We start from the raw sequence: 71,667 nt of genomic DNA on the forward strand, positions 1-71,667 counted from the left end.
TATTTTACAGACCACTAAACTCCAAGAACATGAAGGCAGAGTGTGTGTCTACCTATCATTACCCTGAAGCTTCTATGATGAACATGTCTTTTAAATGAGACATACTTATAAAAATATTTTTTAATCCAAAAAATACCTATAATACTTACTGAATGTATTATATCATCACATTACAATGATAAAAAGGCTTCAGTGTTCTGATCAATAAACACATACAATGTCAATTCTTAATGCTATTTGAAAATCTTGAGCCATTTTCTAAGAAAGCAATCACAACCTGTAAATTCCTAACAAGTCTGTACGAATCTTGTACCAAAAGAGGAGGAGAGAAATTCGGTGCTGGAAGTGAGGAAGGAACTTACAGCATCGAGTCTACATGTCACTCTCTGTAGGCAAGTGGAGGCCCACAGGAGCCCAGTGACTTGCCCAGGGTCACACAGACAGACCGTGCGAGCCGAGCCCAGAAGTGAGGGGATGGGCACAGGGCATCCTGCACTTTCAGACAACAGCCCCTTCCACAAAATTCCCCCTCGTAAGAATCCTGAGAGAGTCCCCGGGGAAATACCCAGCACAGAAAACTGATCGTGCCCGAGTTCTAAAGATCCTAAGGGCCCCTCCAAGCTGTGTCATCACAATATCCACTTCACTTAACCCCACCAACATTAGACTAAAGCCCAGTTGCTAAGGTTCAATGGCCACGCCTGTGGAATATGATGGTAAACCTTACGTGTCAAATTGGCTAGACTATGGCACCCAATTGTTTGGTCAAATATCAATCTTTGGACTGATAAATAAAGCAGATTACCCTCTATAATGTAGCTGGGTCTCATCCAATCAGTGGAAGTCCTTAAGCACAAAGACTGAGGTTTCACACGGAAAAAAAAATCCCCCCAAGGATGCAACATAGACGCAGAAGACCTAAACAGACATTTCCCAAAGACATACAGATGGCCAACAGGCACATGAAGGGATGCTCAACATTGCTGCTTATTAGAAAAATGCAAATCAAAACTGCAATGAGGGGCTGCCTCACACCAGGCAGAATGGCCATGATCAAAATGTCTACAAATAACAAATGATGGAGGGGGTGTGGAGAGAAGGGAACCCTCCTACACTGTTGGTGGGAATGTAAATTGGTGCAGCCACTATGGAGAATAGTATGGGAGCTCCTCAAAAAACTAAAAACAGTTACCCTTATGATACAGCAACCCTACTCCTAGGTATATATCTAGAAAAGACAAAAGCTCTAACTTGAAAAGATGTATGTACCCTCATGCTCACAGCAGCACTAATTTAATAGCCAAGATGTGGAAGCAACCTAAGCGTCCATCAACAGAGGAATCGATAAAGAACATGTGGTACACATATACAATGAAATGTCACTCAGCCATAAAAATGAATGAAACAATGCCATTTGCAGCAGCATTGATGGGCCTAGAGATGATCATACGAAGTAAGTCAAAACAAGTATTATATGATATCACTGATATACGGAATCTAAAAAAAAAAAAGATAAAAATGAACTTATTTACAAAACAGCAACAGAGTCAGAAACATAGAGAACAAATATTTGGTTACCAAAGGGGAAAGGAGGAGGGCAGGATAAGGAGTTTGGGATTAACAGATACACACTACTATATATAAAATAGATAAACAACAGGACCTACGATATAGCACAGGGAACTGTATTCAATTTCTTGAAATAACTATAATGGAAAAGAATCCAAAAAGAATATATATATATATATATATATATATATATATATATAACTGAATCACCTTGCTGTACACCTGAAAATAACACAACATTGTAAATCGACTATACTTCAGTAGGAAAAAAAAAAGAATGCAACATAGAAATCTTGCCTAAGTTTTTAACCTGCTGCCCTGCAGAATTCAGACTCAAGACTGCAACACCAACTCATAACCTGAGTAACCAGCTTGCTGGCCTGCCATGTGGATCTCAGACTCACCACCCCCCACAATAATCCAGTGAGTTAATTCCTTAAAATAAATATCTATAGGTAAGTAGATGGATAGATGGATATCCACACACAGAAACATTTATGTGTGTATGTATATAAACACGTACATATGGTTTTGTTTCTCTGGAGAATCCTGACTAAAAGGTGGAGAATGAATGGATGATGTTCTTAGCTGCACACAGAAATTAGAGAGCAACTAAAATAGTAACTACCTCGTGAAGGCAGCATGCTAGCTAGCCCCACGGTCAGTGCTGCAAACTCCACTCCTCCCTTCACTAAGCTGAAATTAAGTGAGACTTCAAGGCCGTAAGGTGGTAATATTGCTTTTTCCTTTTCTTTTTTGGTGGAGCCATGGCATGCAGGATCTTAGTTCCCTGACCAGGGATTGAACCTGTGTTCCCTGCAGTGGAAGCACAGAGTCCTAACCACTGGACCACAAGGGAAATCTGCTCTTCTCCTTGAAGAGAGGACACTGCAGCCTGAGAGGTTAAGTAACCTGGTCAAGCCACAGAGCTGGTGTGCAGAGTCAGGGTTTTAACCCACGTTTGCATGACTCAAAAGTCCACAGTCTTTCCACTTCATTGCACCGCTGATTTATCTATGACATCATGAAAGTCAAAAGGAGAAGCTTCAGGAAAAATGGAGTGGGTCGTAGTGTCAAATGCTTCAAAGAGGTCAAGGGAGGCAGGCTGAACCGGAAACAGCTTCCTCCACCGCCCTGATCCTAGATACAACCACCAACCAACAGCTTCTCACCGTCAGTTCCAAAATAAAAGACTCTCTCAACTGTTTGTGAAGGAGAGGAGACACCTTTGGGAATTTCTCCTAGAAGGACCCAACTGGAAATTCCACCAATGAAGCTAGCGGAATTAAAAAGTCAGAAATGTCTATTGTAGACTCAAGTCAAAATGTAAGAGGAAGAGTAGAATTTTTTAAAAAGTCCTATAAAAGTACAAAGAATAATAAGTATATAAGAGAGATAAAATAGGATAAGAGTTATAGAAATGTCAAATATTGTGTAATCATGCAGTGTGTTCCACAGGGACCAATGAGTGATAGGAAATACACAGCAGGTGCTCCCAGTGTGATTTTCCATGGATAAGATGCCTGTGTTCTCAAAATATAGGGTGTTGTGAACTAAACAGGGCTTCCCTGGTTAGCTCAGTGGTGAAGAACCCACCTGCCAATGCAGGAGACCCTGGGTCAGAAAGATCCCCTGGAGGAAGAAATGGAAGCCCACTCCAGTATCCTGGCCTGGAAAATCCTGTGGACAGAGGACCCTGGTGGGCTACAGTCCATGAGGTCACAAAAGAGTTGGACACAACTGAGTGACTAAACAGCAACAACAATGAACTAAGCAGAGTGAGTTTACAAGGTTCATTCAACAAGAGTCATCACTCTCGCCCAGCCAGCCTAGTCCCTGGTCATTGCAGCTGATTGGAGCCAGAGATCTCCGCTCTTCCAGATCCAGCAAGAGGAGAGCATGAAGAATGCAGTCTCTTATTTACAAGCTGTGAGGCCTGCAAAAACTCTGCCGCGTCTCTCTCTCCATTTGGTGATAAGTGATCTCCAGGGGCTCAGAGAGGGAAACTGTTTGGGTTTGCAAGTGTAGGTGTTTGTCCTGATTTCCTGCTCTCACAATGCTTTCATTTATTCCAGCGAATGCAGCCTGATGATTCACTGGAGACCAACTGTCATCTGTGCTGCTCCTTGGAGGTAACTCAGAGCTGGTGTTTGGGGTGTATGCAGATTGGCCCAAGTCTCAATAGCTTGTTAATTCCTAAACTGATGAATGAAGCAATGCTCAGAGTGGGAAGAAGTTGCCAGACTCTGCCAAAGGCCAAGCTTTTGCTCACAGTGTTTGGTTCTCGAGTTTCATTCCACGATCTCTCAGCCTAGCCCAGAGCCAAGGCTGTTGAACAAGGAATCTGGAAATCCAAGTTCCATATCAATTTGCAGGATTTAACCTCTTGAGACTCAGTTTCCTCAGCAGGACCTCACCAAGGTCCCTTCCATCTCTAAAGTTAAATGAACCCATGATTTAAATGAACAAGTGCACTTATGTACTTCCTCGATCAGACAACACCAAGAACAGGGGTCTCCATCAACACCCAATACACCAGCCATGCAAGTAAAAACTGTATCTTCTCCCAGAAAATGCAAGAGAAGCAAATGAAAATTCAGAATGAATTTCAAAATTCAGAACAATTCTGGGAAACAAGCTTAATATACTTTTAGCATACCTAACAACCAATGAGAAGAGCTATACTAACATCAAAAAGTGTGAAACACCTAGAAATAAACTTCCCTTGAAACACACACAAAATCTACATGAAGAAAAGTTTAAAACGCTGATGAGGGACACAGAAAAATACTTAAACAAATGAAAACACACACTTCATCTTGGACCAGAAGACTTAACAAAATAAGATATTGATTCTCTCAAAATTAATTTCAAATTTTATATTATCCCAGTAAAACACCAATGGGATTTTTAACTGAACAAGATGGTTCTAAAGTTTCTATGAAAAATAAATAAGCGAAAATAGTGATCAAATTCTTATTGTTTAAGAGATTAATCAGAATGGGCTAGCCCTCTAACTATACTGAAAGGTATAATAGTCAAAGCATTTGATACCAAAGCATGAATAGATTAATGATACAGAATAGAAAAATCCAGAAATAAACCCAATATATATAAAAATTTTATGTTAAACATATATCCACATAAGAACTTATATACATATACATATACAAGAATACATATACATATGAGAATCTACATTTTTTTTTTCAATTCCCATTTTGAATCAGTGGGAGGTACATGGGATTATTCAGGAAATGATGCTGGGACAATTAAGTTGCCATTTGGAAAAACAGTTTAAATATATTTAACATGTATACTCTACACGTCACAAACAACCAAAAACAAAAATTCCAAATGAAAACCCCAAAATCAAAGCCACAAAAGTCCTAGAAGAAAACATGAGATTTTAAAAAACAATCTCAACAGTGGAAACAGTTTTCCCAAATATTATACAAAATTCCAAACTCAGAAAAAATTGATAAACTGAATTACCTTTTTTAAAAATCCTGATTATTTTTTAAAAAAACATAGTCAAATGAAAAACCAGGAATAAATATCTTTAAAGTATATTTTAGACAAAAAGCTAATTTCCTTCTTGCAAAGAATTTCTCAAATCAATGAGATAAATAACCTCTTAGAAAAAAGAAGTAAAAAGAAGAATATGAAGAATTGAGAAGAGTTCACACAAAAGGAAACACACTTAGCTCTTATAAGAAAAGATGTTCAACCTCAGTCACAGTAAGATAAATGCAAAACAAAGCTCAGGGATAGTAAAGGGACAAAAACCAGAATGTTTGATAACAGGCTCATTTGACTAAGGTGAAAAAGGGCACTCAAAATTGCCCATGAGATTGCAAATGGGAAAAACCCCTAAGAGTAATTTGGCAATATCTATAAAAATTTTATAGGTAGAGATATCCCTTGACTCAATAATGCCACTTCTAGAAGCTGATCTTGTAGGTATATTTGCATAGGAGTGAAATAACACAGATATGGGATAGTAATTGCAACATTGCTTGAAAAGCAAATGACTGGAAACAAATGTTCTTCAAGAAGGTACTGATTAAATAATGAACTACTCAGACATACTAAGTAAAAACAGCAAAGTGCAAAGCAATGTATATAGTACACTACCACGTGTAAAAAAAATGCTATTATAATGCGTGTGTATGCATGGATAGTTAATGGGTATAATCAATGCAAGAAATAAGTTGTATGTAGTACAGGAACTGAGTATCTGGAGAACAGATATAAGAAGGGCAATTGTTTTCTACTGTATTCCCACTTATAACGTTTCACTTTTGTACTATTCAAGAAATTTCAGTGAACACAAAGGCCCCCAAACTGGAGATTCTTCAGCCTTACACAGGACCTGAAGAACCAGATTCTCTGGGGCAGGAATCAGGGGCTGCAATTCTAATAAGCACTGGGTATGATTCTTGTGCAGAGAAGTTTGAGAAGCCCCAACGGATAACATCACTGGAAACGCAAGTTATCAAAATAATAATAGCAACAGTGATGTAAGCAGTAATGAACACTTCTTTGGAAAGATAAAGTCTATGACACCACTGCCAAAATCTTGCACAAGCTTTCCTGAAAAAAAAGAGAAAAAATTCTTTGGCACAACCAAGCATAGACAGAGTTTACTCCATGACGAAGTATTCCCTGTTCTCTCTGGTGTTCAGTTTTAACCACTGTTAATCCTTTCACCAGCTTTTAATACTTTAGCAAAATGCTTTACTCTCATCTTTTGAGCTAGGTAAGAGCATAACAAGCCTTACATGAAAAGGAGAGAAGTGAAATAGTCAAAGACAGCACACCTCCAAATTTACCACTTTTCAGCTAACAACTACGCATTTTCCGTGTTCTAAAGAAGCTGATGACTGGGAGAAAGGAAGAAGCGTACACGTTGAATAGATTTCTTCAGTCTGGGCATGTCTATGCTGCAAATCACAATTGTGTATTTCTGAGATGCTAGTGGGGAGGGTAAGGGCATAGCCTCAAGTTTCACACTGCTTTGGCTCCTCCTCTGTGTTCAATTTCTTCCCCCTTAAACCAAGATGAAAAAACAGTATGGTGGGGATGATTTGGAGCATGTGCTCTGGAGCCAGATGGCCTGGGTTCAAATCCCAGTTCTGCCACTGTGTAACTTGGGGCAAATTACTTAACTTCTCTGCCTCGGCAGACACAACTGTAAAATGGGGATAGCATCACCTCATTCACTTGGGATGGGAATTAGCTACATTGATATAGGTGCAGCACTTTGTATAGAAACTGGTAAGTGCTGGATAAATACCTGTAATTACTATTTCAGATAAGCCATAGACTGTCAAATGGTAAAGCCAGGGAAGGGGTGGAGAGACAGGGAGGAGAAGTTTGTAACAGCTAAAAAGACACAAAAAGCAAACAACAATGAAAAGCTGGTTATTTCCAAGAAATAAAAACCCAACTACAAGATACTGAAGCAACGGGCCAAGCAAAGCAAAGCTGTTTTTTCCTTGTTCGGCTGATGCTCGGCGGCCAGACCTTTCCATTTTCCGGTCTGGGTCTGTATCACTGGATAAGTTTTATATCAGGAGCCTCCAACCCAGCAGGTCTGGCATTAGGGGGTGGCAGGACCTCTTACCAAGCCCCTGTGCTCATGAACATGGCCAGGATTGCCACCCTCAGCGTCCCCAAAGGCAACAGGAGGACTTACCTCCACAGAAAAACCTGAGGTGACGAGGAGACTGGAAGAGCTCAAAAGGAATCCCAAATCCACCAGCTTCCCTGGTCATGGACTCTGGGAGCCCAGACCGGACCGCAGGCCCACCATGGCCTCATTGCAAATAATCTGCACATGGGATTGTGAGCAGAAAAAGCAGACGGAAGCGACCCCAGAAGACCACACAGCCTGCTTTCTCCATTTTATGGTTGCTGTGGAGATTGAGGTTCAGAGAGAGGAAATGACCCATCCCAAAGCTCAGCAATACCTAGATGATTATCTCACCACAGGGACCACTGATAACTGAAAATAGAAGCCCTTCTACTAATTAAGCATTATTTCATCTTTAATTGCCATATTTTAGCCATTCTTAAAAAAAGAATAAGTATTATTATTATGCATAGTAAGTATCTCATTAAAATAATGACACCAACCATCAAACTATCCCTTCCCTGTAACAACTGCTGAGCAGGGGCATGGTGATGTATCAGCTGTCTTGCTAGTTCTCCAGGGCAGACTGCAGAGATGCTGCACAGTGCCTAGAGGGGTCACCAGTCTGACCTGAATCTCCGAGCCACTTCTCCATCATCCTAGCTTCCCTTCCGAAGCTATTTGGAACTACCAAGTATAATTTACTTATCCAAAGTTCCTACAAACTTACTTAGGCTCTCAGCCTAATATCCTATGGTTGAACCAATTGAAAACACCACATGATTCCTTTCCTCTGCAGGTCCAGACAGTTATCACCTTGGCCCTGACCCACACCCCCTTCCCCAGAGACCACAGCAGAGGGGTCTTCTCAGAACCCAGCTCCAGCTAAAGGTTCAGCCACGCAGAATCCATCCTGGAGTTTCAACTGGCCAAAGCTGCAGATACCAAATTTCTACCCAAGGACTGTGTTTTGAAAGATCTGGCCTAGCAAGTTGGTTAATATTTGTTTCTCCTTTTAAATAATCCAAGTCACATCTGATGGTCCATCGGAGCATCCAAACAACAGAAGGTAACCAGTGTCACCAAACTGACTTGCTATTTCAACCCAGAAACAATGCATTTTAATTATTCTGAGCTGCCTTGTTCTGAAAAAAAGTTTGATCTCTGCTTTGCCCTCCCACCCTCTGTCCACACACCTTCTCAGAGTCACAGGGATCCAAAGACCCTGGTGGACAATGCAGGTAGACACTAGAGCCACCACGCTGCCACAAATGGAGAGCAGCCTGGAATGCGGCTAAGCCAAAGGCTGACTGTATTGCCCTCCCAACAGTCAAATTTATTTCTGATCTGAAACTACATCAGATTTCCAAGGACTGGAGAAAACATTTCCCATGAGCAAGAAGTTAATTTATTTGCAGGGGAAAATGAATGGCTCCCTCCATAGGCACCAGGAAACAACACGAAGTGACCCTGAAGACAGACCCCAGACAGAGCCCTCAGTTATGTAAGATGGCCTGAACTCGGCCAAGGGTGACAGAGGACATAAATTTTGCGACGCTCAGTAAGGGGGTCTGAGGATTCTTTAAACTGAAGTACACCTTGTATTTAAATGTACTCCCTAGTAAGAAATGACTTGGGTTTTGTAGGTTATACTGTAGGGGAGAGTGCTGAATTTGTGTACTTAGAACAAACTACCAAACGTCTGCTTTAGACAATTACATGTAAGCAAGTTATCACTGAAAAGGCAAGATTAGAGGAGTCCATTGTGTTAGGACAGGCTACAAAAAGCCCTTTCCCCCTCTTTCTGCCCCTTATATTTCATGAATTCCTTCCCCTTTGGTTTTTTTAAGAAGCGGCACTTTAGAACCTAACTGGTATCTTAGGATTAGAAGAAGCAATATTTGAGACCATCCCCAGGAAAAAAAAGATGCTCTGGAAGACTCTTTAAGAAAAATTCATTTTCCAATCAAAGCATATTAACTTGAACATCTCCCAACCCACCAGAAAGCACTCAAGGTAATGAGAACCGTAAGAGGAGGAAGTGGAAAAAGAATGAGCCAGAGGGGGTAATTTTCTTCTGCTGTCAGATCATACCAGTTTTACAAAACAATCAGCCGAACCCAGACTAATATTTCTGAAGCGAACATCTCTGCCACAAGCCACCTGGGTGGAGGGGAGACAGGGGGAATTCCTCATTCCACTCTGCCCCACTTTGTTCAAAAGTGCAGGTAAGCCAAGGGACACGACTCTCACTGACCACAAACTTCAGGTACCCCATATGGAGTGAAAGTGAAAAGTGAAAAGTCGCTCAGTCATGTCCGACTCTTTGTGACCCCATGGACTATACAGTCCATGGAATTCTCCAGGCCAGGATACAGGAATGGGTAGCCTTTCCCTTCTCCAGGGGATCTTCCCAACCTGGGGATCGAACCCAGGTCTTGTGCATTGCCGGTGGATTCTTTACCAGCTGAGCCACAAGAGAAGCCCAAGAATAGTGGAGTGGGCACTCCATTTGGAGTAGGACCATGTGGAGTGAGGCATCCAAAACACGCATGTGCTGCTAGGAGCTCATGCCCTTCCTTCAATGTCAAGTTCACACAGTGCCGGCTAAGCACCAGGCACTTCACGTGGGTTATCTCAGTCCTGAGTTACCTGTGTGTGTAGGTTAAGTCGCTTTAGTCACATCAGACTCTGTGACCCTATGGACTGTAGCCCACCAGGCTTCTCTGCCCGTGGGACTTCCCAGGCCAGATTACTGGAGCGGGTTGCCATTCCCTCCTCCAGGGGATCTTCCCCACCCAGGGATCAAACCCGCATCTCTTATGTCTCCTGCGTTGGCAGGCAGGTTCTTTAGTGCCACCACATGCCTTATGTTATGAGAAAAATGAAAGCTGGGTAGCTTGTCCAAGGTCGCCAAGCTCTCCTTGCAGAGCAGGGACTTGAAACCTCGTGGTCTCACTCCAGACCTCACTCTCTTAAACACTGTCCCAGCCCATCATAGGGTATCAGGGTACAAGCTTCACTTCATTGACTTCACTGACTTCTCCCCACGCACACACACATCCCAGGCCTGCATCTGGCTTCCAGCAACACCCCACCACAAAAGAAGACTCCCTTCTCCTGGTTCAGACTGGACCCCACAGACCGGCTGTAATCAGTACATGATTTACAAAGGTGTCATGTTTGAGGAGCCAAAATTTAAGGCTATCATTTTGTGTTGTGAAACAGCCGACCCATGCTGCAATGTAAAAAAAGAGAGGCTGCTCAAATCATTTTCTTTCTTCTGCTGAGTATAAAGACTTTAACTTCACGTGAGCTTGGAGATGTCACCACACTCTGTAAAAGGGAGGAACTAGGAAGGAATTCCTTCTGTCTCTGGGCCACAGAGTATATTTCATTCAGTGGAAAAGAAACTCTGGACTTTTTCAATGTTTTTAAGGCTTGATCCTAAACAGAATGCTTATTATCACAGATAGTGTCATATACTCCTGGGTCTTTTTCACTTATAAAATTGTCCTCAATGCAACGAAAGTGGAAACTTGACACCATGTGGCAACTTCAGGTATAAATCAAGGTATAAAACAGCTCCAAGAGGACAATTCATTGAAAGTCTGTAAGACCGTTTGCAAATATCACATGTGCTTGCTTTATATGAATGTCTATAGCCATACACAGTATCAAAACGAAACTATAAGGGAAGGAATTCACTGTACAGAAGACAAAACAATACCCTTTTTATTTTTAAAACTCTGGTGAAATAGGTTTCCATATGACATCCCATTTTTTAAAAATTAATGTAAACCAACCTGCCTGTGGGTTAGTCACACTATAGAGACTCCATCATGGTGTGTACAGATGCCTAAAGTATTTACAAATGTTATCTGTTAGGTAGTAAAGTTTTGTTGCCATTTTTCCAGCACATATTCCACAGTAAAATAAAGGGCGATACTGGTGTTCTTATACAAAAATTCTTAACAAGTGGATAAAGGCAATTTACCTGAGAGAAGATTTGTTCTTGAAATATTTTTTTCACAACTGGAAATATAGAAATGGGATGTAGTTGTAAAAGAAGCATAAGAATGTCTAAGTTTACATTTTCTTCTTTTAAATTATTTAAGTACCATTAAGTTAAAATGTTTACATTCATTATAAAAAATGTTGTTAAATCTTTTATGCAAATGATTTAACACTGATTGCTGCAACGCAAATTGCACTTTTTAAAAAAATTATTGTTTACATGGAAGAAAAATATCTTTTGTTTGCTACCCTGTTTACAAATTCGGACTGACTTCGGGTCAGTCGCACAATGTGAACTTTGAGAAACGTCAGTCACAGTGTATGTTACAGTTATGATGCAGTCCTGCAAACCGAGTGATATTTTTGAAGAGACCTCAAGAACCGACTCAGCCTCCGGAGGTGTGTACCAAACGAAGGATCTTCTCCATAAACGCGCGGGAAATCAGGGAAGGGGGCTGTGGAAAAGGGGCGGAGAAATTCTGGAATAACCAAAACTGATCAGAAGAAGCACATGATTTGGGGCAATACACATAAAACTTTGGTTTAAAAATCTCTTTCGATATTCCACGGCAGGCAAGGCCCCGGTCGCAGTTCCGGTTTCAGCACATGGCACGATGGACATCCAATCCCCTGGCCGACCCAGAGACCAGCTGCCTGGAAGTGGCCACCATGGCCAGGGAGGCTGTGGGCTGCCCCAGTCCTTCCCTGGAGAGACGGAGCCTCTTCTCCCTGGGTCTTCAAGGCAGAGCCCCAGGGGCAAGGCAGAGCAAGCCTCTTGGGAGATTCATCTCTTTCAAATAAAGGCACAGAAATCATGTATCAGAGGAAGATGTCTGGTCAGCATCTTCGGCCCAGTCCGGACTGCTTGCCAAGAGGATCTGTGAAGGCGGTCCCACGGGCCGGCAGCGTCCTCCTCTGGTCCCCACGGCCACTCAGGCCAGGGCCAGGGCGCACCAGGAATCCTGCCTCACCGACGATGTGACTTCGGCCGGCGAGGCCAGGCTGACGCCGATGTACAGCCCGTCTTGACCTGAGTACTTGAGCTCGCTGTTCTCGGGGTTGGCACTGTCCCCGGCACCGGACATCACTGAGCCGCCTGCCTGGTGGAAGAGGGGGACGGAGAGAAGGGGAGAGACAGTTACCGATAAATGTGTCAGGCAGGGCTTCCCTGGTGGGGGCTCAGTGGTAAAGAATCCACTGCCAATGCAGGAGACGCGGGTTCAATTCCTGATCCAGGAAGATCCCACTTGCAGCGGAGCAACTAAGACTGTGTGCCTCAACTCCTGAGCCTGTGCTCTAGACCCCAGGAGCCACAGCTACTGAAGCCCACGTGCCCCAGAGCCTGTGTTCCACAGCAAGAAAAGCCACTGCAATGAGACGCCCAAGCACCGAGAGTAGAGAGGAGCCATTGCTCGCCACAACTATAGAAAAGCCATGCAGCAATGAAAAAAATAATAAAAAATATATTAAATTATTATTTTTTAAAAATATGTCAGGGACAGACAATTGAAATGGTAGACTAGCCAGCAGAGCTGCTGACTGGGCGGTGAGATGCCCTTGACCCAACCCTGGTGATTTCAGCTCTTAGAATCAGCCTCCTGCTCATGTTATTAACTCATGGCAGGAACCACCCAGCAAGATTTGCGTGGACACAGGTAGAAAGGGGAACTGGAGGGAGGCTATTTGTAAAAAGTGCCAAATGCTCATATCTCTGACAGTGAAACAAACCACACCACACAGGTCCACAGGCCCTAAGGATGCCCGCACACTCTAATCTCTGCAAAAGAGAAAGTGCAGAGTACTGCACGTGCACACACACACACACACACACACACACACACACACACAGCAGAACCATGAGGCTCAGCAGTTCTATTAAAGTCTAAGAAGGAAAAGATACATAGTTCAGCAAGGCCTGATAAATGAAATTGTTGGGCACTGACTTCATGGAAAATTAACCCATGCATACACAGGCTTTAATTCTTCAAGAAGAACAGGTCATGTTTGAAGCAGGCCCCATGATAAAGAAAATGCTAGCATCTTATATGTGTCATTATCATGACAATCATTTCTTGAAGCAAAAGGTCATTTCTCTCAATTCATTCCTTCCATCCAAATTAAAAAAGTCAAATAGCAAACATGATATTATCTAGTAAAATCAAATCAAAATAACTAAAATCATGTTTAGACCATGGTTTGAGAAAACAGTTGCATTTGGCTTTTTTTTTTTTTTTTTTTTAATTAACCAAATTCACATACTTTTAAATCACTTTGTCTTCCTTCTAAAGCACTGGAGTTGTTTAGTCATTAAGTCATGTCCAGCTCTTTTGGGATCCCATGGACTGTAGCTCACAAGGCTCCTCTGTCCATGGAATTTTTAAGGCAAGAATACTGGAGTGGGTTGCATTTCCTTCTCCAGGGGATCTTCCCAACCCAGGGATCAAACCCATGTCTCCTTCATTGTCAGGTGAATTCTTTCCCACTGAACCACCAGGGAAGCCTGGTATTTCTTCTGAACTTTCAGGGTTTCCATAAACTTCTGTATATATATATTTTTTAACACAGGTAGAACATCTTGCACTTTTCAAAGCATTTCTTTTTTATATTCACAAGCCCATTAAATCCTAAAACATCCATCTGTCTGGCCAAGTTGGTGTTACATCCACTTCAGAGAAACACAGGGCACCAGACACGGAACAAATGAATGGAAGTTTCCCAGAGGGTCCCTGACTCCACTCAGGGGCCTGGAAGTGGATGCAGTCTTACCCTCTCCTCTCTGGAGAAGATCTGGTTTGGTCTCGAATCCTCAGAATGACTGTATGGGACCGAGAGGCAGGACTGCAGGAAGTCCGATCATGGAACTTCCCCCCAGCTGGACAGACCAAAACTGGCCCTTCCACAGCTAACCAACCCTTCCCCTCCCTGACAAAAAATGAAGGTTTGTGAAAATCCAGCAACAGCACAACCCACCAAAACTTCTTTTTAAATAACATGAGCTTAAAGATGTAAACAAAGGGCTCTGGGTGCCTAAAAAAAGGAAGTTTCACAAACTCATTGAGATGTCTAATATTTAAAGTAGGTTCTTGTGAAATAGATGAAATAACCCTGTTAAACAAACTAAAGCTATGGATTTACATACACATACAAATATGGTGGCCTTCCCAGGTGGCTCAGGGGTAAGCAATCCAACTACAATGCAGGAGATGCTGGTTTGATCCCTGGATCCGGAAGATCTCCGGGAGGAGGGCATGGCAACCCACTCCAGCATTCTGGCCTGGAGAATTCCATGGACAGAGGAGCCGGGTGGGCTACAGTCCATGAGGCTGCAAAGAGTCAGACTGAAGCGACTGAGCATGCACAAATATGGTGATTCCTTTTAGAAAACTTCAGCTATAAGCAAGCTAACCATGGATCCAGACTTAACCCCCAAAGAAACACATAAAAGGATGCTATTCAATTATAAAAGGAGTCTTCATTTTAGAAAAGAGCTATCATACAACCAGTAGAGTGAGGTCCCTTGTACATGATTGTCATATCCAGCTTTATATTACCTACCTTTTCTCTCCAAAAAGCATTTTCTTCGCATATATCTGACAAATCTGACTTCAGTGCTGTTTTCTGGAATGGAGGGGTGCCTAGACTGGCCCAGGAAGCAGCTCACCTCAAATGACCAGACGTGCCGTGCTGTCACCACAAGTCACAACCAGCAACATTAGCAGGGCACATCAGAGCCAGACAGTGGGCCATGAGCCCCAGAGACAGTTGTTCCCAGGTTGAGTGGGGAAACCAGGACAGATACACTCAAAAGTAAGACCGCTCAACAGCTGTCTGAGACAGGAAGGTGGAACGAGATGTCGGAAAACGAATTGCAAAGAAAGGATACCTTGAGGACAGCTGCAGACAGCCTGCATGGTGGGACCAGCTTTGGCTTTCCAATTCTTCCCTGGTTTCAGCCACCCACCTCCTGAGCCTCCTCCTCAGGAAACCAGCCCTACCTCAAGTATGTTCACGACAATTAAGTGAGCTAATGTTTGCAGACGCAGAATCCCTTGCCATGTTAAACATTCCTTCAAGGGAAGCTATTGTTGTGGGTGAGGAAAGGGTGTTCAAAATTGGAAGAATGCAGGATGTGGGGAGGCCTGCTCCAAGACAAGACGGCTGAAAGGGAAGAACATGAAGCAACGAGTCAGAAGAGGTTATGGGAGAGGGAAACTGTAAAGTCTGACCTAGAACTTTCTCAGTTTCCTCACCTGGAAAATAAAAATAAACAGGCAGCTACATCAGGAGATTGTTGCAAGGGTTAAATTAGAATATATAAAGAAAGCCCTTGTCTCTGACAATAGTCAAGACTGAGTGCGTGCATGCTACTATGAAAAGGTGTTAGTTGCTTAGCTGTGTCCGACTCTTTTCGACCCCATGGACCGTGGCCTCCCTGTAGAGGAACCTGGTGGGCTACAGTCCATGGACTTCTCCAGGCAAGAATACTGGAGTGGGCAGCCCATTCCTTCCTCCAGGGGAATCTTCCCAGCCCAGGGATCGAACCTCTGTCTCCCGCATTGCAGGCAGATTCTTTACCATCTGAGCCACCAGGGAAGCCGTATGCTACTCTGAGAATTTTGTTATTGTGGTGAAGGAGCATGGACCTAATGGAATCTCCCCAATGTCATTCTTCACCAGGCAATTTGCAGCCACGGATGGGTGGGAGCAACCCTAAGAACTCAGCTAGAGCTAAGTTCACTTCAACCAGGACATTATTCTAACCATCAATGACAGCTCTCCTCAGAAAGAAAGCCAGGCCCTCCTGCACCCTTTCAAAAGGCTCACTGGCCCTTTATCAAATAAGCTGCATTAAAGAAATATTAATACCCTGAATATTATTCTTACACGTGAACAACAGTCCTAAAAGCTACTATTGAAATGCTATTGTCTTCTTTGTTCAGACAAAAATGTTATATGGCAAGTTATATGGCAAGCAAATCCCAAATTACAGGGGTGATGCGCTCCTGAAAAAAAATATCAACTCGTTTGAAATCAAAAGCAATATCTGTTACCTGTGAGAAAAAAAAATAAAATAAGTACTTGTGCCCAAGGTTTGAGAAACTTAATTTTTAAATGAGGATATACTATTTAAGGGCTTCCCTGGTAGCTCAGATGGTAAATAATCTGCCTGCAATGCAGGAGACCTGGGTTTCATCCCTGGGTCAGGAAGAGTCCCCTTGAGAAGGGAAAGGCAACCCACTCCAGTATTCTTGCCTGGAGAATCCCATGGACAGAGGAGCCTGGATGGCTACAGTCCATGGAGTCTCAAAGAGTCAGACACGACTGACTGACTATCACTTTCACTTATCACATACTATTTAAGCAAGGAATGTGGCAATGCACAGCATTTTTTTCCATGTCAATCATACCTCAATTTAAAAAAAAACTGAAATTTTATGTTATGACACATAATGAGATTGTGATGAGATCAGATAGGATAGATAACGCCAGACCCCTCCATCCCTGATTGGCGGGGCTACACTCTGGCACTAGCCTTAGAAGGCAGTTAGCAGAACCCATCAAGAACTTTATACCTTTCTGAGTGCTGTAATTTCACTTCTGGAAATGGATTATAAGGAAAGAATTCAAAGGGAGGGAAAGACGCCCCACAGGAAGACATCCATTACAGGGTTATTATAATAGTGGAAACCATGGAAATAATAGAAATAATCTAATGTCTCATAATATGGAGACGGTTTGGGAAAGCAAGGGATATCCACTCAGTGAACAATTATGCAATTATTGAACCTAATAAGATCATGCAGCAAAATGGGAAAAATCCTGTAATGCAATGTTAATTGAAAAACCACAGGAAAGAAATTCTAAATAATTACAACTTATCCATGGGCATACATAGGTATTTCAAGAGAACCCAGGTGAGGAGGTGAGGGACCACCTGAGAGGGCCCAACCTATTATTAGCCATCTACAGCTTCCTTTTGAACATTTTAATGGAGTGGCACAGCGTAGTCTAACTCTGGGGAAGAGTGGAAGGTATCAGGTCTGGAAACACAAGGCACCAGAGCTTGAGAAATGAGCCAGGCTGGACAGAGTCATAAAGTAGCATGAAAAACAGGGAGGAATCGGAATGGAGGGAGGATCAGAGGGGCCCACACACACCCTGAAGTCACCTCCACAACACCTGGCACAGACTGGAACCTGGCCAGTCATGCACGTGTGAAACGCAGCTTCAGGTACCTGAAAACATCACACAGAGTACACAGTTGGGCCCATCAGTACAACCTGAGCTCTTGAAACTGGCATCTAACTGCAGAAGAAGTCTAGAACTGGCATAACTCTCCTTCCTAAGAGACCTGGCTTGTCACGTTGTCATGTTAAGTATCTTCCCCTCACTGGAGATATGCAAGCTGCCTCTCAAAAAGCAGTTTATTATGTTTGCCGGTCGGAGGGATGGGGGAAGGGATAGTTAGGGAGTTTGGGATGGACATGTACACACTGCTATGTTTAAAATGGATAACCGACAGGGACCTCCTTTATAGCACAGGAGCTCTGCTCAGTGTTACGTGGCAGCCTGGATGGAAGGGAAGTTTGGAGGAGCATGGGTACATGTATGGCCGAGTCCCTTCACTGTTCACCTGAGACTATCACAACATTGTTAATCAGCTATGAAAGGGAAAGTCATTCAATTGTGTCTGACTCTTTGTGACCCCATTGACTATACGGTCCACGGAATTCTCCAGGCCAGAATACGGGAGTGGGTAGGCTTTCCCTTCTCCAGGGGATCCTCCCAACTCAGGAATCGAACTGAGGTCTCCTGCACTGCAGGCAGATTCTTTACCAGCTGAGCTACCAGGGAAGGCTGTATAATCGGCTATATGCCAAAACAAAATAAAAAGTTTTAAAATAAAAGTTAAAAGGAAAAAGAGAGAGGGAATCAGTTCAATTTGGGGAGAAAATCAGAGATAACTTATTATGACCCTGGACCCAGCGTTCACGCACGCGCGCGCGCGCGCACACACACACACACACACATAAGTATAACTGTCAACCAGTTAAGGTCTTCTCACATCTACTTAAATCCCTGAAAAGATCAGTATGCAGACATCTCGACATCTCAAAGCAGGCACGTCACTAACCTAAACCAGCCTAATCCCCCAAAAGTTCCTGAACAAAAGCAGGAGAGAGCACTCTGGACGCCCACAGCCGAGCCATCCTTCTTCCTCTGGGAGGCAGCCTGGCCAGCCCAGGTCCTGGCTCTTTCTCTGATCAAAGTGCAACCCGAGGGTGGAGCAGAAATCTGTTCTGTGTTTCCACTCCCAGCTTATCGGCCTCCACCCTCCCACAGACTGAAAATGGAGGCACTTCCTGTTGAAAGAATGTGTTATCAGCCCCGACCCAGGCCGGGCTTAGCACTGAAAAGCAGGCCAGGTCAGATGGGGGATCCAGAGCAACCAGCCGGACACCCCACCTCCTACAGGAATAAATTAATTTAGGGACAAGTAGCAGCTGCCGACGCGAACACGGAAAATCTCCCCTGGCCTGTGAGGCGACACAGTGATTTCTGGCTTACCCAGACTGTTTTCCCGTGAGAATAAGCCTTTGCTCATTTTCAGACACAGATCTGCAAAGTCGAGGATTTCTGACTCGGTGAGCTCCTCCAGTGGATGCCCAGAGGCATCTGACTCACACTGGGGCTCACCAGGACTTCCCTAGTGGCTCAGTCGATAAAGAGACCACCAGGAATGCAAGAGACCAGGGTTCAACCCCTGGGTTGGGAAGATCCCCTGGAGAAGGAAATGGCAACTCACTGCAGTGTTCTTGCCTGGAGAATCCCCATGGGCAGAGGAGCCTGGCGGGCTCCTGCCTGAAGTCCGAGGGGTCGAAAGAGTCAGACACAACAACTGTGTCAGTTCTCTCTTTTCCTTTACTCGTCACACAATAGACAGGCCCAGAGAAAGCCTCCTACGGTACTCAAGGAGCAGTCCTGGAAAGGTGACACATCAGAGCAAAGGCAATCCTTAGAAGACACAGCCTTTCCAGGAGAATTAGAGGTTCTCTGGCTTGTGAATTATAAATTTTGTTTTTGAGGAAGAAAACCAAAAAGGAATGGGCTGATCTGGAGAAACAAACCCAGCACCCCTGACAGGTTGGGGGAAGTGGGACAGAGCACAGGACTTTGAAGATGACCACACTGCCTCCTCAGCGTGGATTCAGGCTGTCAGCTTCCAGTGTCTGGTCTCTCCTTCCTACACCTCTAAGTAAGCTATGGTTACAGCTATTTCCTGGGCGAGGGGAAGCCAGCCACCCCTCACTGCTAAAGCTGTCTTCTCTTCTAGGGCTTCCCACGTGGCTCAGTGGTAAAGAGCCACTGAGCCAAGCAGGAGACTGTGGATCCTTGGATCAGGAAGATCCCCTTGAGGAGGAAATGGCAACCCACTCCAGTATTCTTGCCTAGAAAATCCCCATGGGCAGAGGAGCCTGGCAGCTACAGTCCACGGGGTCGCAGAGTGGGGCACGACTCAGCGACTAAACAATAATGCAGGTAGATGGAAGAGATGTGGGTTCGATCCCTGGGTTGGGAAGATCCCCTGGAGGAGGGCACAGCAACCTACCGCAGCATTCTTGCCTGAAGAATCTCATGGACAGAGGAGCCTGGTGGGCTACAGCCCATAGAGTTGCAAAGAGTCAGACACAAATAGAGCCACTTAGCCCAGACTGCTTTCATAACCTCTAGGTTAGACCCTGTGGTGCTTCACAGCAGCCTTCCTCAAAAGAAGAAGAAGAAAGAAAAACTAAGTGTATGTTTCAGCAAAAGTAGAAATACCTTCAGATAAACCTTAACTTCCATGGTCATTTCAGTTTGGATGGAGGGAAGAGGGGCCAGACACAAAAGTGACCCAGCTGACGGTTGCGGAGGTAACACGAGGAAGCTACACAAACACGCACAGGTTCTGTCTCCACCAGGATGTGTGAAAGCCATCCATGGCGACAAAACCGCGAATTCTCCCACAACTGCTCAACAAAGCTCAAGAAGAGAGGGTCACGGTCACCTCAGCCGATGACCCAACTCAGTGTTTCACAGAAGAGTTTATTTCTTTGTCGTTTAGCAAACAAATTCCTTAATGAGAAGGGTTCATCAGCCACCCCCCTGAGCCCTCTTCCCCCTTCCGGGCCTGAACTGGCCGGGTTACATCCAGAGGCTAGACGCTGCTATTTTTAAGGAGGAAAAGAATTCTTCTATAGACACACTCTACTCTGGGCGAAGAAGCAAACTGTTTTACACATCCGTACACACAAACAGCAAGCATGTTGTGATGAAGGCGTGGCCCCAAGTTTACAAGGACCCTGGGTTTATCAGTAAGAGCCTGATATACTGAAAAAGTTCCTTCATTTTTTTCCCCCATAGCTTCCAGAATATGTTACGGAAAAATCCGAACTATCTTTTTGGCCAAACTTGTACAAATCTAAATTGCAGGGGAGAAAGGGTTTGTCCCACAACTTGAAGTCACTGGCCTCCTGAAGAAAAGGTTTATCTTCTGAAATGAACCAAAATGGATGACTTTAGTCAAATTCAATGGTAAAAGATCCAGTGGCAAGATAAAAAGCCTGGTGGATCAGGATGTTAACTTTTAAAAATTAGCTATAGGAGCTTGGATGAGCCCCCTGCTCTGGTCTATCTCCGCTAGACAAAATGGACAGCAGTCCATGCACCCAGCAATGTTGACAAGAAAGCATTATGGAAAAAAAAAAAAAAAAGTAAGCAAGCATTATGAAACTGCTAAGAATCACAACAAATGAAAAATCGTTGCTATCAGGGAAATAAAAGTATTTAAACACAGTTACTTTGTTAACATAATAGCTTTATGTCTCTAAATTCCCTCCATGAAGAAAGTAAAGATTTATGTCTAATGTCTTGGGATGGAAAAAAAAATGCCATGCAAATAAAGCACATCACTATCAATTTCCAAGGTCATATTTAAACAGTGCTAGTCTTCTTGAGCTTCAAAGCTGTCTGTAGGCATCTCCCACTTATGCTACACTCTATTCCTAAGGACCAGATGGTGGGAATTATTTTTCCCCTTTAGTAGAGGGAGGAAAACAGGGGCTTTACAAAACCTTGGCAGCTCACTATAGTCACACACAGAGCTGGAGCTAGCGCCTGGCTGCCTGACTGTGTCCTTCCAGCTGTTAATCCGTGAACCCAGAGAATAAATTTCAGACCATACTCAGGCTCCACCATGAATCAGATGACTAAACATAATGAGAGCTTTCAATTACAAGTATTGTTTCCCTGGTGGTTCAGTAGCAAGGGATCCGCAAGTGATGCAGAAGACGTAGGAGACCAGAGTTCAATCCCTGGGTCGGGAAGATTCCCTGGAGGAGGGCATAGCAATGCACTCCAGTTATGGATAGAGGAGCCTGACGGGCTACAGACCATGGGGTCGCAGAGTCGGACACAACTGAAGCGACTGAGCACTTGTTCACATGCTGTGTTTAACAGGATAAAAATATGATTCTGGAGCGTGTGCACCAGCTCTGCTAAAACCATGCCATGCTAACAGCTACCAAAAGGGGACGTACACCAAGTAAATTATCATTTAAACATCGTCAAGTAATGACTTGGAATTGTTTACTCAAAAGCCTCCAAATATCTGTTATTTGTTCAAATCTTTCTTAAAATCTAGGGTGAATAAAATCATCTCTTTTCGCTTCAGCTCACAAACGCTTGAGTACTTGCCCTGATGTGGTAGGTAGCCGAATCATGAATGATCGCCTGTGTCAAGACCTGTCTTTGGAGATGCTTTTTAAAATTATTCAAATTTCAGAGAAAATTAACAAATTGGTCTAAACACAGGGCTAACAGATTGTATTTAATTCATATCCATTAGATCTTCATATTGCTAGTAACTCTTTTGGCAGACACCCATGAAATGCATAATAAATTACTTTTTGTTCCAGTAAAGGAATTCATTTTCTTCGAAGATTCATTTAGCAATAACATTTCAGGGCACCCTAAGCCAGATTTCTTAAATTTGGCTGTGTTTTCCCGTAACATTATTTCATGTTTTGTGACAATTTTGTATATTCTTATAGAGGCAGAAGAAAAAAAAATCACAGAGTATCTGTAATCTGCAAAGAAAAGTTGTGTTCTGAGATGAATCCATCTAACTTGAGGCCATAACAAAAAGGAGACACCCAACCCACACTATTCTTTACCTAGCATTCTAGCTTTCAGATTGTGACAATGAGTCACTTATTAAACAAACCACAGTCCTGTGATAAATTGGGTGGACACATAGGTTACAAACTATTTAAAGAAGGAAACAGCTTTACTGTTTCCTAACAGACATACAGACTCATTGGATATCAGTGTAGTAAGTGTATTTCTAACCACCATCCTCCTCAGGACACAAGCACACAAGAAAAGAAAAAGAAAAAACGGGAAGTCTAGAAAAGGCCCTCAAATCAAAATGAAACTATGCAAACTCCACATGCTTCCACGTTCCTTGCCAGGGTGACGTGTGACTTTCTCAGTGAAGGCCAATGTGGTCAGACAGGAACGTGAGTGAGTTATTAGAAGGGGCTGTGAAAGAAGAAAAGAAAGGGAGCCTGGCACGTAAGGAGCGTGAAGATAAAATGCCAACAAAATATTTATGTTCATGGCTTGCAGCAAGTGGCGAGTGGTATATTAATAACTGCGATGATGGGCCGACTCCCTGGGAGCGGTGGGAGACGTCGGCTCCAGCCCCGGCTGCAAGGCGGGCTTGTCTTGTGACCTTATGGAGTCACTCCGGATCCTGGTTTACAAATGAGCCGCTCATAACACCTAAGTGCAACTCTCTCCCAGACCCTTGTGCGAGATTAATGCCTTTTTAACTCTTTTTATTCATTTAGAGAAAAAAAAATATCTTGGACTATAAACTCTTGGGTGGGGGAAATGGACGCTTGCCTCTTTAAGAAATGCTTTTTAATGATTTTATAAAAATTAAATTGAAGGCAATTTGCATATTCTGCAAGTTCCAACTCACTTGGCACTCGCTAAGCACAGGTTTAAATCCCACTTCAAAAGGATTTTGGTACCTCGATCTTGTATTTCATATTTTAAGGGAGACTTTTTACCATCATATTAAGCATGTCAACAACAGTAAACATGCTTACCTGTTGTTTTTTTCCTATTACCCAGCTAACAAAGCCCTAGAAATGCAATGGGCTTTATTGATAAGTATATTTACAAGAAAATGTATACAATATAGCTTATATATTTGGTCATGAGCAAATCACTTCTATGGTGCTATTCTCCTAGCTGTACCATCAGCCAAAACTAACCAAAATTAATCATATTTCTTTAAGAAAATGCCATTTCTTCCCTCTAAAGATTTCAACAGCGCGTATACTATCACATATGAATTCAGTGTGCTGTAGTGGTAAAAACACTGACTCTGGATCTGCCAGGCCTGGATCCAATTCCAAGCCCGTCTCTTAATCTGATACATAACCTTGGACCTATTACTGAGTGTCACTCCCCAAAATAGAAAATAGAAAAAGATACCTCATTTGTACAGTGATAATTGGGAATAAAAAAGATACATAAACAACTGGAACATAAAAGGTACTTGGCAGAAGTTAGTCTCCTGCCTTCCTACATCCCACAATCTTACAAACGAGAAAGTACAAGAAACAGAGAAAACTCAAAGCAACCAGCATGATGATTAATCCACTAATACCCGATTCCTGAGTGCCCTAAAGGTGTGTGTGGAACATTCAATGTAAGAGTTAAGCAGGAACTTTGGCCCCCACTTCAGCAGCCTCTTAAATCTTCTCTTTCTGACACGTGAAGTCCTCTGAGTGAAAGCAACTCCAACTGTATGTAGGTCCTTCGTGAATGTTCCTTTCAGCTATCTAACCACTATAAAGATAATTAATAATAATAGAAGCTATAATTGTGTAACCAATCATTATGTCGGGTAAATCCAAAGTGATTCAACTACTCAGGGGAAAAGACAGTGGAATATAAAACTTACTAATAAAGAAAGAAGCTACGTGACTCAAGGGATGTTTTCCCGTTTTCATCATAGAATGCAAATATTAACATATAAAATAAAATCCATAAAAAGAATATAAAATATTAACTTGCCAAGTACCTAACCTTTCTTCAGAGGCCTTATAAAGACATCCAGACAGCCCAAGAAATGTCAGTCCCTAAATCACTACACCTCATCTACGAGCACTTAAGCACTTAACTCTTTCAAACCACTTCTAGCATGAGATTTAGCACCATGCAGCCCAGAGGTATTGCTTCTGACAAGGTCATTGCATAAAGCTGTTACCAAGGAGAGGCTGCAGGGAAGAGTCTCCCCAGGCAGACCGCCTCCCTGAGGTTACACGAGGCAGGAACTGAGATACCTATTCAGCACAGAGAAACTGACCAATGAGCAAGGCCCACCCAAAGGCAGAGAACCAGGCAGAGAGGAATCTGAGGTGCGATCCCCGTGTCTCAGTCTAAGGACGCCTGCCTCTCTCCCAGGAAGCCGTCTATCACCAACCACCAACCACAAAGTGAGGAAATGAATCCCTATCACCAACACGCCCTCCCTAATAGTCTCCATTCTGAAGGGTCACCTGGAACCATCTTGCCCCCAAGGAGCCCCTAGGGACCAAGAAACTAAACATTCTAAGTTCTAAGGTCAGGACACATCACAATTTCGAGGAGGGAGTTTTCCTTTGTAACTGCGAGAGGAAAACCCTGCTTGTAAAATGTACAAAAAAGGATCATGCAAGCATTTGTTTACATCAATTATCAAAACACCCCCAGTTCAGGATGGTTTAATTGTCAGACTGTAACTACATGGTTGATGAGAAACCACAGTAAGTATTAGAGAAAGTCCACCATTTAGAAATGAATTTAGTATGGACCCTACCTAAGGCTTAATATGGACTTGAAAGCAGTTTGAAATATCTGCCTTCCACCTAATTGATCCATCTCATCTCCTGCTGTTGGCTTTTTACACCCTAAGCTCAGCCGTACTGAATTCCTAAAACTGTGCCGTTGAAGAATCATAGCTACCCATGCTCTTCTTCTTCCTGGAGGCCTCGATCCCAATTTTTCCCCTACAAAAATCCTCCACAACTAATTCAGATTTCCTCTCCTCTGTGAAGCTGTTTCCAACCCTGTAGTCAGAATTCACGGCTCCCTACTTTTGACTTCTACTTCGTTGTTCATTTATAGCTTTTTCAAATCTCATCTGTCTGTACATACGTGCTCCCATCACTACCACCACATTATGAACAATTCAATGTCTGGAACCTTGTTTCACTACATGAAAAAACAGTGTCACCCCAGCACAATGTTCCTTCAATAAAACAAGGACTGCAAGGCAAGGGCTACTCAGATAGAGTTTGTGTTTATTTCAACATTATGTGTTCAATGATGACTTCAACATTATATTTGCACTATTAATATAAATTTAAGTAGGCTTTAACTTTTTAAAATAATCATCAACAGAACTACTTTCAGGCGGGCAAAATATGTTCAGTGATTTCTTATTCTCATTGTCTTATTGTTCATCTTCGCACCAAATTAATCCTCCCTGTCCCAAAGAAAATTGAGAAATACCCTTTATCTAGAAATTGCGGGATGAGTTATAAACATATGGCACAAGCATATGTATAATATACACACACACACACTTTATGTATGTGAGTACATATCCAAAGTATCTTCCAGTTTTATAAATTTTTAGTTACAAGTCCTAAGAGGGATAGGAATCTACAGAGGCTACTTGTTAAATCTTATTTGGGAATTGCTGAAACAAAATGTTATCATATTTGTCTAATAACAATAACAACAAATACCATAAAAATACAACTCAAGAAATGGAATTCAGTTAAAGATTTAAATATTCCTATAATCTACAGAGAACACAAATGGCAAAGAAAATCTGATGTCTATTCAGGTCCACTAAAGACTCATTTTTCAGTAAATTTACAGATATAAGATTTTACACTGAATAAAAAAACTACTCTGGGGAAATTTAAGTTCCAAAGTCACAAAATTAATCAACGTATCAAAAATTAAGTTCAACACATTTCTCAACCCAAAGAATTCCATACAAGAAATTGATTCTAAAACTATGATCAACACAGAAAAAAATAAGGAAAAGAAAAATGAAAGATAATATGGTCTAGTGAATAATAAGTGTTATATAAATGAAAGCAAATAAATCATTTATTGCAATCACTTTTCAAAAATTCTAAAAGGAACAAGACAGGGGTTATTTTACTACCAGGCTGCGCGGCGGCAGCAACAGGTTTTCCTGTTTTCATAAAAGAGACAAACTGCCCTCCCTCCACCTCCCAAACCACACCACATGGGCACAGCCTGCAACAGAGAAACTGAGTTCTAAGGGAGCCAGGTCAGCGAGCCGATGACCATGAGAAGGAATGAGACAGAAGTCCAGTTAAAACACAACGGAGCATCACTTCTCAGCCTTTTGGCTAAGATCAAGTGTAAAACACAAAGGAGCAACAGAAAGCTAAGACATGCCAAAAAGTCAACAGCACGAAGCTTCAGAGCAGCGCAAAAATGATTCTCCTGTCTCTCCCCCTAGAATATTCCGGTCCAGCCAGATCTGCTCAGGTACCAGGTCCTGAGAGGCCCACCGCTGAATGTGCCCACAGGCGGGGACCTTGGAACGTAAAGAAAGAAGTCCTCTAGGACTGCCTGCTGGTCATCTCCAGCAGCTGATTCCTCAAACGGGAATTAACACAATCAGTCTGATAGGTCTCTTCTCAAAGACCCGACTTCTCTGCTTTAACTCACGATCCTTAAGGAAGGCAGGAGAAGCAGGTATGTAGCCACTGACGTCTCTAAGTAGAGCACGTGACCCGTTGCCTTGTTCCATTAGGAACGTGCCTGTGATCACCCTTCGTTCTGGAGTTTGGCTGTCCCTATTAAACTAGGACTTCCCTGCAGGACTAATTTCCACCCCACCAGTCACAGGGGCCACTGGAGATCCACGGTGCAGACTCATCACCACAGGAGGTTTAAGGGTCAAGCCAAAGAAGGAACCCTGTGCTACAGACCAGATATACCTTTGCTACGGGGATATAGCAACATCCCCTTTACCCACAGCACTCACAAAATCCTATAAGCAGTCGGTCACAACAACAGCTGTCCTCCAACATCATAAACTGAGACCTAAGTGGGAACATGTCACATCTTTGTCAACACAACCGCCTTTCACAAATGCTTCTGCCAGCTGCTCACAGATAACACCTCCAGCAGACTCTTCATGGCACCTCCGCTGCCACAGTGGCCACGCGCACGCAGAACCGGTCAGCCCAGGAGGGTCAAGGCACCAACAAGGACACACCCTGGTGCTCATGGGGCACCACTGAGTCGGCTTCAGTTATCCTTGGAGGGGACACTTTCCATAAGGCGGCCAGCAGGTTGGCTTCTGCCAAGTAAGCCTGCGTCCGCTAACGGCCCCGTCAAGAGGGCACCAAGGACTCAGCCCAGTGTTCCCCGATGGGCTGGCCGTCGGGGAACACCCAGGAGCCCAGGTGCCAGCCCTGGCCAGGGAGGGATGGGTCCTTGGAGGGAGGAGGGGATGATGGGCCATCCTCTCTACACCCCCACCCCACCCCGACCCCCCGCCCCCGGCTCTGGGAAGAGCTGTCAGGACGCATTTCTGAGGCCACCTGGGCTCGGAGAACTGCTCTGTCTGGGGCTCGAACGGCTGTCTCCCATGGAAGCTGCCCGGGCTCCAGAAGCGATGGGGACTTTATAGGGCACTGCTCTCCAACTCCCCCAATCTCTAAAGTACTTTTTTTTTTTTTTTTAATACTAAAATCCCTTTGCATCCTGACTGCTAGTGGGAAACTGAGCCTTCCTCTGACGGCACTGGCCAGCCAGCCACCCCCAGGAAGCAGGCTCCCGAGTGAGACAGATGCCGAGATACCAAGGCTGCCTTGGGACCAGCCTCCGGATTCCCAAGGTCCCACTTCCAGGCATGCCCAGGCTAAATCCTGTCACCGCCTTTGCACAGTTCCTCCCCTGGAGGGCAAAATTGATTGGACTTGCAAAGAGTCAATTTTGAATTTTTACATCACAGAACCAGCACGTGAGCAAAACAGATTCCACTCACCATGTTTCTAAAGCCTATTGTAGGGCAAATATCTCTATTTCTGTGCCATTTATCATTCAAATTTAGCTTTTGCCTCACTAAGCTTGGACTGTAGCACTGACAAAAGTGAGCTGGAGCAGGCAGCAACCCATTTTTCAGCCAGTAGAGATAGACCACTGAGGCTGAAATCGTAGCTGGTCCCTCAATGATTTGGAAAATCAGAACACTGTTTTACCTCACGTAAGCCCCATAATTGTGGAGAAGGCAATGGCACCCCACTCCAGTACTCTTGCCTGGAAAATCCCATGGATGGAGGAGCCTGGTGGGCTGCAGTCCATGGGGTCGCTAAGAGTCGGACATGACTGATCGACTTCACTTTCACTTCCCACTTTCATGCTTTGGAGAAGGAAATGGCAACCCACTCCAGTGTTCTTGCCTGGAGAATCCCAGGGACGGGGGAACCTGGTGGGCTGCCGTCTATGGGGTCGCACAGAGTCGGACACGACTGAAGCTACTTAGCAGCAGCAGCAGTAGCAAGCCCCATAATTGGCTTCCATGGCAGTTCAGATGGTAAAGAATCTGCCTGCAATGCAGGAGACCTGGGTTTGACCCCTGGGTCAGGAAGATCCTCTGGAGAAGGGAATAGATACCCACTCCAGGATTCTTGCCTGGGAAATATCATGGGCAGAGGAGCCTGGCAGACTACAGTCTATGGGTCACAGAGTAGGACACGAGTGAGTGACTAACACACTTTCAAGCTACATAATTGCTTCTGAGGACTTAGGGCTTAATAAAGGAAATTTTAAAATAATATCGATCTTTTCATTTCCTTACAAGTAACTTCTATTTACCACTTTAGACCCTTTAAGTTACACGTTAGCCTCTTGTAAAAAAAAAAAAAAAAAAGTCCTTCAGCAGCATTCACCTTTATGAAGGTTATAAAGGCAAGAATGTTCTTTAAGAACATGTGTCTGCAACAAATAACAGCAAAAGCTTTTTCCATTTTGAAACTCTGAACATGTTTCTTGTTCATTAAAGAACCTCCCTCCCCTATAAAAAGAGCTTGAATTGGAGGATAAAGAAAATATCAAATATAGTTTAAAGCAGTTTAAAAACAGATTACTTTAATGTTTAATTTTTGTTAGTTTAAGGCAGCAAAAATACCAGCTCCAAGGTTCCCAGTTCAAAGACACCTCGGGGGCAGTGGTTTCAATTTCACCTGCAGTGATTGTTCAAAAACACAAATTTCCAAGCCCCACCCCTAGAGACGCTGACTCAGAAAATCCAGGGTGGAGCCCAGGAATCTGTAGTATTTCAAAGTACCCCAAATAAAGCAAAAATCAACGGAAAAAAGAATTACTAAATAGGGATTTTAATGCTAATGTTTCATCCTAAACTAGTCTCAGTGTAATCCTCACCCGGGGCACTCTGGGAAAACCTACCGCCCCGGGCCCGCCTGCATCTCTGAGGGCCAGGGTGCGGCCAGGTCATTTTTAAAGGGCATTCCAGGTAAATCTGGGAAACCCTAGAGTGGGAAAGTGCTCTTCACTTGAGAAAAACTGAGTTTCAATCATGGCTTTACTGAAACTAAGTCTGAGATCTGCACCAAAACTCAGGCATCCTCGTAGGGGTGTGAATCTCACAAACCCAGTTGCTCACAGGCTGACCACAAGGCTGAAATAAGCCTGGGTACAATCAAGGAACATTATAAGAAGGCAAGGCTGCCCAGCCCAGCAGAGGACCAGCAGTTAGGTGAAGATCAGTGAATACAGCAGCATGTGGCTCATGGTGATGACGTTTTGCTTTGGGTAGATGATTTCAAAAAAAAAAAGAGAGAGAGAAAAAGGGAAAGAAGGAAGAGAAGAGGAGAACAGAAAAGGCTGGAGTCAATAAGATTTGTTGTTGTTTAGTTGCTCAGTTGACTCTTTTGCAATCCCATGGATTATAGCCCACCAGATTTCTCCGTCCCTGGGATTTTCCAGTCAGGAATATTGGAGTTGGTTGCCATTTCCTTCTCCAGGGGATCTTCCCAACCCAGGGATCAAACCTGCAGCTCCTGCGTCTATTGGCAGGCAGATTCTTTACCACTGAGCCACCAGGGAAGACGTTGATAAGATAAGCAAAAGCAATTTAAATGTCATGGGCATTGGGAAATATAAAACCATTGAGCTGTGCCTGATCTACACTAGAAATATATAGATATATAGATATACATACATATGTACGTATACACACACACATATATATAAACTCAGATAAAAACCTGGAAATAAAACAATTTAAAGCACTTCAAACCCAAACTTCTTGCTTTTACTTAGGTTAATTCAACCATAAAAAAATGATATAGATCTTAATTAAGAGGTTTGTAAAGTACTTAAGTTTGTCATTTTGTTGACATTTAAATGTAATTTCCTCTAAAAACTATTCTTAGGTATCAGCTAACTAAACTGAACTGTTGGTTTAGATTATTGTACTACCAGATAAGATAAAATTGGAGATAATATACAGGAGAGCAACTCACTAGCTGAGAAAGAGTCTATGCTGTTTTAACACTTACCCCTGAGGCTGCCGGTTGTGTGGTGGGGGAAGTATTTTTGCTGCAGTCATCTGCGTTAGAAGAGGTGGAAGTTGGAGTCATGGGAACAGAATTATTGCTATTACCTGTAACGGTTAAAATTAACCTCATAAATATACATATACTCTACTAAGGCTGGCAAATATTTTACAGTCAAACAGCATTTTCTTATATTTACCAGAGCAAGCTTTTGACTTATTTATGTTCTTAGGTTTTCGTTTCCTGGTTTGAATTCCCTCTTTTTTCATAGCAAGGGGTCGAGGCACCTAAAAAATTTTTCACGTAAGACATAAGTTTAATAAATATTATACTGCAGAAAAACCAAACTAACTAAAGACTGAATGTCAGTACTGAAAGCCCTCATTTAAAAGAACTTGGCATAAATTTCAATCCAATTTTTATACACACTTCATAGATTCCAGCTACACAAAGACTACACTTTCCCCATCAAATGCAAAGATTCCTCCAGAGGGGGGAAAAAATGGGGTAATTTGCCAGGTAGAATCTCTTCCCTCAATTTAACGTTTATTGTTTTAAACAACTTTTAATTACAGAGTGAAACCACCGAATTACATATTTTTATTTCAAAGAGATCGTGAATTCTTCTTTCTACATATACCAAGGTTATTTTTCTTTTTAAAGTTGGCATATTTTATAATATCTTGTGCTATGCTTAAAATGCAACATCTTTTTAACTAGAGCTATCCAATGTTATGACTCTTCTGTATAGATGTATTTGACTGCATTCACATTTTTAAGCTATAAACTAGTTAGTGTCCATTTCTAGTAGGTTCCATGCTTTCTTCTTTTTATGTGTACAGCTTTTTAAAATACACACACTACTATATACAAAATAGATAACAAAGAGATCTGCTGTATAGCACAGGGAACTATACTTAACATTCTTTAATAACTTAAGAGGGAAAAGAATCTGAAAAAGAATACACACACACATATGGATCACTGAATCACTTGCTGTACATCTGAAACAACATTATAAATCAACTAGACTTCAATTTTACAGTTTTTTTTAAAAAAAGATTACTACCATCTTATCAGTTCTAAAATGCACATTTCCCACCTTTTTGTGTTTCTACAATCTGGATGTCTGGCTATGGACGTGTATAAGTTTAACTGGCATCATTTTTTGTTTCTTACCGGTATGATAATAGTTCTAGAATAATTAACAGACCCCTAGATTCACAAACGTGTGTATACAAAAATCAGATCCTTCACCTCCATGCCCTCTCCCCTGCTGATTTTTTTAAGCTGAGACTGAGTACAAACGAGACACTGAAGGTGTATACACAGAGCAGAGTAGGTGGCGCACCCCATGGAGCTTCATGTAGAGTCCACAGGCATTGCACACAGGCTCGCCCTCGGCGTTTCTGCGCCACAAAGTGGTGGTCGTGGTGTGACAGTTGGCGCAGGACAATCCAAGCCGCCGGGAGGAAGGCTAGAAAGCAGCACAAGAGAGTGGACAGACGTAAGTGCTTTTCACATATATGCTACACACGTCAACGTGTCGTGTCCCTGCCAGCAACAAGCATGTACCTGGTTGAGCAGTCCCCCTTGAGGGGAAAAAAAAAAAAAACCTTGAAGTGTAATTAGGTTGACCTTCCTGGACCAAAGTGTGCCCATCTAATACAGATCAATTGATCTGCCCCAGCTCATTAGCATAGATTAGAGCAGTCACAATACTGGCCAATGCCTGCGCTCACTGTTGTTGTCAGAGGTCTGAGTAAAGAAATGCAGTCATAAACTGCCTGCCAATGTGTTAAGTGGCTTTGGGGAGTCTCTGCCTCATCTGAAAACTCAGATAACCAGGTCTATTTCTCAGAATGTGCAGAGGAATAAACCAGAAACTGTAGAAAAGCCTATATATATTAATAGAAATGAATTTTGGAAGATGCACCAAAAAATTTTGTAAAGAAACATATTTTAATACATCTCATTAATTATCATCATGATCACCTATTGCCTGAATTTTCTGTATTATCCATTCTCCAAAGGACAAGCGAATTCTACAACACTGTGTTAGTGCCGGCCTTGTCTTGGCGGTGCTGCTATATTTGATTTACCCTGTCGGTATAGAACTTTTCCTCACGTGGTGGCGGTGCTTTAGTCAATAAAATCGTGTCAACCTCTTGCAACCCCATGGACCATAGCCTGCCAGGCTCTTCTGTCCTTGGGATTCTCTAAGTAAGAATACTGGAGTGGGCTGCCTTTTCTTTCTCAGTACAAAGGGTTAAATTTGTCAGAAAAGGTCAACTGTCTGTCACTCTGATTTCTATGTTTCCTTTATACCCATAACATCCTTATGTGGAGTTTATCTCCTCTAAACTATTATGTGTGAATTATAAAGAGGGGCTTTTTAAGCTAGTCTAAGTTCTTACCTAGAATGACAAAAATCTAAGTTTGCTTTTCGATTACCTAGATAGGCAACTTTAAAAATGTGCTATGACTTCAGTTAAAAAAAAAAAAAAAACCTATGGGGAAAATCCAGGGACCAAAACAAGTTGAAAGATATAGAATTAGGGAAGTTGGCTGTGATGATTAATTTAAGAAAAGTTATGAAGAATAGACGACAAAAACACAGATTGAGCATGCACTGACTATTCAGATTAAAAGACAGAGATTTTCAAAATCTTTGTTGGCAAAGTCAAAAGCTAAAAATTGAATTTTGTTTTTACAACTCACGTCCTGTTGTTATTGCTACAGCATACTCTTTACAGACAAGTTGTAAAACCAAAGAGACACTGGGAAGCCTCTTAGCACTGCCACATTTTTAAGAAGTCGGTGCTAAGAAAGAATCACTTTGACTTTGGTGGAAACAAGTATGTTTGGCTGACAGAACTATTTGGGAACTTGCTTTGTTAAAATGATGAAAACATGAACTCTTACACCTCAGGGCTGCTGCTTCTTTTTTTTTTTCTTTATCCGTAAAAGAGAATAATTTCCCAGAAGAGCAATCCTTTCTCTCTTCATAAATATGAAATAAGTAAATTAGGGACAGGAAAGTTCATTTTATAAACAGGTCATTTATGATAGTTTGCAGTGGAATTTGGAGCCAATGTGAGGCAAACTTGTTATCAGAATTTGCCATTATAACAAAGAACTTTATGACTGTCAACTGCAGATCATAAGTGAAGCCAGTCCCCATAAACATGTGAAATAAAGGTGAGCAGGTTATAAAAGTTTCTTGTAACAAGCGATCTCAGTTATATTCATCACTAACAAGGAATTCAGGTTACACCATAAATCTCTTATTTTGCAATGTATTACAAGTTCAAATTCACTGTGATTGGTCCTGTACTGCTAGCTAAACAAACTTGGGTTCAACATTCTATGTCTGAGAACTAACTAGACCCAGCAAAACCATAAATAAGAAGCCCACAGGAGAACTAATTGATAGACACACCCTTCAATTGGTATCATTTATAACCCATTTACAAAGCACATTGTCGGACCTTGGTCACTGCCAAGACACCTGCCATACAGAAGGAAAACTAATAGATTCAGAGATGTTAAAACTGGGTTTTGTGTTTCCTGTTAACAGTCATTTTTACTGGTAAGTGCACAAAACTAAGGCCACTCTCTAAATATGGATGTTAACAGATCAAATTTAAAATGCCACTAGAAACGAAATGGCTAGTATTCTGCCAGCGTTTTGCTAAATCTTGAGAAAATGTTGCCTTTCCGGGCTCAATCAGGACTCTGTTCAATGTGCCTTTCCAAAAAAATAATCATCTCTTTCATTGTGCATACATTGGCTAATGCATGAAGTCAAGGAACTTCCTTGGAATATTTACCAGCAGTACTTTTAAAATACGATGCATGTAAGAAAAATGAAAAAACACAGGGAGTCAGGCACAGAAGTTAAGGATGCCCTTTGAAGCAAAGTCTAAGCTGCGGGTGACTAACAAGTTTAAGGCACATACACTCATTAAATTAACCTCGGCCACTTTATTTTAAATGCATTAAAAACAAAACAACCATAAAACTAATTGCTTCTCTTTAAGGTGGCAGACTCACATTGTGATGCAATTTCACTCTAATCTATTTAACACAAACAACATGTGTAGCATTTGTTCCTGCTAATTAGAGTATAACAATTAAATAAATTACTTGGATACTTAAGATGTCTGGCATCTAACTGTAAAATATTTTACTTTAAAAGGTATTAGAGTATGAGTACTTGGCTAAACAAATGTTAGCCTTACAGTGGGGCGTGTGAAAGCTTTCATTTATTTTCTCTAATCAGAACAGCAGTAAATACCCTTTCCTTCTTAAAAACACAGGGGACAATAAGAGATTAATCCCTGAAGAAAATCAGAATTCCCACACTTTAAATCATAGTGAAATGTGTTGGGATGGTGAAAATCTTCTACTTGAGAAAAATGTGCAGACTGCATTTTTCCCCTCAAGTTCTATGAACAGTAGTTCTCTGAACAGCCAGATTTCAAAATAACAAAAGTTAGAGTAAATAAATTTTTCACTAGACTCAAGGACAATCCAAAGGACGGATGGAATTTGGAGCTAAAACTAATCTGAAGAGGTGGACGGGGCCCGGAGGTGGAAACGACAGAGTCAAAGGGATTCAAGTCGAGCCTTGGGGACAAGAGGGCGGTGGGTTCCATTTTAACATACGTTTTACGGGATGTTACAGAGGAGCTAGATCTCCTCAAGAATCGACTCCAAACCAAAGAGTCCACAGTGAAAAGAAACCTTCACTTGATCTGGGGCTGTAGTCTGTTTCTCTCCCTGGAGGTTACTAACATTACTCATTCCTTGGATCTCCTTCCAAAATTATTTCAGTGCATTTGCAAGTACATCTAGAGATGTGTAAAGATAGGGGGTTGGTACTTTTTAAAAAAAGACAGTAGCACACCACACCTTCCTTTTTTTTTTTTGTTCTCCTATTTAAGGATGTCACTCTCTGTGTGAATTTGAGCAGAGGGCTGCCTTCATTCCCCTTTGGCTAGTTTCGGGGACGATCTGCCCCAGTGGGCGCTAAAACTACCCGGGACCCCCAATTCGGGTCCGCTGTAGGCCGCGGGCACAGGTGCGGGCCGGGTCGGGCGGGGACACCCGGGCCCCGCGGGCAGCGCGCGGCTCCGGCCCGGGCCGCGGGGGAAGGCGGCGCCCGCACTCACCACGCGCTTCTGCGGCTTGATGAGGGGCCGGCTGAGGCCGTTCATCTTGCTGTAGAGACCGCAGGCGTTGCAAAGGTAGTGGCCGGTGCCGTCGCGCCGCCAGAGCGGCGTCTGGATGGAGCCGCAGTTCACGCACTCGCGGCTCTCGGGCAGGTCCTCCAGCAGGTCTGCGGGACGAGAGGCCGGTGAGGTCCCACCGCGCGCGCGCTCGCCCGCCCGACCCCGCGAACCCTATAAACCCGCACCCAGAGTCCCCCGAGCCCGCTCCCGCGCCTTTCTGCTCGGCGGCCCGGCCGGGAGCCGGCTGTAGATGTCACCGCGACCGATCTGTTGACCCATTATTTGTCCAATACTTCTGCACCCCTGGGCGCGCCCCGTGCAAAGCCCTGCAAAGTCCGGTGACAGAGCTAGAAACCCGGCCCGGATCATCCGCCTTCCGTCTCCCCAAGGACCTCGGAATTGAGATGAGCCTTGGGGTGGTCGGTGTGGGCCCCCTGACCTCTCCTTTCCCGCTGTTCCCAAGCTTTTCAAAACTGAAATCCATCATAATTACAATACACCACTTGCCAAAACCCGAGTAAGCTTTGCAGTATTAACAGTGATCGTTCACCCCAGGCCCCACCCGCAAATATCCCCGCAAATACCCCGGGACATAACAAGGCTGTCTTCTTTTATCTCAAGTAATTTTTTGAAAGTATTTGCTATGGCTACCACCACTCTTCCTTTTCCTCCATAAAGAATAGACAACTGAAATTAGAAATATTGTTCTTGAGCACTTTTACCAATTAATTAATAATGACTCCTGGGGGGGAAACGCAGTAAGAAATTAGTAAGAACAGAGATGAATGTTAGTTTAATTTTCATGTCACAAAAACCAAACACTAAAATATTACGATTTTAAAATGGGTCTAATTGCTACAGTCTACAAAATTTCTACAAATGGTCGATACTGAATGGATTCAGAAAATTACCAGCACTATTCCAGTGCTAAATCAAAGTTTTTCCTACTTTCCTACACTAAAATTTAAACTTATGTCATCTATTTAAATTAGTATTTGTCATTTTACTGTTTGCTTAGTTTTCCAAAGTTCATAATTAACCTAAACCTGCTAACTTAAAAAAAAAAGCCTTTAGAGTAAATGATTTTAACATTTATTACTTTCCCTTAAATCAGCTAAATATGAACAATTAACTAAAGTGAGATGGGTACTTATCAAGTACTTTTGAAAATATTTCCTTTAAAGTAACTGTTTAGAGTTATTTATATTACACAAAATTTAAATGTTACAATTTGGCTTTCTTCAAGGGGCATTTTGAATCAAATTTTAAAGTAAATAAACATGACACTTTAGAATTTATTTGAAGACTATGTTAGCAAAACTTTCTATTCTTTCTATTTGTCAGTGGTTGGTTTATAGCTTGTGTCTACCATCAGCTTTTGTAAAGATATTTCAGTCTGATTTGGATACACAAAAATCTTTAATTCAATTAATATTATTTTCCCTGCAAAACAAGTTTCCTTCCTCCTCAAGAAATAAATTTAAAAGAAACTAGCACCCCCATAACCCCAGTTCAAAGTTGTCATGGGGATACTGCAACTTAGAACACATCACAGAGATTTATTCTTCTCCGCCCTAAAAGCCACTATTGACTACGGTAATCAGTAAAATGCTCAGGACTTCAAGGACACTGAAGTTAAACAAGGTATTTGTCTTTGTTGTTGACTTTAAAATGTTACCTATCAGAGCCCCTCTCCATGGAGAAGTGGGGCATTCCCTGGAGAACCCAGCCCCATGCCTGGCCTCCTCACAGGCTGGGAACAATAAAGAAACTCCCAATAGAAGACTGTGAGCGCCCCAGGTAAATCTCTTTGGTTGGCTGAAAACCTAGAGACAAAATGTAAAGCCCTGCTTGGATAAATAAAATTTAGGAAGTTTACCTATTTTTAAGTAAGTGAAATCTACAGCTCCCATTCCCTCCATACTTTTCCCGCTCCTTGTTGGGTAGCTTCGATTTTATAAGCAAAATGCAACTTTTTATAAAGCACAAAATCCAACTGTGCTGGAAGCTCTCTCACCAACAGGCCCCCAATAGGCCCCCTATTCATCCTAACTTGTCTGCTTTGGGTGCCCCGGGGAGTGACAGACTCTGAGGAGAAGGGTGAAGTCATCCCCAGACTGAGAATGGAACCCAATTCAGCAGCAGCTTGGAACAGCACTGGCCTCTGGGGACAGAGCTCACCCCCAGCCTCCCCACCACACACCCACCAGCACCAGGGAGAGGTGGACACACCAGGTTCCCAGAGCACCCAACCACACCCCTGCCTTAGCACTGAGCCCTGCCATCCACTCAAATCAGTTAAAAGAATGCCTCCATTTTTTTTTTTTTTTTTTTAATCAGAGTGGAGAAGCAGAGAATAAGGAACCTGGGAGGAGAGGGGCTGGGGGTCAAGGTCTCTCTAGCAGGGGAATACCTGTGGGGACAAGCAAAATTAGGGTCATTCGTCTCCCCAGCTCCCAGACTGGCTTATTCTCAGCAGCTTCCTGCCTTCTTAAAATACTCTTTACACAAAAGTTAGGTGTTCCTAAGCCCCTCTCCTTTAAACACACACACACACACACACACTCTGAATCTATACAAGACTTTTCTAACTTTGCAGCATCTACCCAGAAAGCAAAAAAAACAGTGAAAGGATAAACTACGTTTAAAATGAAATAACTTATAACTTGTCTGTAACTGCACCCAACCCCTCTAAAAGGGTTTTCTTCACAGAACCAGTCAGTTTAAACATCCCAAGACTCCCATACTGCCTTCTGGACTGCTGCTCTTCCTCTGTCCCGTGAAATGCTGAAATGGGGCAAAGGGAAATGGAGGTCAGGTAAGGTGTGTCCCGTCAGGCCGGCAGAACTGCCCCCAACCCAATTCACACAACCTTTCGGATTCCCTGCTGGATTCCTGACTTGACAAGCGCCTCACACCCCAACCACCATCTCCTCCCCATCCTTTGAAGATTCGTCTCCCAGTCTCTCTGCTCCCAGGAGCCAGACATGGGTCCCCATGCAGCAGCAAGGGTGACCTGGCTCTGTTCTATGCAGTCTCCAAACCTGAACGGGGTCCCTCCCCACCCCCACTCTACTCCCAGACCCACAGACTTTAAGGATTTTCGGCCCAATGTTACTGAGAGAGGGAGATTCAAGTCAGATCCTTCACCTTCAGGCCACTGGCATTCCCAGATTGTCCCTGAGCACAAGACTGGCTGTGCCTCACTTGACCCTCACTAACTAGGACCCCTAAAAGTCCTAAATGAGGAGTCCAGCCCTGGGGAGTGCGAATCCCAGGTAGGATAACTTAGGGTGAAAGGCCTCCTTGTCTTTGCCACCTTCTGACACCCACAACACCCCTTTAAAGAAGCAATGGGCCAAAAGTTTTTTGTTTTTGTTTTTTTTTGGTCTTAGGAAACTGTCAAGTTATAGCAAACGCGTGAAATACAAAGACAGACCCCTGAAAGCACGAAGAAGGATCCAGAACCCTGCGGCTGAGGAAAGAAGCCAAAACCCCTCCGTCGGGCCAGAGAACAGTTCACACCCTCCCAGCTTGAGCAGGACAACCGCTCTTCAAGAGCGCGCATTTGCAGGAATTTTGACAACTCTTCCCAGCTCACCCCAAACTGCCCCCAGACACTGGAATGGAAAGCATGAGTGGGATTGGAAAGTGAAAAATTACTGGCGTGCACTCTGGCGGAGGAATAGGTGTGGGTGCTGGGGTACCCCTGGTCCCAGCCTGGGGGTGGGGCGCAGACGGGAGCAGCAGCCGCAGACACCCCGCCTGCTGATGCCAAGCGAAAGGGCCCTTCCACCAGCTTTCCCTCGGGACAGTCACGAGGCTGACCTCTCTGCCTTCCCTCCCAACGAGTCGCAGGGAGATGCCAACGAGGTCCTTTTCCACCGTGGGGCTCTTTTAATAAAAACACTCTCCTTGAGAAAAACACACTCAACTCTCGATCTTTGGAGAGCTGAATTGCGTACGACTGTATCTGAGGAGAGGGTGACTGCCACGCTCAGCACTCGCCTAAAATCACCCTCCCAAATGGGAGTCCCACGCCTCCACCGGGAAAACTGAGGTCTGCGACCAGGCTCAGGCCCTGCCAGGTCTCTCCTGGGCTCACTTTTCCCAACGGCCCACTGCAGTCCCTGGACTGAGGCGTACCGGCGCATCTAGTCTCTCTCGTGCAAAGAAGCCCATCGCAACGCGGCCAGACTCCGGGCATCCACACCAGGAGAGCCCCGGAAACAGGGCCCAGTTCAAAACGCTGTTCCACACCCGCCTCGCGCCCTCCAACCCGCACGCCACGGCGCGACCCTGCCCCTTACCTGTGCCGGGGCCGCGCGGCACCGGGAGCGGGGCTCCGGCGCGGCTCTGCAGGCTGTGCAGCACCGGGGTCTCGAAGGGTCCGGCGGGCCAGGCGGGCGTCAGCGGGGCCCCCACGTAGGGCGAGTAGGCGCTCGGGTGGTGGTGGTGATGGTGGTGGTACGTCCCGTTCAGCGGCCGCGCGGCCGACAGCGAGCCATACTGGTGCTCGCGGCCGCCCATAGCCGCTAGGCCGCTGCCGCCCCCGCTCACGCCGCCCGCGGCCCCACCGCCGGCCGCCGCGTAGCCCCCGGGGTCCCGGGCCGCGCCGTTGGCCATGGGCGGACTGGGAGAGTAGGGGAAGCGCGCCGAGACGTGCGCCGCGGCCGAGCCGGCGCTGCCGGGCCCCGCCGCCCCTCCGGCCGCCGCGCCGCCTCCGCTGCCATACGGGGGACTATCGGCCGAGGCCTGGGGCCAGCCGGGGTGCGCGCCCGCGCCCCCCGCGTGATTGGCGGGCCCGCCGCCCGCCCCTTGTAAGTACGGCAGGCCGGGCAGCATGGAGCTCACGCGCGTGGTGGGGACGTAGACCGGGGAGCTCGCGGCGGCCGCGGCTGCAGCGGCTGCAGCCGCCGAGTGCACGAAGCCGCCGGGCGAGCCGTCGTAAGCTGCAGGCCCCTGGCTGGAGAGGGCGGCGAGGGTCTGGTACATCTCCTCCGGCTGCTCGGGCGCGAAAGGGCTCAGCTTGGCGCCGCGGCTGGACCACAGCAGCTTGCTGGCGGTCGCCGCTTGGTCGAGGTCAGCGAAGAGCAGTAGGTCCTCCCAGCTCGACAGGGCGCCCGCGGGGCCCGAGATCCCCGGCGCCGAAGGTCCGTGGGGAGCCCCGAAGGGATGCGAGGCGTAGGGACTGAGCAGCAGCGAGCGGGCCGTGGGTCCCGCCGCCGCCTCCGTGTCGAGCTGCGGCGTCCTGCAGTTGCTGGCGCCGCCGGGGCCGCGCTCCCCACCCCGAGAGCAGCAGGAGGAAGAAGAGGAGGAGATGGGGGAAGGCGGCGTGGAGGGCTCCCGCGCTGGAAAGGCTCCGGAGTCGCTGGCGTCCGCAGGGGGCGCGGCCCCAAGGCGCTTCGGCAGGCACCAGCCGCCGTCAGTCAAGGCCATCCACGGTCCGGCGCCGCTGCAAGCTGACTTTTAGCTCCTGAGACAAGATGGGGAGGGAGACAGGGTCGAGAAGAGAAAATTTTAAAAGGACTTATCAAAGCGCGGGCTGCACCGCGTCTCACCTCCACTCTTCTCTCCAGCTAATGAAATTCCTCAAAAATCCCGTTTTCAGCCCCGGGTTCCAGGGGTGGGGAAGGAGCATGGAGCCTGCGCAGCCGCCTCAGGGTCCTCCCAGGGCCAGGATACCCGCTCCTCCTCACGCGCAAGGCTTGGATCCCCTCTAGCTCCCTTCCCACCCCCGACGCAGCATCCTTCATCCTCGCGCGCCAGATTCCAGGGGTGACTGGGAGACTGGCCGAGGTTTTCCTTCCGCCCCAAAGTGGCTCCCTCCCGGCCAATGGCACACAAAGGAACTTTTTAAGGAGCCATGCGCGTCTGCGCTGCCTTATCCTGCCTCCGTACCGCGGTCGCTCGCCCGAAATGCCTGGGGGTGAGGGCTGCCCGCGTGAAAATCATTAGCGTAGGGAAGGCAACCTGTCCCCTGAAAACGAAACCGCCGCGTTCTCCTACTCGGGCTTTCCCAGAGCTTCCTGGACTGCGCTGACGAGACAGAACGCGAGCCCCGGAGTGAAATTCAACCCAGACTTGGGAAGGTGGGGCGCCAGGGCGGAGACCGGAGTCTCAGACCTTCGGGACACGCAGGCTGTGCGGGATGTCCGCAGGGCCGGAATCTCCTGCCCACCCCACGTCCCCGGCGCCACGCACCTTAGGTACCGCTCGCCTATGCAGCCGCCAGCGCGTGCGCTCACGCCGGCTGGCCCACGCCGGCCAGGCCACCCCGGCCCACCCCGCGGTCATCCCCAGCCACGGAAAGGCCAGACCGTTCCACAATCGGACGTCGCGGGGTGGAGCGGAGTGCAGAGAAAAGGAGGGGGAAATGCAAGGGGGTGGGGTGGGGTGGGGGGACGTGAGACCGCCCCGGAGCCGAGGCCACCCCAAACGGGAGAGCAGGAAGAATGACAGGGAGACTGGGAGGGGGTGGAGGAGGGAGGAGGTGAACGCAGCCGGACTGGCCTTCTCGGGGCCGCTTCCTCAAATCGCTTCGGCTCATCGGAGATAACCATACTAAAATTAATACCCACACACAGACCCGGGGTAGATAGCAAGAAAGAATTCTCTGCCTGCCTGACTGCCGGCTCCCGCCCCTTTGCGCCAAGATAACTCTGAGATAAGGCTGAGCGCAGATAAGCGCTTCGGGGAGAGGAAAAGACACCAGAAGTTGGTCCGCGGTGTCCCGGGAACCTGGGAGCCTGCCGGGAATGAAGAAGGTAGACACCCCCGGAGCCGATCGCGGCCCGCAGAGGGCCGGAGAGCCGAGGCCGAGGGGCCTGCGACTAGGGAGGGGAGGTGCAGAGGAGGAAAGAAGGGAGTTGGGGCAAGAGAAGAAGCAGCCGAACCTCGGGTGGGCGCTGCGCATGGAGAACAGCCGTGGCGGAGGGTGCTCCCGAGCGCGGAGAGAGGCCGAGGGCGCCGGCAGGAGAGCGCGAGTCCGGGGTCTGCGCGGTGCCGCTGGTGAATAAAAAGGAGAGAGGAGGCGCCTCTTACTGCTCTGCCGGAAAACTGCAGCCTGCGCTCCTGATTGGACTCACCGAGCCCTAAACAAACAGCGCTCGCCGAAGGGTGCCAGGCTGTGGGTCGGAACTGCGTTCTGCGAGCAGCTGGGCGCTGGAGGTGAAGAGGAGGAGGAGGGAGAGAGGGGAGGAGAGAAAAGAGGGTGGGGAGGGGACGCCGAGAGGCGGGGGGAGGGGATCGCGCCGCCCCGGCAGACAATGAGCCCCGCGCAGCCTGCGGGTGTGGGCTGAGCCGAGAGCGCCGTCCTGGGAGCAGGAGGCCAGTCCATCCAGGGGGCGCCGATCCCCGGGACGCCGGGGGAGGGGCGGAGGTGGCAGAACGCCTGATCTGGCTGGCGACCCACACCCATTCCTCCGCCCTCCGTTACACGCGCTCTCAAGGGGGCGGGTTGGGGGGAGGGGAGGGCGATGGCGCGGGAGGAGTTGACCACGCACAACCCCACGCAGCCACCACAGCCGGAGCGACGCTCCAGCTCCGGGGTCAGCGCTCCCCCCGAATAAGGGGGGGACCGTGCTTTCCTCCGTCGGCCTTCCCCTCTCCTCTCGACCCAGTAAATGAGCTTTTTTGCTCCACAGTTGTGTGTGACCGACCTTAAACTCTCCCGATCTCTTCTCGAGACTCTGGGGCTCAGGTCGTGGTGGCCGTCGGGAGTCTTGTCTCCTGGGATCTAGGAAAGAAAGAACTCGAATGTCCAGCTCCCTATCTCTGTGCTACTAAATGTGCTAAATTCCTGGGAAGTTTCGGGAGGTTCCCATCTGCACTCCCCAGCTAACCTGAAACTTTTAATTCGGGGTCACGGTGCACCGAAAGGTTAGTCCATGAAGTGCGCAGAGTAGAAAGGGGTTTCCACGCCAGTCGCGCCCGGAGGTGCTCTCCGAGTTTGGGTGTCCCGTTTGCTCTGAAATTTCCCTGGAGAACTTCAGGTAAGTCTCAGATAAGTCGTTGGCAAGAGGAGGGGGTCACCTTCCCCAGTCCCAGCGAGAAATACCTCTTCCCCACGCCCCCGCCTTCACATACACACCCCTTCTTCGCTCCCTCCAAATGGTTATCACAACTGTGTACAAACTGATACGGTCCTTGGCCGGCAGAGGGGCTGGAAATGAACGTCGCGGGGTTATCAGCGCCGATCTGTCAGCAGGGCGTCGCGGGGCCGCAGGTTCGTCCTCGGCAGGAGCCGTGATGTATGTCTCGCTCCCTTTCACTCGCAAAAAGGATTTTTCCCAACAGATGTGACCTCGGGAGGCTGTCAAGAGAGAGAGAGAGTTTTAACTAGGGCAAGAGGAGTTGTTTTGTGGGAATGGATTTTTACAATTTTTTTTTTTTTTAGGTAAATCGAAGTAAATGATTTTCTAAAGGTCAGTCTCCCTGAAGTGTGTGTGTGTCTTTGTATATATGTGTGTGTGTTTCCAGTTGGAGAAGGGAGAGGCACCTTAGCAGATTTGAACCAGGTTAGGTAGAGGCTTAGTAAAATAGGGTTTCTAGAGATCATGAGACCTCCTGGCTAAATATATGTTTCCTCTGGATGTAACTGTGAACCTGTGAGTCCTAGGGGACAAGGGGACAGGGCCTGGCAGCCCGAGGGAGGAGGGAACCGAATGGAGAAAGTCGGCGATTCTTTACCCACCCCCCTTCTTCGTTATAAATTGCTGCTAAACACTTCTGAATTTCAAATTGCTACCGAGAAGGTCCATAAACCGTTCTCATCCAATTTAGTCACTTTTATTACATTCCTCTTTACCTCCCCCCGATCACTGCGGCGGCTCCCAGTTTCAGCGCGGCCGCAATTCCGAAAGACTGAAGGCAGAAAACTCTGGAAAGGAGACTAGCGACTGGAGCAGAATCCAGGGGCTTTAAAATTTAACCTGGGTTCGATCGAATGCATCTACCCGAACAGATAACCCGGCGTCCGCCGTCCACTTAGCTCCGACCAGGGCTTCCAATGCCTTTCTTTTTTCTTTTTTTTTTTTTAACCTGAGTTCCGACCTAATTTTTATGCAGACTGAGTTTTGCAAAAGCTTATCTGTGAGCCGTTACAGAACTGTTGTGGGCATTTGATTTTCTTTGAGTCCAAGGGTTCTTAAATGTTTCTGAGGTCTGTTCTCAAAAGCAAAGTTTTCTTTTTTAAAATACATACTCAGTGAAGTGATTTCTAATGAAACCAAGTTAACAAATAAATCCTCTGGCTAAGTTGGGAATACAGGCTGTGAGTCATGACCTCCAAGTTTGAACCCAAAAAAGACCGAGCCCCCTCCCCCCACCCGCAAGAAACTGATTCCTGCTGTGTGTATTTCTTTATATTTGCAATTACGGGGGTGACCGTGTAAATTTCTTTGGACAACAGATGATCCCCAGAGACCTGCTTTTCCTGCCACTCCGCCGCAGCCGGGAGAGGGTGCCCTGGCCCCCGCACCGCCGGGATAGAGGTGAGAGGCGGGACGCACACCAACTTCACTACGTGCGATTTCTAAGGCTAGAGAAAGGACCTGACATTTTACTCCCCCCGCCCCCACCTCCCCCCCCCCCGCCCCCCGCCCCAGAACTCCGATTGCTTTTTAGTATTACTCAGAACAAAGGTGGGGGCAGGGAGGTAATTGTTTGCTCTCTTGCAAGGTCACAAAATTTTTTTTCAAGACTAGTTTTATTTTTCTTGCCAATTAACTAAGAAATAAAACTGTTTGACCCATGGAATTGATTCAGACAGAAAGCCAGATTGCCTGACCCTTCCAGTTTGCAGTTTTCCCAACACATCGACTTTGGCCCTGGGGACAACACCCCTGGGGAGCGGCACATTTTCAAAGCCACCCTCCCAGGGGCCCCAGGCCTGGTGCTCTGAGCTTCCTCTGAGAGCCCCAGCTGGTCCGGGAAAGTGGGGGATATTAGGGGGCGCAGAGGAAGAAGGGCACCGCAAGAGCTGGCGAAGGCCTCCACAGTGCTCCAGGTAGACGGTCGTGTCCTTAGAAGTTGTTTCCTTTCCTTTTTTCTTTCTTTTTTTTTTTTTTTTTTCCTTTTCTTTTCCTAACGCCTCTCTCTTCCTTGGGGATTGGCTAATCTGGAACGAAATCGTTCCTCTAGGGATCATTTAGACCCGGGGAGTGGCCCCTCCGGAGCGAGCCTGCCTCCCCGAGCAGCCCTCCTCATCCCTGGAGGGGGGCTGGCTCCCGGGCGCGGCGTGTCCCCAGGGCTGATTTATTTGGGCCGCGCGCGCCACACCGCTCTTCGCCACTCGAATCCAGCCGAACTCAGCCGCCAATCGGGCGGGGGGCGGGGGCCTGGCGTCCAAACGGGGAAGGGTGACCGGGGCGGGCGGGGGTGGGGGGGGGGTGCCGTCGTGCGCCGCTTCCGGAGGAGCCGCGAGACCCGGAGAGGACGCGCGATCACCCCCGCAAACGGCAGCGCATCCTCTGTCATTTCACCGATCTCGGGTGCTCCAGCGACGTTTCAGAAAGAAAATGAATACGTGCGATTTCTAACTTAACAGCATGGTTTTAATTCGAGAGGTTTTTTTTTTCTTTTTCTTTTTCTTTTTTGGTTTTGGTTTTTATTTTTCAAACCAGATTTATGGGACCTTCTCGCTTGTACCATATTTCTTCCCGTCCCGGGGACGCTCTGGGCGAAGGACACGGGGTCAGCTCGGCACCCCCCTCCACCCCGCCAGCGCCTGGGCCCACTCGCCGGGTCGGGAGGGCGCGTCCCCCCGACTTGACTCCACCGCTGTCACTCCGACGCAGGTCATCGCCCAGAGAGTCCTGACAGTGATGGTGATGGGGTTTGTTGTTTTGTTTTAATTCTCTAAAAGCCCGAAATACTGCTTAGAAACGTCAGGTGGCGGCGGCTGCGGAAGCGTGGGCCGCGCGCAGCCTGGAGGTGGCCCCACCTTGTGCCCTGGGCCCCCCAGCCCCCTGCCCGCCGCCGCGTCCCGGGCTCCGGGCCCCAGGCGCTGGCGATCGCGGCCCCGCAGCCCCGCGCCGACCCCGCGCGCCGCCGGCGGCCGCCAGCGCGGCGCGGAGGTGGGCGCGCGAAAGGTCACCGCGGTGGCATTCCTCTCCGCGCGCTGTTTACGTGACTTAATGTACTTCGTCCGCCGCGGGTAAGTTAGGGCCGCGATAAGGGGGCGGCCGGGGGAGGGTCGTTGTAAAAGCCCCACGCTGGGCGCCTTCCAGCCCTCCCCTCATCCATTAACCTTTTTACTTTCTTCTTCCCTCTCTCTTTTAAAGCTTGTTATCTAGGCCACCCAATGACCGACGAAAGATTTTCTCCCTCGCTGCTTCTCCCCAGGCCGCTTTAAACCAAATAAATTTAGCTATTAAGGGCCAAGATGTCTGACAAAAGATCGAAAGGTGTCTCTCCGTGATCGCTTAAAGAAGCGAAGAAGAAGCTTGCGTCTCCATCTCGATAAAGACATTCCACACCGGCGCCGGCCTTCCTCCCCGAGGCCTGCTTGCGTCCCGACACCCTGACAGTCCCCACTTGGCGGCCCAGACCTCGGATGGGCCGGGCGGGACCTGCGGCCGCTGCCCGGCTGAAGAGTGCCAGGCCCTGGGGACCCGGGAGAGCCGGGGACTCCAGGCCTGAGCTGGACTCCCCAAACGTGCCCTCCCCCGCCCCCCGCACTAGACTGAAGACCTAAACCGAGCTCATGCATGCTAAGTCGCTTCAATCGTGTCCAACTCTTTTGTGACCCTTTGGACTGTGGCCCGCCAGGCTCCTCTGTCCATGGGATTCTCCAGGCAAGAATACTGGAGTGGGTTGTCAATTCCTCCTTCAGGGGATCTCCGGACCCAGGGATCGAACGCGGAGCTCCCGCATTGCAGGCAAATTCTTCACCGTCTGTGCCCCCAGGGAAGCCCCAAATTAGCTCTCATTTGAATTATTTGTTGATGCTGAATTTATACTACAAAGCCAAACCACTCCTAACCTCTCGCCCACTTCTGCGGTTTTGCTGAGGGGCAGTGTTACACCGCATCAATGATCCTCCGAAGCAGACCTGTTGAACCCCAGTCAAAATGTAGTGTGTGGAAGGGACCGGCGTCTGGATCACACGGAGGCTAATGGGGAGGGTGTGGACGGCAGAACGACAGTGCACGTGGGAGGCAACAATCCGAATATTCAGGCATCCGCAAGTTGAGTTGGGTTATGAAGTGTGGTATATATTATCATTAATTACTGCTGTAATCACTGCGTAAAGCCTTGGATTGCCAGCCATGCTGAGGCCCGCCCCTGAGTGATGCCTTCCCCTTCACCAAAGGTGAAGCAAAGAATATCCAATTTCCTGATCTAGGGCTGAACACTGGGCTGTGCGAGTCAGATGCTGTGTTTTCAGTTTCCTCCACTGAGTCGCTGCTTCATCCCCTAAGTGAATGACGACTCCACACTTCAGGTCCACCTAAGCCTTTTTTAACCTCTTTGAAATGGGCTTCCCAGCTGTCTCAGCTGTAAAGAACCTGTCTGCCAATGCAGGAGGTTTGATCCCTGGGTGAGGGAGATTCCCTGGAGGATAAAATGGCAATCCACTCCAGTATTCTTGCCTGGGAAATCCCATGGAGAAAGGACCCTGGTGGGCTACAGTCCATCGGTTCGCAAAAGAGTCGGACCTAACTGAGCCACCGAACACACATGCACCACTTTGAAATATGGCAAGGCAAGAAACTGGGGGTAGAAGCTGAGAACCCTCTTGGCTTCCCTGCTATGGGGCCTCTTCCCACATCTTCTGCCCTTTCAATCGTCTCTTCTCTGGCAGCGTTAGAGACAAGACTCAATTTCGAAAGGCCGTTGAGCATCTTCAGCTTCTGTTTGTCATCTCATGCTGGGCTCCAGGAATTAAAGATGCTTTTTTTCTCATCTCTTCACTCAAATAAGGTGAACTCCACCTCATTTAATTCTGAGGTGAGGATCATTCACCTCATCTAATCCTGACCCCTCACCCAGCCTCCAAAAGTGGGAAAAATCAGACCATCAGACAGAAAGGGACCATTTATGTCTCAAGAAGATGAAAGAGATGCAGAAATTTCCATCCCACTAGACAGGTGAGACCTGGGCTTTCTCTGGACTTTGCAGGTATCACTAGGTGTGTTTAGGTGATGCCCTTTCTAGGGTCAGCATCCCGTGCCACTGACCCAGAGCTGTCTCAGCCTAGAGACCTTTGTGACTGGTTTTCTGGTGGGGCAGGGGGCATTGGAGAAGCAGAAAAAGGAGATGATAGACATTTGGAAATTTGCTAAGTAACTTATGCTCCTCCATGATTCAATCAAAGGGGGGAAAAAGTGCTCAATAAATTTTTTTTTTAAGTACTGCATTTGCTACCCAGAAATATGACCTCTCCAGCTATGTTGCAAATATGCAGAGAATTAAGACCAAAAGGCTGTCTGCCCGTATGCAGTCCTCCAGTTTCCTGCCCTTGCCCAACAGTTCTGAGTGTGCACTGCGCAAAGAAGAACTCAGAGAGGCACCTACTGGTTCTGAAGTGTTTACAGTCTAGAAGGTTGGCACTTCTGTAGAGCTGGTTAGGCAAAGTACCACAGACAGCTTTCAAGATAGAGGGAGATGTCTGAGCCTTTTTTCTTTCTCTAGAAAAGTGCCCACGCTCAGATTTTCCTCTAGTCTTCATGATGAACATATGAAAAGGAGGGAGGGTGGTGTCTGCTCTAGCTTACACACTGAGGGAATCCTGTGTGAGCCCAGGGAGCTCAGACTTTGGGTGAGCCTTCCTGTTTGAGTCATGACTCCACCCCTTCCTAGCTGAGGGACCAAGACAACTTGCCTGACCTCTCTGCCTCAGTTTCCTCATCTTTAAAATGGGGTTGAGAAAAGCACCTCCCTTACAGGATGGTTGAGAGGTTAAAAATGCTCTTATGTGTGAGGGGCTGAGGGGACCCAGCACATCAGAAGCGCTGTGTAATCGTGAACTATTACCAATATCTGTATTGTAACAAAGTCACACCTACTACATCAGATTTCAATTTGAGGGGGTGACCCACCTATCCCCCTGGAGCTAAATTAGTTCCCAGAAAAGAACTTTGAGCACTCATTCAACTTTGAGACCCACCATTCACAAGGGTTCTTGGGCTTTTTCTCTGTACAGCAGTGGGGACTTACTTATCATATTATGATAGGAAAGGAAGGGTGGGTGATACGAGCGTAGATCTACTTCTTTTTGTTTCCTTTAAGAGGAGCAATTCCTTGTCGCCCTTGCAAATGCCAGCAGCAGACTACTGGACAAAGATAGTAATCTTGAGCCTTGTCCTCTGCTCCAAGAACTTCAATCCTCAGCAACACTGCCTCCCTAGAAGCTTCTTTCTGGCAGGAGATAGGAGCAAATTAACAGCTGGGGCCGTGAAGGAAGGCAGACTTGAGGATGGGCATTAGATATAAGGGATGGGGGGAGAACTAATTAAATTGACCTGCTCATTCACTACGCTTATGCTTTTTACCTTTCAATTGCTTATGCTTTTTACCTTTCAATTTCGTATTGCTGTTTATGCAGACTTACTCCACATTAATCACATTTTGTTAAGGAATAAAAAAAAAAAAAGATGTATGAGAGAGAAGCTAGGGGCCTCAATATTGATAGAGGAAAATCTAGATCATTCCAGACTTTTTTCCAACTGATTTCCTTTCTTTATGTTTTTTCTTTTTCTTATAGCATCCCATCTTCTAAAACAAGACCTAAACCTCAGTAATGAAAATTTAAAAAGAAAAATCCATGCGACATAACAAAGAATACTGTTTCCTAGATAAAAAGGGGTTTGTTTTTCAGGAGGCAAGATCTGGAGGGAACACAGAAGTCTTCGCTCTGTGCAGGTCTCCAGCCGGGTTTGTGCCCAGAGTCTGTTTTTCTCTTGTCTCTGACAGTCTTGATCTTCTCTCCTTTTGATTTACTGAATGCTGTCATTTCTCTGCTCTTTACTTTCACAATCACACATTCAAACCTGATAAAGTTCAAGACCCTGAGGAGCTGCAGCCTTCCCAGATTTACAGTCTGCTGCCGCCCACCCCGGCCAGCGGTCCCCTGGCTGATTGAATCCTCATGGACAGAAGCCATGTGGGATCAACAGAGGGAACAACAGCACCCATGTCAGCTCTGTTAGTCAAGGCGAACCTTGGTAGCTTCCTTCCCCTGAAAAGTGATGTAACCTCTCATTTTATTTCTAACTTTCAGTTTGTAACCTGCCTGTGAAGGAACAGAAATGGTAACTTGCAGATTTTACAGTTGGTGAGAATTAGATGTAAAATCCTGGTCAGCTTACATAATTTTCTTTCTTTTCTTAAAAATCATTTATTTATTAAATATTACCAATTAATATTAGATTTATTAATTATGAATAAATTATAATAATTTATTGACTTAGATAATAAATAATATTATTGATATATATTTATTATTTATTATTGTTTATTTATTTTTGCTGTGCCAGTCTTAGTTGTGGCTTTCTGGATCTAGTTCCCAGACCAGGGATCAAACTTGGACCCCCTGCCTTGGGAGCACGGAGTCTTATCCATTGGACCACCAGGGATGTCTCTCCATGGTTTTCCTGGGTCTATGAAAGAGGCTTATGATCGAGGGCAAGCCACTTAACCTCACAATGCCTCAGTTGCTCCATCCATAAAAGGGTAGAAATATTACTTTCTACACACATTAATCATAAGTCAGTGACTAGAGCCCTCTTCCCTGTGTTTAGTTCTGTTAGAGCCCCAGGAAGCCCACGAGCATGTATCTGATCTGGCTGTTTGGATTCTGCCAGGCTAAATACAAACCTATTAGTTAATCTAAATACTATACCAATGTGCTAAATGAAAGGAATGATTCATCTTCAAAGACAGAGCAGTTAAATCAGGCTCAAGTTTTCAAACCATTTAAAGGTCTTCCAGTGGAAAATGTAATCTAAATAATCTATTCTTTGCCTACAAATATGTCATGTCAACTAAATTACAAAACAGTGACAAAAAGCAGTCACTTACTATGAATGTCCAATATGGTGACTCTATGGGGACTTCATATTTACTACATAAGTAAATATTTTACATAGTTTAATGTTTTCATTTATCTCAACCTAGTTGGACCATAAAGAAGGCTGAGCAACAAAGAATTGATACTTTCAAATTGTGATGCTAGAGAAGACTCCTGAGAATCCCTTGGACAGCAAGAAGATCAAACCACTCAATCCTAAAGGAAATCAACCCTGAATATTTACTGGAAGAACTGATGCTGAAGCTGAAGCTCCAATACTTTGGCTGCCTGATGTGAAGAGCCGACTCACTGGAAAAGACCCTGATGCTGGGAAAGATTGAAGGTGGGAGGAGAAGGGGACACAGAGGATGAGATGGTTGGATGGCATCACTGACTCAATGGACATAAATTTGGGCAGACTCTGGGAGATAGTGGAAGACAGGGAAGCCTGGCATGCTGCAGCCCTGGGGTTCCAAAGGGTCAGACACAGCTTAGCGACTAAACAACAGTCAGAAGTTTATGAGTAAGGTAAGCAGAAATTTAGGTAGGTCTTTTTTTTTTTTTTTTAATCACTGTTCCAAATCCATGAATTTTAAAAGGTATGATATTTTGCCCCCTTTAAAGCTCATATTCTGAAAAAACCTAAACTCTCATAATATCTAAGAGGAAAATCATATTTACCTATTAGAGAAAGAAGCTGAATTATTGCCTATGTTCTTTCGAAGGCTTTTTTTTTTTTTTAACCTATCCAGTCAGGAGATGCCAATTAGAGTATATTATGATGTTGCTTTCCTTTCCTGATAGTAAGAATATTCGCTTCTACAGAGGTGTCTAAAAATAGAAACTTGACTTAGTGGATATCAAATAACTTTTTCTGGCTACTCCTAAACTAGGTTACTGCTCTGTTTATAATCCCACAAATTAAAGACATGCAATTATCCAACAAAAACAGTGGGAATATTACACCATTTTTTAAAAGACTGACAACCACATAGCCCATGCCCAGCCAACTCTAGCCAAAAACCACAGTGTGGATCCACAAATAAAGCTGTCAACCTGTGCATTTCAAAGGCACCTTTCTGTAGAGAGCTCAGCTTGCTCTGGGCAGAAGTGAAAAAGTCTTCATGAATAGAAAAGAGCCTACCCAGTGGTGGAGCTGGTGGGCCAGCAGCAGACTTCATCCACACCTGAGAACTATGGCTAGATGAAACTCTCCCGTGGAGGTTGAAAGCTGGAGGTCTGCGTTTAAATCCCAGCTCAGCAGCTCACTCTCTTTGTGTGTCCTTATAAAAGCTCCCCAATATCTCTTTTTGTGACTTTTCTCATCTGTAACAAAGAGGGTGGTAAGAACAGTAGACTTGGGCTTCCCTGGTGGCTCAGTGGTAAAGAATCCATCAGTCAAAGCAGGAGACACGGGTTCAATCCCTGGTCTGGGAAGATTCCCACATGCCTAGGAGCAACTAAGCCCTTGCACCACAATTACTGTACAGGTGCGCTAGAGTTTGGGAGCCACAGCTACGGAAGCCTGAACACCCTACAGCTTGTGTTTCACAATACGAGAAGGCACCAGATTGAGAAGTCCACGAACCACAGCTAGAGAGTAGACCCCTCTCACCACAACTAGAGAAAAAGCCCACATGCAGTGACGAAGACCCAGCACAGCCAAAAAATAAATAAAATTAATCAATTAAATTTTTTAAAAGAACAGTAGCCTCCTCCTCAAATGATTCTTATGAAGACTTAATGAGTTGCTGCTGCTGCTGCTGCTAAGTCGCGTCAGTCGTGTCTGACTCTGTGCGACCCCTTAGACAGCAGTCCACCAGGCTCCCCCGTCCCTGGGATTCTCCAGGCAAGAACACTGGAGTGGGTTGCCATTTCCTTCTCCAATGCATGAAAGTGAAAAGTGAAAGTGAAGTCGCTCAGTCACGTCTGACTCTAGCGACCGCATGGACTGCAGCCTACCAGGCTCCTCCGTTCATGGGATTTTCTAGGCAAAAGTACTGGAGTTGGGTGCCATTGCCTTCTCCAGACTTACTGAGTTAAGATTTATCAAATACTTAGAAGAATGTCTGGCTCAACAGGCAGACTATTTGGGCCATTTGATAAATAAGGAAAAACACACATTTCCATTTCAGGCCACCTCTCTAGGGGAAGAGAGATGAAGGGAGAAGGGAGGACATCTCAAGGTCTCAAAAAAGTTAGGTAGGAAGGTGATCAAAGGCAGAAAGAAAAGATATGGGAAAAAGCCTATAAGTATGTCAGACATTTCCTACTGGGGATTGTTTAAGGTCATAAACTCACTCTTTCTGTGTATAAAACCTTCCAATGTGCTGTCTTTACAATGATGAATGTGCCAATGTCTTGAGCAGTGAACAGAGTCATAGGTTCTCACCCAGCATATTGTGTTTATATCAGAGACAAAAGTGAAGGTTGGAGAGGCAGTAAAATTCTCAAGGTGCAAATATTTTAACAATGAGCAAGTGTAAAAAGTTCTTCCTGGCGAGTCAGTAACTTTTCTCACTCTAGGAAACACTGCATGACGGCTAGAACTTGGCCTTGGGATTACATCCTCCACTTTGTCCTGGTGAGCTTCTGCCATGTCCACAGTCACGACTCTGATGGTCATGAGATCCATCCTAAAACCAGCGAAGGCTGTCAAGTATTTGTCCATCACACAGTGGCCCTCTTCTTTCTCCACCCACCTCACCGTATTTCCACGATTATGGCTGCCTTCCTGATGCTCAGGCAGTGCTGTGGTCACTGGGACACAAGGTGGGTCATAGGCAGCTAGTCTTTATTGCATCCCTGTGCTGCTCTGGCCCATTAGACCTCGGGGGCTCGGATCATGTCTCTTTCATCTTTATATCCTCACGGACACACACAGTGTCTAGCCAGACTTTTAAGTGTGATGACTTTGAAAGTTTTTTGTTGTCATTGGTGTTTGCTTTGTTTTTGGCTGCACTGGGTCTTCGTTGCTGCGCATGGGCTTTCTCTAATTATGGTAAGCAGGGGCTACTCTCTAAATGCGGTGTTGGGGCATCTCATTGCGGAGGCTTATCTCGTTGCAGAGCACAGGCTCAGTACTCATGGCACACTGGTGTAGGTGCCCCACGGCATTGAGAATCTTCCTGGACCAGGGATCAAACTTGTGCCCCTGGTACTGGCAGGCAGATTCTTAACCACTGGACCACCAGGGAAGTCCTGAAAGTTTTAAGCTACCACGCTCTAAGCCCAAATAGTGAATTCCAAACATTATTGATGTCAGATCTTTCTACGCTAATGATCTCTTTATTTGAAGAGATAAAATTCCTTGAAAATTCTTTTCTTTCTCTCTCTCTTATATCCTCCTAAATAGAATTCTCAACCAGAAGTATGAACATCAACTTTTGGGGAGGAGTCTATATTGAATAATGCTGATTATCAAATGATATCTTTACAAGCCACTTTCTGATCCAGTAATCTTAATATAAACAAATCCCAACTATAGCCTGTGCAAATTCTCTAATCCCAAGCATCGTATCATTGGTCCTTATAGGAGCCACTGTGAGGCTGATACGGCAGCAGACATATTCCTTTACTTTCCAGACTCCATCTCAATTTTTATGGACTTTATATTTCACTACATTCTAATACTTCCAACTTCTAAATACTTTCCGCATTTTTTTCCTCTTAATTCAACCACTTAAGAATATTATACTGTCTGTGTTCAGAATTCTTTTTTGGCCAATAATTTATTAAGTCAGTTAGAAAGATCACTTTAAAAGGAGAATCAATGGTGAACAGTCAGCAAGAATGTATTAAGCAACACCAGCATCCCCAACACCATGAACACGAAGTGAGGTGTAAAATCTGTTCTGAGTACTAGTCACATGCTCCTCCTTTGTTTTCATCATTCTAATGTTAACATATAAATGTCAGTCTTGAGAATAACTACCTTTTGCCAGTAGATATAATGAAGGAACAGATTTATAACTGGAACCTGCCAAAAATAAAATAGGATAAGTTCACATCAAAAAAAAAAAGTTAAACAGTACTGGAGAAACAAGGGGCCCTTCTGAAGGATTCATTGGAATTCAGTGTCAAATTCCTTTCACCTATGTTTTCTGTCCTGGGGTTCAGGGCAGTGTAGATGCCTCTTCAGTGGTCGGGATATGCCTAGTGTGAGAGCTGGTGACCTACCTGGAGAAAACCAGCCATCATCCACACCATGGTCCTCCCTCCTGGAAGCCCCCAGATACATGGGAAACAGGGCAAGACACACTAAGAAAATGAAGTTCCAACGTCCTCACACAACACCACGAACGGTGGAGCACCTTATTAGAACACTGTCGATAAAGTTCCTCCCTACAGAATCCTTTCCTAAAGGAATTGTCACCATAAAGTGTCCCACCCAGTTAGAAGCACCCCAGATAGATTCACAGCACGGTTGCAGACCCATATCACGTCAACCATACTTCTCCTGTAACACACCATCAAGAGCAAACATCAGTGCCTGCGTGCCACAACCGCTGAAGCCCGAGCACCCTAGAGCCTGTGCTCCCCAACAAGAGAATCCACAATATTTTCTCTTATTTGCTTCATCTCTCACACTGATGCAGTGACTATGGGCTGGTCATGAGGAAGAGACGAAGGAAGAATTTTCTCTCGCTCCCTCCCTCCATATACCAAACCAGGGGCTCACTGAAGTGATGTTAGCTCTGGGCATGATCCTAAGGAACTCATTCAAGAGAGAGAAGCTGCACCATACAATTATTCTTCTACCTACAGAGCAACTGCTAGGTCACATACAGGGATCCTGGTGTGACCCCTTTGTAGGCAAGGTGGCTCAGATAGTAAAGAACCTGCCTGCAATACAGGAGACCAGGGTTCAACCCCTGGTTTGGGAAGATCCTCTGGAGAAGGAATGGCTACCCACTCAGATAATCTCATCTGGAGAATCTCATGAACAGTGGAGCCTGGCGGGCTGTAGTGCATGGGGTAACAAAGAGCCAGACGAGACTGAGCAACTAACACCCCTTGGGGAGGTCCTGGCCCTATGTAATAAGCGACAAGGCGGAGAACAAGATTGATGGAAAGGGAAGAGTTATTCCAGTCCATATCCTCTGAACTTCAAGAAGGAAAATGAGATGTACTGACTTCTTTAAATCAAGGTATGTAGGGAAAGCCTAAAGCAATGCTATGAAATAGGTCATATTATCTCCAGTCTCTTGTTCCGATACCCAGTGCTGTGAAATCAACAAGAACTCTCATCAGTTACCCCACACTCAATCCTTCCTTTCTTCCATTTCCCAACAGCCCACCAAAAAAAGGTAGACACCAGGCTGATCTAAGTTAAGCTACTGGCAGTTCATGGGCTAATAAAAACCAGCCCATCAGAGGAGACTCTTGTTTCCATGGAGACTTTGTATAGTATGGTTTCTATAAGGTGAGATTGGTGGAATTTCAGACTCATTGGCATCCTTGAGGGAAAGATTTTGGAGGAAGCTGTCCTAGTAATATTTAATTCAGGTAGTTCATCACCCATGATTCCAAGCATGGATCTTTCATTTAAGTCACCCTATGAGCTCACTTGACCACTTGTTTTTCAATCTATAACTTAACTATTGAGCTCAAAGTTTTGGGTTTTGCTTTTGTTTTTTGCTTTGTATATTTTTTAAAAACAGAACTTATAATTTAAACTAGAAAAGGAAATGGCAATGCACTCCAGTATTCTTGCCTGGGAAATCCCATGAACAGAGGAGCCTGGCGGGCTACAGTCCAAGAGGTCGCAAAGGAGTTGACTTAGTGACTTAAACACTTAGTGACTAAACAACAAAAATAGTTTAAACATGGCTTTTTACAAATTTCATTTATTTACTTATTATTTATTTTGGCTGCGCTGGGTCTTCGTTGTGGCTCAGGCTTCTCTATTTGTGGTGCTTGAGCCCTAGAGCATGCAAAATCAGTAGTAGTAGCAATGTGTGGGCTTAGTTTAGGCATGTGGGATCTAGTTACCCGACCAGGGCTTGAACCCAGGCCCCTGCAGTGGGAGCGCAGAGACTTATCCATTGGACCACCAGGGAAGTCCCTGAACCCAAAATATTATGAACTATTACATTTTTGTGTTGAAACCATCTAAAGATGACAAATACCTCTATTTTTAGAAAAAAGTCCCTGCTTTGACTAACCCACGGGTGGAGAAGGAGAAAATTACTATTTCCTTTTGCTTAGAAATGTGAGCCTGTTTCAGTCCTCAGGTTTTCATAAAACTGACAAATCAAAAAATGGGTTTGCTGTAGGAAATAAGGTATTCTGTATATACGTATTTGGAGGCAAGATGTGAGCACTGTACTAGAGTTTAAAAGTGGTTAAAATGACAGCAAATTCTCAACTTCTGTGAAAATGAACAAGATAGAACTTGCTGAAGGCCAGCGAACAACTGTCAGATGCCGTATTATTCAAGAATGCTGCCCTATTACAAGGACTCACTTTTACTTACTTTAAAATGAACCCATAAAAAAGAATCAAGAAAGCTGGGAAATGCCTTAAACCTCATCTAATATCACACTCTCGTGAGAAACCTGAAACCCAGAGGATCCTCCAAAGTTCCTTGGTAAGTTGCTTATTTGAATGTTGGAGCATATATTCTCATAGAAATAACGTGATAAATGATGGTTAGAAACCAAAATACCACCCCTCCCCTCATCATTAAACAGTATTGTGTACTTGAACATTAATTGTTTCTAATATTGTTCACTGCAAGTGTGTATTATTTAAACTACATTCTTGGTTAATATGCACAACTGACTACCATTCCTAACGTGTCAAAAGGAAGCCCTTAGAGACGGGCCATATGGTAGCTAGATATGAGACACTTCCAACCCTCTCTAAAGCTCCCAAGATGCAGAAACTCCTCTCTAACTGGATTGAGCAGTGAGAACATTCATGTGTTGATGTAACTGAAGCTCAGAGTCACTTGAATCCAGGAGTTCCTGCCCCATTTCTCTGCCACTCCCCTGTACGTGTTTCTCCCATTTGTTGACTTTATCCTCAGGTCACTTTTCTCAGGTGGCAAAAGGACTTCTTACATCTGAAAGAAGAGAGAGGAAACCCAGGTCACAGGATTCCAAGTCGGAGTCCCGAAATTCACTCTAATTGGATCCTGTAAGTCATACATCCACCCTGAACCAGTGACCTTAGCTTGGGAATGGAATAGGCCGATCAGGTTAAACTAATCAAGAACGAAGCTTGAGAACATCTTCCCTCAAAGCCCACAGGTGAGAATGATGTAAACTAAGACAAAAATGTGGGCCCATTGAGTCGGGTGAAGGGGGGAAATGGATAGATAAGCAACAATATCTACTAAACCATCTTTCCCCTGTGACCCCAGCCCCAACTGCTGAAGGAAGGTATGATATGGCTGGTGGAGCTAAGCAAGGTTAGCAGGGCTAGGCACATGAGTGTCAGTCAGTCAGTTCAGTCGCTCAGTCGTGTCCGACTCTTTGCCACCCCATGGACCACAGCACAACAGTCCATCACCAACTGCTCAAACTCATGCCCACTGAGTCGGTGATGCCATCCAACCATCTCATCCTCTGTCGTCCCCTTCTCTTCCCGCCTTCAATCTTTCCCAGCATGAGGGTCTTTTCCAATGAGTCAGCTCTTTACATCAGGTGGCCAAAGTATTGGAGTTTCAGCTTCAGCATCAATGCTTCCAATGAATATTCAGGACTGATTTCCTTTAGGATGGACTGGTTGGATCTCCTTGCAGTCCAAGGAACTCTCAAGAGTCTTCTCCAACATCACAGTTCAAAAGCATCAATTCTTCAGTGCTCAGCTTTCTTTACAGTCCAACTGTCACATCCGTACATGACTACTGGAAGAACCATAGCCTTGACTAGATGGACCTTTGTTGGCAAAGTAATGCCTCTGCTTTTCCCCCACACAAGTGTGGGGAAATGGAAACGTTCTACTCTGTTTGCTCCATCTTGGGGTACACTCTACTCCCATCCTCAAGGAGCCCCAGGCCATAAGTCCCTACTCTGTCCCAGGTCCCAGCCCCTAGATCTTCACTCTATCTTAGAACTTTAGGATTTACCACCACCACTAGAAAGAAAAATGCCAATGGAAAAATTATATCTTTCCCTACATCATTTAAAAGTGGTTACATCTTCCATCTTCCTCTTCATTCCACTTCATTGTAGAGGGAAACTCAAGGGCCATAGAAATTCGGCTTACACTTTGTCCCCTGACAAAGTGGCTTAGGCACCCATTGACTGATCAGTATGCTTTGGGACAAAACTGTGGTGGCTTTTTTTTTTTTTTAAGTTATTTTATTTTATTTTTGGTTATGCTGGGTCTGTGAGAGTTGGACTATAAAAAAAGCTGAGCACCAAAGAATTGATGCTTTTGAACTGTACTGTTGGAAGAGACTCTTGAGAGTCCCTTGGACTGCAAGGAGATCCAACCAGTCCATTCTAAAGGAGATCAATCCTGGGTGTTCATTGGAAGGACTGATGTTGAGGCTGAAACTCCAATACTTTGGCCACTTTATGTGAAGAGTTGACTCATTGGAAAAGACCCTGATGCTGGGAGGGATTGGGGGCAGAGGAGAAGGAGATGACAGAGGATGAGATGGCTGGATGGCATCACCAACTCAATGGACATGAGTTTGGGTGAACTCCAGGAGCTGGTGATGGACAGGGAGGCCTGGCGTGCTGCGGTTCATGGGGTCGCAAAGAGTCGGACACGACTGAGCGACTGAACAGAACTGGTGCTGGTCTTGGCTGCTGAGCGTGGGCTTTCTCCAGCTGTGGTAAGTGGGGACTGCTCCCTAATTGTGGTCCTTGGGCTTCTGGGTGGCCTCTCTTGTTGCGGGGCACGGGCTCTAGAGCTCATGGGCTTAGTTGCCGTGTGGCATGTGGAATCTTCCCAGACTAGGGATAGAACCCATGTCCCTTGCATTGACAGGCAGATTCCTATCCAGTGTACCACCAGGAAAGTCCGGTGGCTTTTACCAAACATACATTTATTTATTTGGCTGTTCGGGTCTTAGTTGCAGCATGGAGGATCTTTGGTTGTTGCATTCAAACTCTTAATTGTGGCATGTGGGATCTAGTTCCCCATGCAAGGATCAAACCTAGGCCTTCTGCATTTGGAGCATGGAGTCCTAGGCACTGGACCGCTAGAGACGTGGCTTCAAATCCACTTTTTAATGGTCTATCTGTAGTCAATCGGGTACTAAAAATTGCAAGGTCAACATGAGACCATCTAAAGAAATATAGAAAGTGAGATTAATACTTCTTTCCCAATTACTTCATGTTAATAAAGCTACATATACCCAACTCTTTGCAGAGTATCCTCTTTTTGGCTAACGCTGGGTACAGTGTTCATCCCTGAGCCATGAAGCTGTAAAATACAATAAATAGGCTTGTGATTGGAAAAGAGTCTGGGACTGGATTTGCAACAATCAGTGAAAACACAGGAGTAAAACAGAGAAGGGTCACTTACTCGGGCTTCTCAGAGAAATTGTCCCACACAAAGACTGATTTCAATCTCACTCCACTGTACTCCAAAAATCCCACTTTCTAAAATGGTGGTTTCCCACTGAAGGACTGGCTCGGAGCCCAGGCTCTGTGTCTCTAGAGCTTTCCACCGAGTTCCAAGTAATGCAGTCTTTGCTTGACTGGAAGTGGAAGGCTGGAAATAAATTGTCCCATTAAGTGTTCAATGGAAAAGAGTCTGTTGTATTGCAATAATAATAATTTAGCTGTTTGGTGTGGCTCACTGTCACATGAAATGCTGACCTCATAAAGAGATGTGCAGGTGCCGTATTTAGAAACTGACTTACCTGCCGGGGATCCTGAGCAAAGTTGACACCTGTTCTATGTCTCGGAGGTACAGTATGCAGTTGCAGAAAAAGGCAAGAACCAGAATGGAATTTTCTTTCTGATCACGGCAAATAACTCCTGAAAGTTTTGGCTTTTATCATATATTATTTTTGAAAATGAAGTTTCTGTTTCTGAGTGAAACACATATATTCTGTGGAGTAGAAGTGAATTCCCCCCTACCTTCCATCCCCCAGCATAGATGATCTTACTTCTCCGACTAGGGACTGAACCCACACCCCCTGTATTGGAAGGTGGAGTTGTATCCACTGGACCAAGAAGTCACTAGAAGTGAATGTTTTTTAAAAAACATTCCTTTTCCTTTTGACTAATTCCTCTCCCAAATAGTGTCTCGTTTTCACTAGCATGATTTTATCTTCTGTAAAGAAAATTGCTTTTAATTTGGGGCCATGAATACAGGGACAAAGATCAGTATAACGATATTAGTTGTTTCGAATTATTATCGCTCAGTTTGGGGTGTCATTGCCCCTTTGCTTTATTGCACAAGCTGTTTTTTTTTTTTTTTTTTTTTTAAGGGCGAACTCTCTCTCCTTAATTTAGGTTGAGGTTTCCAGGAATGTTTTCCAAATTATCCCACTCCCCTGTGACTTTCCCTACCCTTCGAGGGGCCCATAGTTAAGCCTGGAGGAAAAGGTTAGTTCACAGCACACTAGAGGCTATTTAAATGGAAAGGAGCTGTTTCGAAACCCTCGTTTCTCAACTGTCAGCATTTAAAATATATGGGGCAGTCACAAATGGACTTAAATGGATATAATCTTTTGGAAAGTAACGTGATAATCAGCTTTAATAGCCAGAGAGTTTATTGTGCAACATTACAACACTCACCCCAGTGGTGGCAAACTGTAAAGAATTTATATGACCCACAACAAGGAAATGTTAAACGTCGCACATCCATACAATGGACCATTCTATTGCCATTAAAAACAGGTTTTTAAGGAATATTTAGTCAATGGGCAAATGTTCATCTTTATGGCATAATCATCTCTGTGGCTGGTGAGATAGGAAGGGCTTGGTTTTCTCTTGTGTGTGTGCTTGAGTTTCTATTTCACATGTGTCTAGAATGAGCATGCATTGTTTTCGAAATACGAAAAAATAAATTCCAGGAATTCAGGAAGGCTGAGTTTGGACCCTCACCCTGAGCATGAAGTCTGGCAGTCAGTGGGTCAGTGGATCAGGCAGCAATGTTTATCCAGCACGCACTTTGTGCCAGGCACAGGGATGAACACTGGGGACACAAAAATGACAAAAATAAAACAAAACAATGCCAATCAGCAGGGGTGGCGGGGCTGAGGCACTTAGAGTCCACGGGTCTTTTTTTTTTCTTTTAAATTTACGTAATCTTTAAAATTGATTTATATGTCTTTTTTTGGCCTCTCCATGCAGTATGTGGAAACTTAGTTCCCTGACCGGGGACTGAACCCAGGCCCACCGCATTGGGAATGTGAAGTCTTAACCATTGGACCACCAGGGAAGTCCTCACAAGTCTTGATTGTGTGAACAAATGTGGATGCTGGGTGTTCTGTTGCTGCTGCTGCTGCTGCTGCTACTGCTAAGTCGCTTCAGTCCTGTCCGACTCTGTGCAACCCCAGAGACGGCAGCCCACCAGGCTTCCCCGTCCCTGGGATTCTCCAGGCAAGAACACTGGAGTGGGTTGCCATTTCCTTCTCCAATGCGTGAAAGTGAAAAGTGAAAGTGAAGTCGCTCAGTCGTGTCCGACTCTAGCGACCCCATGGACTGTAGCCCACCAGGCTCCTCCGTCCATGGGATTTTCCAGGCAAGAGTACTGGAGTGGGATGCCATTGCCTTCTCCAGTTAGTCAGTTCTAATTGCTGGTACCCTAAGGAAAAGAAGCTGGTGTAATAGCAGCTATATTAGTAGCTTTTTAAAATCCAAAATCCAATCAACAGAAAGTCCACTTTATCAAAAATTTCTTTCTCTTATGTGCAATTTTTCGGAGAAAAAGATAAATGGTTAAGAAAACAAGGTACCATAGAAGGTGATTAGCTCATCTCCCACTGTTCAGTGAGAGTCACTTTTCATACTAATGTAAGATAGTGTCTGATTTTTTTTTCCAGCCAAATCTCATTGTCTTTTTATTTATAGCAACTTGACTAATCCTACACATCTAAGGAATGGCCTAAAATGTCTATTCGATTTTTAAAAAAACTTTTCCTTCATCTTTGTATTTGGATTCTTTGAAGAGTCGGGGTCCTGCCACATACAGAAAAGTTTAGTTAACTAGAACCTCTTAACCATTCTGGATAAATAGAATTCTGTATTTAGAATGCCAGGTCACCCTGAAGAATTCATCTTGAGATAAAAATAACTTGTAAATTATATCTGCAAGAAACTTCTGTTTAAATAACTACTATTGTTGTTGCTTGCAAAGAGAAGACTGGATTATTATGGGTGAAAATGTACATAATAATTAGCCAAAAAAGGGACTTCCCAGATAGTCCAGTGGCTAAGACCCCGATCCCAATGCAGGGGGCCCCTGGTTCTAGTCAGCAAACTATTCATAGATCCAGCATGCGGCAAGAAGATCAAGAGTACTGCTTAAGACCCAACCAGCCAAATAATCAATCAATATTTAATATATTTAAGAAAACACCTGTGAGATTCACTTTTCTCATCTGTAGAATGGAAGTGGCAATGGCTACTTTCTGATTACTTTACAGTGATGACTTAAGGATAAATCATATATTAAAAAGTGCCCCTAATTCCTTGGCAGAATGAACTATAATTGGCTGAAACTCAGAAAAATGGGAGTCAACGCAGGTATGAAGATGCCTCACCAACTCCAAGCCTTTGTCTGCACTTCCACCTTTAATGATCTGCATGTTTTTGGATTACAGGAACAACAGAATGAGCAGAGGATAAACATCCTCTTGCTTTTTTTGAAAAAGGATAATCTAGGGCTGTATAGGTAAGGAAAATCTATAAAAACTGTCCGAGGTAAGTCACAACTAACATTTGTAGTAAGAATAATGAACACAGAAAATCACCATCTGGAAAACACCACAATCATTGCTTAAGGGATGAATCATCACTGAAAGCTAAAATTAGTTAGTGAAAGTATGATAAGAAACAAGATTTCTATTTAATACATAGTCTAAAGTAGAGCCCTACAATATTTACTAAGGAAAAAAGCAGTAACTTTACAGTGGAGGAACCTAACAAATACCACCTTAACCAGACTGATTAAATTTATCATCTCTTATAATGAGATGGATCAACATAACATGCCTCCACACATAGATGCCCTGAGAAGGACCCAACCTCATTCTGATGGTACAAAAACTTCATGAGGACATACAAGATGACCCAAACTGAGGGTCCCTCTATTAAATAATTGGTCAGTACTTTTCAAACATGGCAAAAGTTGTGAAAAACAAAGGACTGAGAAAGTGTTCTAGATTTAAGGAGACAAAGGAGATGCAGGCAGCTACTGCAACCTCTGATTCCTCACTGGATCTGAGGCCAGAAGTCAATGGTGATGTTTGAATCAGGTCTGGAGTTTGATAAGAGTGACATGTTAGAAATAATGTTTCAATTTTGATCATAATGCTATGTAAAATGTTAACTTTGGGTGAATCTGGGTGAAAGGTATATAGGAATTCTTGTTTCTAATTGTGCATTTTTTCTTTGTTTTTTTTTGGTACATCTGAGGAAAAAAAAAACTGTCCAAGATAGGCAACTAAGATTTTGTTGTTGTTCAGTCACCAATTCATGTTCAACTCTGCGACCTCATGGACTTCAGCATACTGGGCTTCCTTGTCCCACCCAGATAGAAATTTCTTAAAATCATTTTTGTGAAAGTGATACTTAGAGGAAATAAACAGAAATATGACTTGATGTACCATGTCAGGGTGTCTCAAAAGGCCCCTCTTCAGAATTTGAGACAGAGAATTTGAGAAGTGGTTTTCTTTACTTTTTGCCAAACATAGAATCATGGAATTTGAGTACTGGAGGGAAACTTGGGGGAGACTATTGATAAGGAAGAAACTAGCCACAACTTTAATATCCAGCAATAGGGAAATCATTCATTATGCTTCACACACTCCCTGGACTTACATAGCCAGTAAAGGTTGTTCTTACGAGAAATCATACAGCAAAATGAGAGCATGTCTGCACTATAATTTTATTCCTTTAAAAATCAGGATGCAAATTACATATACGTTTTCTAAATCCGAGTACCTAAACTATACATCCATGAAAAAAGGCAAAAGAAATACGTGGTGAATTTGGATAAGATGATGGGATTGTGGGGACATTTTTTTCTTTCCCTATTTTCCAAATTTCCTATGATAATTTAAATGTCAAAATATTTTTAGAAAAAAAAAAGAAAAATCTCTTAACTTTGAGCCAAAATTTATCCTCCTCTTGCTTCCCTGGTGGCTCAGAGGTTAAAGCGTCTGCCTGCAATGCGGCAGACCTGGGTTCCATCCCTAGGTTGGGAAGATCCCCTGGAGAAGAAAATGGCAACCCACTCCAGTATTCTTGCCTGGAGAATCCCATGGACGGAGGAGCTTGGTAGGCTACAGTCCATGGGGTGACAGAGTCGGACACGACTGAGCAACTTCACTTTCATGACAAACTCTAAACCTTCTTTCACATGATGGCCCTGCCCACAGTCCCTCAGCTGTGGGTACTAGAGACTTTCATATACACACCAACCTGACCCAGACACGGGGCCACTCCCCAAGGAGGCGACTTAGAAAGAGTTTCCTAGGCTCTTCCTGAGCTGAGTTTGACGTTGGCACTTTTGTGTTCGGGAGATGAGACCTGGGAAAGCCCATGAGTGTAGCTTTATCTTCCCTGCTCACTCCGCCAAAATCACTGGCTTTGTCTCCGTTCCCCTTTAACTTTCATTCCTCTGTGAGGCTGAGGTTTCACTCCCTCACTCGGTTGGTCCTTGCCCGTCCCCTGCCCCCCTCCTCTGGGAGCTGAGCTCTGTTCCCCGTGTATTGGTTCGCTAGCCCTGCTGTAACAAAGCACCACAGGCTGAGTGGCTTAAACCACAGGAGGACAGAGGTCCAAGATCAAGGTGTCTGCAGGGCTGGTTCTTCCTGAGGGCCGAGAGGGAGAGCTCTGGTCCAGGCCTCTCTCCTTGGCACCAAATGTCCACCTTTTTGTTTTGTCCTTCACATTGTCGTCCCTCTACGTGTTTCTGTGTCCAAATCCCCCTCTCCTTAAAAAGGCACAGAAGAGTCAAACACGACTGAGCAACTAAGCACAACACAGTCATTGGATTAGGGCCCACCCTAATCCAGGATGACCTCCATGTAACTTGATTACATCAGCAGAGACCTTATTTCCAAATAAGGTCACATCCTGAGGTTCTGAGGAGGAGTAGGCTTTTCTACACGTGAACTTGAGGAAGGGTGGGGGCAGGACAGGATTTAACCCATAACATCCCGAGGCACTGCTGGACAGTTACTCCAAATGAGATGAGAAGACTTGAGAGTATCAACAAGCCTCTGACCTGACACTTTCTAGAGCTCTCAGTGATTTTTTTTTCCCCCTCTTTTTACCACACAGCTGAGAGGGTCTCGTGGATCTTAGTTTCCCCACCAGGGGCCAAACCTGCATCCTTGGCAGTGGAAGCACGGAGTCCTAACCACTGGACCACCAGAGAATTCCCCACTGATAATGGATTTTTTATCAGACTCCTTTTTAACAGACTCGTGCTACTTGGCCACAGGGAGTTATTCTGCCTGCTGGAGGGTTATCCCCATTGGGTGAGTGACAAGTGTATCTGCCCATCATAAAGAATCTGCTTGTCTGGTCACATGAATTTCAGCATCATATTTATCAATGGAAAAAAAAAAGGAATTACTGTTTGATATTTTATAGTCTCAATTGTACATTTTTTTAATCTTTATGAAAATATTTTAATTTTTTCACCCACATAGACAAATTTTTTTTTTCTTGATGGAGATGATTTCAAGAGGACATTTTTAAAAAATCTTTTTAAGGAACTGTATGTACCTATTTCAAACATAGAAATGGGCTTAGAAAAGTTATGTTCACAAAATCAGGGTCAGATTTTCCATTAAAGTTTTTGAAAGGATTTTATCAAAATATTTAATTCAAATTTGATATTTAATATTTTCCCACTCACTTTCTAGGCAGATGGTGTGTAGTAACTGCTTTTATGTTCTGATCCTCTCCTCCTAAATATTCGTCTTTATGCTCTTCCACTTAGTTCCTCTGCAACATCCAGGTAAATACACCCCAATAAATATGCTTCTCCGTGTCATAAATATGGGCATATATTTCATTTCATCACTGTACGTCAGTCTTTTTTTATTTTTTTTTCAGTCTTTTTTAAAAAAAAAATAGCACTAGTTCTTCATTCTACCAAAATTGGATCTCTTATTATGTACGTCTATTTGTAACTTACTTTGTTTACTGAATATATTTTCACATTTTTCTGTGTAAATGTACAAGAAGTTGCTTCATTTCTCTTTTTTTCTAACTTTTTTAAAATTTATTTTTTTATGGAAGTATGCTTGACTTACAATGTTGTGTTAATTTCAGCTATACCCTAAAGTGTGTCTATCCGTCTTGAGCCCTGTCTACAAGGTTTCAACGAGGTCATCTTGTCTATGCGTGGTGTTAAAATCTCAAGTTTAATTTGCTTGTTACCTGTGCCCTGTGTGTTTGTACTTAGACATCTGAGGCCTTAAGTATTGTTTCTGGCTTCCTTCCCAACTGGTTTCTCACATGAATCACCAGGCACCTCTCACTCCCTTATTCTTTCTGCTGCTGCTGCTGCTAAGTCACTTCAGTCGTGCCCGACTCTGTGCGACCCCATTGACTGCAGCCTACCAGGCTTCTCTGTCCATGGGATTCTCCAGGCAAGAACACTGGAGTGGGTTGCCATTTCCTTCTCCAATTCTTTCTATATCGTACCTATTACTCTTCAGAGTAACTAGATTCACAAGTTTACCTGGCTGCTTTCCTCCCTTCCCTCACTTATTCTCTTTTCAAGCTCCATGGATAAATTACTATTTATCTAGTAAACTCCTGGGTTAATTATTATTCCCAATTTGGGGAGATGTCCTCCATCTCAAACCAAAAGTGGATCACTTCCATCACATAACTACCCAGGACCAAGATCCATAAATCCAAACACAGTAAAATGAAACCATCTTCAGGGCCTGCCACTCAAGTCTCCAACCTTCAAACTCACAAATGTCACTGTGTGTCTGACTCTTTACGACCCCATGGGCTGTAGCCCACCAGGCTCCTCTGTCCATGGGATTCTCCAGGCAAGAATATTGGAGTGGGCTGCCATGTCCTTCTCCAAGAGGTCTTCCCAACCTAGGGATTGAACCCAAGACTCCTGGATTGGCAGGCAGGTTTTTTACCACTGAACCGCCAGGGAAGTCCACCAAACAACCAACTGGGCTACCAACTCCTAACCTTTATAGTCTCTTAAAAAGGCTTTTTTTCTTTGCTGATGAAGTCATTCATTCCCACAGGAGGCAGAGTGATCATCTTTCAGAGTCCTAGGTATTACCTTCAAGCAACCAATCTCCTCCACTCACTTCAGCCAATCCATTGTCCTGTTAACTCTTCCTCATAAATGCTTCTTGGGTCTGTGATATTTCTATCTCTACTGTATTGCCTTAATTGAAGCCCTCATTGTATCCTGTTTCAATCATTGCTCTGCTCTCTTTTGGGGCTTCCCAGGTGGCAGCAGTGGTAAAGAATCCACCTGCCAATGCAGGAGACACAGGAGTCAATCCCTGGGTCAGGAAGAGCCCCTGGAGAATGAAATGGCAACCCACTCCAGTATTCTTGCCTGGAGAAACCCATGGACAGAGGAACCTGACAGGCTACAGTGCATGGGGTCACACAGAGGCAGGCACAGCTGAGCATGCACACAGCACCATGCTCTCTGCTCTCTCTTACAGTGTAGTCTCCACGCTGCCATCAGTTATTGCTTGAAGCTTCTCAAAAATTGTTAGTAGCTCACATAACTAACCAGTGAAATTCATCACCTTTGATAATGTGGCCCCAGCCCTCTGTTCTGGCCTCAATCTACATTTGGTGCCAATAGTCTTGGGCAAAGTGAGCAATCTTCAATTCGCAGAATGTATCATATGCTTCCATGCTTTGGGGCGTTTCCTCTTGTTCCTTAATTATTATTCCATCTTTCAAAGCTCATGCAAGGAACTACTCTGAGTCTCCTCCTTCCCCACACCTCGCCAGAGCTAATCTCTTCTCCCTCTAGTTCCTCTTTTAGCGCCCCCCCTGTATTTCTGTTGTCTGACAGACAAGGATTGCATCATAATCTTTTCTCCTTCACTCCCCAGCACTTGACTCAGAGCCTGGCACGTAACAATTGCTTGAATTGTTAAATTTCCAAGAATTTGTGAGATAGTTGCCTTGACTTTGGTTGCTTAAAATTAGCCATGAAAGTGAAAATGTTAGTTGCTCACTCGTGTCCAGCTCTTTTCAACTCCACAGACTGTAGCTGGCCAGGCTCCTCTGTCCATGGAATTCTCCAGACAAGAATACTGGAGTGGATTGCCATTTCCTTCTCCAGAGGATCTTCCCAACCCAGGGAATCGAACCCAGATTTTCTGCATTGTAGGCAGATTCTTTACCATTCGAGCCACTTGGGAAGCCTTAGTGGAAATATTTACACCATGGAAAACACTGCGATAAAACAACACAACAGTATAACCTTTTTTTTTTCTTTTTTTTGGAGAAAGTTGCTTCTTAAACATTTTTTAAAAAATCTCAGTATAGTTGCTTCACAATTTTGTGTTAGTTTCTGCTGTACAAGGAAGTGAATCAGCCATCAGTTCAGTTCAGTTCAGTTCAGTCGCTCAGTCGTGTCCGACTCTTTGCAACCCCATGAACTGCAACATGCCAGGCCTCCCTGTCCATCACCAACTCCCGGAGTTCACTCAGACTCACGTCCATTGAGTCAGTGATGCCATCCAGCCATCTCATCCTCTGTCGTCCCCTTCTCCTCCTGCCCCCAATCCCTCCCAGCATCAAAGTCTTTTCCAATGAGTCAACTCTTTGCATGAGGTGGCCAAAGTACTGGAGTTTCAGCTTTAGCATCAGTCCTTCCAAAGAAATCCCAGGGCTGATCTCCTTTAGAATGGACTGGTTGGATCTCCTTGCAGTCCAAGGGATTCTCAAGAGTCTTCTCCAACACCACAGTTCAAAAGTATCAATTCTTCAGCGCTTAGCTTTCTTCACAGTCCAACTCTCACATCCATACATGGCCACTGCAAAAACCATAGCCTTGACTAGATGGACCTTTGTTGGCAAAGTAATGTCTCTGCTTTTGAATATGCTATCTAGGTTGGTCATAACTTTTCTTCCAAGGAGTAAGCGTCTTTTAATTTCATGGCTGGAGCCCCCCAAAATAAAGTCTGACACTGTTTCCACTGTTTCCCCATCTATTTCCCATGAAGTGGTGGGACCAGATGCCATGATCTCCATTTTCTGAATGTTGAGCTTTAAGCCAACTTTTTCACTCTCCACTTTCACTTTCATCAAGAGACTTTTTAGTTCCTCTTCACTTTCTGCCATAAGTGTGGTGTCATCTGCATATCTGAGTTATTGATATTTCTCCCGGCAATCTCGATTCCAG

General features: G+C 45.0%; 1 protein-coding gene and 2 long non-coding RNA genes across 7 annotated transcripts; 2 read left to right on the forward strand and 1 right to left on the reverse strand.

Moving 5' to 3' along the window:
- Positions 1–10,910: 10,910 nt before the first annotated feature.
- GATA6 (GATA binding protein 6) lies at positions 10,911–43,124 on the reverse strand. 2 transcript variants are annotated; one of them, XM_027525680.1, is made up of 7 exons: positions 43,037–43,124; positions 40,451–41,616; positions 36,081–36,247; positions 32,255–32,380; positions 31,103–31,190; positions 30,907–31,010; positions 10,911–12,324 (listed from the first exon to the last, which is right to left on the reverse strand). In XM_027525680.1, exons 2-7 carry the CDS (start codon positions 41,577–41,579, stop codon positions 12,157–12,159), a joined length of 1,782 nt encoding a protein of 593 aa, XP_027381481.1. In that variant the 5' UTR covers positions 41,580–41,616; positions 43,037–43,124; the 3' UTR covers positions 10,911–12,156. The 2 variants fall into 2 exon arrangements, with proteins under 2 accessions (XP_027381481.1, XP_027381482.1); XM_027525681.1 differs by lacking the exon at positions 43,037–43,124 and adding an exon at positions 42,345–42,503.
- Positions 43,125–43,146: 22 nt separating this feature from the next.
- LOC113882684 lies at positions 43,147–47,868 on the forward strand. Of its 3 annotated transcripts, none has more exons than XR_003508420.1 (4): positions 43,147–44,134; positions 44,539–44,566; positions 45,553–45,634; positions 47,426–47,868. It is a non-coding gene; the product is annotated as an uncharacterized LOC113882684 (long non-coding RNA). The 3 variants fall into 3 exon arrangements; XR_003508421.1 differs by having other exon boundaries at positions 43,147–43,310; XR_003508419.1 differs by lacking the exon at positions 43,147–44,134 and adding an exon at positions 44,303–44,392.
- Positions 47,869–52,457: 4,589 nt separating this feature from the next.
- LOC113882894 lies at positions 52,458–55,093 on the forward strand. 2 transcript variants are annotated; one of them, XR_003508470.1, is made up of 2 exons: positions 52,458–52,498; positions 54,682–55,093. It is a non-coding gene; the product is annotated as an uncharacterized LOC113882894 (long non-coding RNA). The 2 variants fall into 2 exon arrangements; XR_003508469.1 differs by lacking the exon at positions 52,458–52,498 and adding an exon at positions 52,590–52,683.
- The last annotated feature ends 16,574 nt before the right edge of the window (positions 55,094–71,667 follow it).

Source organism: Bos indicus x Bos taurus, chromosome 24 (genome assembly GCF_003369695.1).
Source record: "Bos indicus x Bos taurus breed Angus x Brahman F1 hybrid chromosome 24, Bos_hybrid_MaternalHap_v2.0, whole genome shotgun sequence".
Lineage (NCBI taxonomy): Eukaryota > Metazoa > Chordata > Mammalia > Artiodactyla > Bovidae > Bos > Bos indicus x Bos taurus.

Bases quoted from the DNA above. Each gene is read 5' to 3' on its own strand.
- GATA6 (XM_027525680.1), bottom strand. From the start codon at position 41,579: ATGGCCTTGACTGACGGCGGCTGGTGCCTGCCGAAGCGCCTTGGGGCC. The intron at 32,381-36,080 runs GTGAGTGCGGGC...GCTGCTTTCTAG, and splicing joins TCAAGCCGCAGAAGCGCGTG to CCTTCCTCCCGGCGGCTTGG. The intron at 31,011-31,102 runs GTAAATATAAGA...TAACCGTTACAG, and splicing joins TAAGTCAAAAGCTTGCTCTG to GTAATAGCAATAATTCTGTT.